At 40.9% G+C, this 72089-nt stretch overlaps 1 protein-coding gene across 2 annotated transcripts; it reads right to left on the reverse strand.

Annotated features, from left to right (window-relative positions):
- Positions 1–25283: 25283 nt before the first annotated feature.
- On the reverse strand, positions 25284–28118 carry LOC148024527 (small ubiquitin-related modifier 1-like). 2 transcript variants are annotated; one of them, XM_087694180.1, is made up of 5 exons: positions 27828–28118; positions 26880–27031; positions 26704–26786; positions 25819–25968; positions 25284–25737 (listed from the first exon to the last, which is right to left on the reverse strand). In XM_087694180.1, exons 2-5 carry the CDS (start codon positions 26965–26967, stop codon positions 25669–25671), a joined length of 390 nt encoding a protein of 129 aa, XP_087550306.1. In that variant the 5' UTR covers positions 26968–27031; positions 27828–28118; the 3' UTR covers positions 25284–25668. The 2 variants fall into 2 exon arrangements, with proteins under 2 accessions (XP_087550306.1, XP_087550307.1); XM_087694181.1 differs by lacking the exons at positions 26704–26786; positions 26880–27031 and having other exon boundaries at positions 27828–28101.
- Positions 28119–72089: the final 43971 nt, after the last annotated feature.

Consider the following 72089-nt stretch of genomic DNA (forward strand, 5'->3'; position numbering starts at 1 on the left):
TTTGCTATCCATCATGTGGCTTGAGAGCTGAGATAGATATGAGACTAGATCATGTGGCTTGAGAGCTAAGACAGATCTGAGACTAGGCGAGGGAGCGATTTGCCTCGCAGTATATCCATGGATTGATAGAGATCTTGCTGCTTGAAATGAAACCTCAATCAATCAAGATCAAAACTTACAAAGAACTAACATAAAAAGATCTTTTGGAGTTTCTTCTCTATACTGGTGCCATGCCATTTTGCTTATGGTGAGAAGAAAGCTTTCCGCTTCGACTGATGCTTAATCTGTAAAATGACAAAAATTGATGAATCTTGTATCTCCCTCGGTGATGGAATCTATGGTGCTCGATCAAGATAGAAGGAAGACACGAGAGGGTGTAAAAGAATTATGTTCTTGGAAAAGCAGGAGGGGGCAGGGAAAATGTGGATGGTGGATGGGCCTGCAATTGGTCTTGAGAAGATCATGAGTGGAACTGTGGCACATAAACACAAACACAGAGAGAGAGAGAGAGAGAGAGAGAGAGAGTGTGTGTGTGTGTGTGTGTGTGTGTGTGTGTGTGTGAGTTGGCCCTAGGTGAACTTTGTCTAGACTATATGCTTCTCTATACTAGTGCCAGACATAACCCTCTCCGAGGATAATTAGGGAGTCAAAACCAGATGTGGATGGGGTTTTAGCATGTGATCCAAATGTACACCGTGCAGTGCTTCTGTACCTTTATTGACATATGACAAAGCAGCCAAGTTGGCTTACTTTGGTGTTCAGGTTTCAAGAGCCTTTCTTGCATACATTTAGGCCTCCTAAGGCTCTAAGCTCCTTAAGGGCTGATATTTGCATATGTTGCGTAGTAATTTAGGTCCTGCATCCTCAGTCCATGAGGCTTACAAGGGAGGGGAAAATACCAGTTCATTTCAAGAATTCTTGCAATCTGAAAGGTCCTCAAACTCTTATCAAGGACTCACAAGATTTCAGTAAGATTGGCTTACAAGTATAGTGGTGAAATGGAATGTTACCATGCTGGACATTGTCAATACTCACACGCTTGGGCAGTTTGTTTTTCTTGCAAAGCATGGATAATTTTTCAAATTTCTCAATCCAAATCAAGGGGCTATTGAGGATAAACCACTACTGGAGTATCTTCATACTCATGACTTCAATCTTTGGACAAGATTGAACCGACATTAAAGAGATTTGGACCTATCTTGACCTATGGAGGTTATGGATAGCATAGGTTTCAATTTCCACTGAAGTCATTGAGTTTCTCTTCAATCTTGAACTCTTCAACCATCATTGGATTTCCTACTTCCAATTTCCAAGGTCTCTTATCAAATGGAAGAGGATTTTGCCTTCCATCAACCATACATGAACCATAGAGCATCAATGGAGTTTATGGAAGAAAAGCATGTTGCATCGAATTTAATTTCAACAAAGAGCATGGAGAGTCTTGACTATTTGGAGTTGAATTGAATTTATTTTAATCAATGGTTCTTCATCAACAATATTCTTCAACCTCAAGTACAAGAGCTTCCACAAACAAGGCCACTCCGAATTGTTGACAAAGGTTTGAGCAAGTTTTGAGGGTTTGGAGTTCCTTCTTTTCATGGGAATGATGTACAAAATAATACTTCAAAATTTTGGCAAATTTCAGTGAAGAATAGAACTTCATTTCATTTTCAAAGTCTCAATCCACTCTTGGATCATTCTATCTACATTTCTCAAAAGAATGCATAGAGTTCGAAGCTTCCATGTGAGAGGTCTTGGAGCTTTCTTGTCTCTTGGACATAATGGACAGCTTGTACTCAATAATTTCATTGAAGATTTGGTTCATCATCAGTAATGAAGCACTCTTCAATCAGTGAATCACTCCTACAAGCATTCTTACAAAGAGCTCATGAAGATTGAAGACCTATCGTTATCTACGACCATTGTTAGCATTGTATCATGTTTGGAGCATGATAGAATGGGTATTTTGATACGGGCAGCATAAAGAGAAATGTATGGCAACATGAGACAAATGTATGGGTAGCCTAATGCTCTTCAAGACATGTTTGTTTCATGTATGAATAGCATGTATGTGAAATTAGATAAGAGATTTGATGGGGATGCACAACGAAAGGTGGTTGACAAGGAGAGGCTCAAGCTTTCTTCATTCTCTTCTTCTTCAATATTCTCCCACCATATCTCAAAAACAGTCCACACGCCAAAATGGTATCCCAAAAGATAGATGCCCCCAAACTTAAGGACACTTTACATACAACAATATGATAAGGCTTAGACTATGCCTTAGACTTTTGGCTTATTTCTCAACACTCCCCCTCAAGCTCAGAATGAGCTTGCACACATAAGACTCCAAGTGCACTCCTGAAGTACTCAAACTTATCTTTACCTAATGCTTTGGTAAAGATATCAGCAACTTGGTCATTGGTCTTCACATGGACCAAGTCAATCTCTCCATCAATGACTTTTTCTCTAATGAAATGATAGTGCACTTCTATATGTTTTGTCCTTGCATGATAGACTGGATTCTTTGCCAACATAATGCTGCTAACATTGTCACAATACATAATAACTCCACCATCAATCTCTATCCCCATGTCATATAGGATCAATCTCAACCATGTCTGCTCACATGCTGCCAATGCAATGCCTCTATATTCTGCTTCAGTGCTTGATAAAGCAACTGTAGGTTGCTTCTTACTGCTCCAACTTACCATGGCTGATCCAAATGAGAATGCATAGCCACTAGTAGATCTTCTATCCATAGAGCTACATGCCCAGTCTGCATCTGAGTATCCAAACAGTGTAGGCTTGATTCCTTTTTCATAAAACAGCCCAAATCCAGCTGTCTTTTTCACATATCTAAGAACTCTTCTTACTACATCCTAATGAGATTTGCATGGTTTCTGCATAAACTGACTTACCAATCCAACAGCGTAACTCAAGTCTAGTCTTGTAATGGTCAAGTAGATAAGACTACCAACCATCTTTCTGAACATAGTAAGATCCTCAACATAAGATCCATCATCCATCAACTTAGCATTTTGATCCAATGGTGTATCGAGCGGTTTGCATCCTGTCATGCCATATTTTTCCAACATCTCCAATGCATATTGCCTTTGTATCAGCCATATACCATGAGGTGTATCAATAACCTCAATACCCAAGAAGTATCTCAACAAACCAAGATCCTTTATATCTAACTCTTTATGTAACCCATACTTGACTTCAGTAATCTCCTTCTCAAGTGTACCTGTAATAATGAGATCATCAACATAGATGACCACAACAACCATACCATCTTCTGTATGCCTCACATAAAGTGAATAATCAGCTTTGCTCTGCTGAAATCCCATACTGCATAAGAATTTGCTGATTCTATCACACCATGCTCTTGGTGCTTGCTTCAGTCCATATAAAGCCTTCTTCAACCTGCATACATAATGTGGGTATTGTGGATCCACATATCCCTGTGGTTGATCCATGTACACTTCCTCTTCTAAGTTGCCATTCAAAAATGCATTCTTCACATCCATTTGATAAAGCCTCCAACCATAGATAGAAACCAAAGCAATTACCGATCTTACTGTCGTCATTTTAGCTATTGGACTGAATGTTTCTTCATAGTCCAAACCATAAGTTTGTGCATATCCTTTTGCAACTAGCCTTGCTTTATACCTTTCAAGAGAACCATCCGACTTACATTTGACCTTATAAACCCATTTACATCCAATGGACTTCTTGCCATAAGGTAGTTTCACCAAATCCCAAGTCTTGTTTTTCCTTAGTGCATCCATCTCTTCATCCATTGCTTGTCTCCACTCTTTGCTCTCTACTGCTTCTTCAAAGCAAGTAGGTTCCACATGTTGTACATAAGAAACCATGTATGCATAATGTATCTTCATGAACCCATTATAAGTCAATCTATCAACTGGATACCTTACTCTTTCTGACCTTCTCAATTGAGGTGCACTACCGTGTGTCTCATCTGATCTAACATGTGGTGGCACATACTTTCCTGCACTTCTAGTGCCACGTGTTTTAACATGCGGAATGCCATACTCATCATCTATAGATTCATCTTCTGAACTTTCAGTCATTAGTCTCTTACCTTTTGCAACTTCTGCACTCCTTTGTGCATTTCTCAATCTACCACTCCATGGACTGTAGCTACCACTGCTTTCCACATTCTCTTGAGGTCCTGAAGCATCTTCCACATGCTGATTTTCAGCCTTGCTGTTTGCTGAAATTTTTCTTCCATAGCCATTATCATCATTGCTTTCATAAGAATCAACATCCACTACAATTTTGGGCTTGTACCATGATTCATATTCACTGAATTTGACATCCCTGCTTATGTATACTTCCTTACTCACTGGATCATAGCATTTGTATCCCTTCTTCTCATCGGGATATCCAAGGAAAATGCATTTTATAGCCTTAGGTTCCATCTTCTTCCTCAAATCATCCGGAACATGAACATAACAGACACATCCAAAGACTCTAAAGTATGCAACAGTAGATTTCATGCCATACATTCTCTCATATGGTGACATATTATGAATCAAGGCTGTAGGTGTTCTATTCATAATGTGAACTACAGTATGCACTGCTTCTACCCAATATGACAATGGCATGTTCATTTGGTTCATCATTTCCCTTGCAACCTCTGCAATAATCCGATTCTTTCTTTCAGCCATACCATTTTGTTGAGGTGTATACCTGCATGTCAATTGCCTTTTGATACCATGATCTCTCAAGAAGTCACAAAACTCATATGACATGTACTCTCCACCATTATCTGACCTCAAACATTTTATGTAGCATCCAAACTGCTTTTCAGCCATAGATTTAAATTCCAAGAACTTTTCAAACGCTTCACTTTTATGCTGCATAAAGTATACCCAAGTCATCCTACTGAAATCATCAATGAAAGTGATATAGAATCTACATTTTCCGCTCATGGAAACATTCTGACATGGGCCCCAAATATCTGAGTGTATTATTTCCAAAGGATAGCTGTTTATTCTCCCCCTCTTTGGAAATGACAATCTGGACTGCTTGCCAAATTGACAAGCCTCACATACATGATCAAAATTTACATATCCTAAATGCGGTAGACCACGGACTATCTGTTTTGATCGCATTTGCTTCAATCTTTGCAAATTAACATGACCAATCTGTCTATGCCAAAAATTCCACATCCTTATCTTGCCCATGTCCTCTCTCAACATACATAGAATTTTGAATCACTGGAGTACCTGCATCCAAAGCAAACAATCTCCCTTTCTTTCTACCATGAGCAATCACCCTGCCAGTTCTCCCATTATGGAACTCTTCAATGAAACATCCAAACTTATTGAATCTCACCTGCAATCCTTGATCTGTCATTTGACCAACCGATGCTAGGTTCTTAGTTATTGTGGGCACATAAAGTACATCACCAAGCTTGTTCTCAATCCCATCTTTAGTAACAAGTGGCACACTACCAATATGAGTAATTTTGTGTAAAGTATCATCACCAGTGGTAACATATTCATCATTTTGCACTTGCTCCTTGCTATCAAACCACTCAGCATGATGAGTCATGTGGTTTGTAGCTCCTGAATCCAAAAACCAATCATTTTCACGAGGAGGATGAGTCATGCTCCCAAGCACATGCTCCATAGCAAATAAATGACCTCTAGGCGATCCACCTCTAGGTCCATAACTTGTACCACCATAAGTGCCTGCATAGTGGCCATATTGGGTCCTTCCACGGCCCCTAGACATAGCATTCTGTTTTTAATAACAATCCCTCTCAAAGTGACCAAAATGCCCACAATAATGACAAGTGCCATCTCTCTGTGAAGGACTAGACCGTCCTCTACCTCTAGGGAAAGATCTCCCCCTGCCTCTATGCATGAAGTCACCACGACCAAAGTTGCCTCTTCCACGAGCAAAAACCATAATTACTACGACTAGGTGAAGAGCCTCTAGCTCTAGATGAGCTGCCACGACCTCTCTGGTGATAGAAAACACTATCTCCACCTGCATTTTTTCCACTGCCAGATGCATTCAATCCCAACTTGATTTTGTATGTAAGTAGCAATCCAATAAGCTCCTCAAAGTCAAGCATAGAGCCTCCCCTAACAGAAAAGAGGTATCCAAAGATTTAAAAGCTAGTCCAAGCCCATTTAGTGTCACTGACACTAAATCATCATCATCAACAGGTGCATTAATGGATGCAAGGTCTTCTGCAATTTGCTTGATTTCTGCCACATAGTCACACTGATACTGCGATTGCCTCTCCATGCACCATGTAATCTCTGCTTAAGTTGTATCTTACGGGCCTCTGTACATATTCCATACATTTTTTCTATGATTTCCCATGCCTCCTTACAAGTACTTGCCTTTTTTATATGAGGAATTAATGTTTCTGAAATACATATGGAGATCCAATGCAAAACCTTCCTATTCTTCCCAGTCCAATCCTTGTACGCTTTCTTTTGCTCTTCAATTGGATGTTCAGGAACTTCTGGACATTCATCATCACCTGTTATGAGATCCCATAGACCTCTACCCATCAAAAAATTCTCCATCCTATAGGACCAAACACTATAGTTGTCTTTGGTCAATTTGTCCCCCACGATTTGAGTGATCTGTGCCGTGTCAGACATTATGACTGCTGTAAATTCAAAAGAAAACAACAATACAATCTGTCCAAAAATGGTATTCAGCAATATGACTATCATACATGTGTCCAAAGACTGTCATATACATCCATCTGCTATAAGATCAAGTAAGAGCCTCAAAAATTAAAGAGTGAGAGTAGGCCAGCCAATGCTTTGGCTGTGTGACTGTACACAACATAAAAATTATGCCACTACGTCTTTCTCTTGCATTTCCTCTACTTCTGCCGCCACAGAAATCTTCTCAAATTCTGCAACTAACTCAATTGTAACATTCTCAAAAGGCTCCCATGTAGGTTTTTTTGTATCAACCCATCTCACCAAATACTCAACTTTACCATTCTCTTCTCTCTTCTCCAAGATTTTTCTGCAATGCCATACTCCAATCCTGCAAACGCTATGCCCAGACCACTGTTGTAAAGGCCTCTGTAAGTCTTTTCAACTGTTTACTCAACTGCTTGAGCTTTCCTATCACCTCATCAATAATATATATTGTGATGAATCTGCATGCAGAACCCATGCTCGAGTGTAGTCTGGAACAACACACGCAATTGGTTGCTCAATTTTTCAACACCTTAATGTCCATCATCATGCAAATTCCAAATCTTATACATGTGCTCCCAGTACCATGCTATACAGTGTGCGGCAGATATTTCTCATTGAAGATGATGACTACACGACTTCCAGTATGATACTGTGCAGTGTGCGGCAGATATTTCCCATTGAAGATGATGACTACACGACTTCCGGTATGATACTGTACAGTGTGCGGCAGATATTTCCCAGCAGCAGATATTTCCCATTGAAGATGATGACTACACGATCTTCTCCATCCTTCCCTTTGACTTTTTTTTCGTGCAAAAGAAACCAATTTCACGCATTATTCCATCGCCAAACTCTTCATTTATGATAGCTTTGATGGTCTCATCATAGTGCGATGTTGCTTCGTGCAACCTGTAAATGGTAGGGGCTTGCAATATTATCTCGTCGTAACACTACAGTGGCACAGCTTTCATGGTCTCCAGAAGCTCAGGAGAAAGATCAGGTAGTACTGCAGACTTGAAGGACTCCTCGAGAGAAGGATGCAAGGGTTCAGAATAAGGGGAGTGGACAGCCTGGCAGCAGGCGCTCCAAAGAAAGACACTAGCTTTGTGCCCGTCGCTAGTGATGGCTTCTCTCTCTACATTCCATCCAAATGGAATCCGAGCAAGGAGCAGGAATTTCCTGGGACTGTACTGAGATATGCATACAACTTCGAAGCTAACAGCAACAAGACTGTTATGGTGCTGCTTATGATGCCAGGAGGCATATTCCACGGTGGATTCCGTGAGGCTTTACGGTGGATTCCGTAAACTTAGATGACCGGGGCTCATACACAAAGAGGATTCTTTGTGCGAGAAGTTGATGGGGACGCCTGTCCTTTTCGGGCGTTTCATTAATTTAGTGTGTACATGGGTGATTCCATAGCGGGTAATTCCGCAAAATGCATATTAAATTAATAAACGTTTATGAGTTTAGAGTGCGCACTCGTAATAAATTAAGGTTAGGATTTATTTCTAACCAGTTGATTTATTTATGTAGCTGAAGACTGCTAGGTATTCACTTTTGTCGGTTTAATTGTATTATTTTACTAACGATTGTGAATGCTTCAGTTGATGTGTAGAGATAGCAGCAGTGGCGGAGGAAAGCATTGGAGTCTAGCGGGTATTCGACATTTGGACTATATTTTGATAGGCGCCACGCCTATATTTTGTTATGTCTATTGAGACATTGATTATCGATTATTATTTTGTATGCGCTTATGCGCCCGGATATGTTATTTCTATTTGGACATTGAGATTGGGCGTGCCAGACACTATGGGCACCGTCCATTAGCTTTATTTTCCTATTTTTGTAGAAAGCAAACTCAAAAGCTAAAAGCTTGTCATATTTTTGTAATTGGGCTATTATTGAGCATGAAGATTGGAAATATACATAAAATACATGCTTTGTGAAGCGCTCACACAAGGCATGGGGGAGATTGAACCCAATTTGTCTCTTGCCTCTTGTCGTGCATGCTTTTACATGGGTTTTTTTGCAAAAAGGTAGAGTACTTTGTTCTTGGGGACCTTCCGGGATTCACCACGTGAGCTATCTGCGACCGATCTGCGCACCAGTGGTATCAAAGCGGAGCAGAGATCAAGAGCTTCCAATCGCTACCAATCTCGGGCGAAGGCGGAGCTCCAGGAACAAACGGGCTCTACAGTCAATCTCGTCGCGAATCGTCGATACAGACAGACTTCTGGCGATCAAGAACCCCTGTTTCCACTGTCAGATCGCGAAGGACCAAGCTCTGCAGGCGGAGGACCATGCATTCATCTCCAACAACAAGTCGTTGAAAAAACAGTGAGAAAAGTCTTAATCCTCTTCAATAAAAGCTTAATTACAAAGCTTTAAAAGCTTAAAGGAAGCTTAAGCTTCCCCAAATCTCCTCGGCGTATGAGAAGATAGGCCCGAAAATATCGTGCGGCCAAAAAACGCCCCCCCCCCCCACGAAATCAACGACGGCCTGTTAGTCCTCCTTAAGCTTCATAAGCTTAAGCTTAATTACTTAAGCTTAAGGCTTTCTGCAAGTTACACAGGTCAGACAAGTCGGCAAACTCCGGGTCTCGCACTTCTGAAGTTAAGTTCTGCAAGTCGACAGTAATCAAGTTCTGCAAGTTCTGCAAGTTCTGCAAGTCGGCCTAAGTTCAGCAAGTCAACAACTCTGCAAGTCTGCTAAGTCTGCAACTCTGCAAGTCAGACTAAATCAGAACTGACTAGTGCTTAAAACTCCTAGAAGACTTGTTCGTATGCAAAAACTCTGAACTGGAAAGTTGTTCGCAGCAAGCTGTTCTACCTATCTACAAGTTCGTTGAAGTACTTTCAGCAAACGGAGACAGAAATATTGCAGAATTTCTGAAAATTGAAGAAAAAAATACCCAAAAATACATAGCCTTGTAACCCCAAATTTGAGCTACGCTCATCCTGCTAACTGATTTTGAGTGAGAAAGGTTTGTTGAGTTTTACAGGATGACTACCCCACATATGGATGATCCTATGGCTGAAGACGACCTACCTCAACCTACCATGGAACAAAAGCTGGATCTTATCATGCTGCAATTGGAAGAAGAGCGAAGGGCTAGGCAAGCATTGCAAGCGCAATTGACAAAGCTACAAAGAGCATCCACTGATAAAGAAGAACCACAAGCTGAAGATTTGATTCGCCGTACCATCGACGTCACTCTTGAAGCACAAACCATTCGCAAGGAATCTAAGATAAGTAAACGAAGTTTCAAGTTTCGCACTTTCAATGGCATAAGAGAAGGAAAGACTGTTTTATCATTCATTAGCCAGTTTGATGACTATTTCCATGAGGAAACTTATCCCAAAAAATATAAAATCAAGTGTGTTACTAATCATCTGATAGACAGAGCATCACTTTGGTGGACTGTAGTCCGCAAGAGTATAGAATGTCCTGCTACTTGGGAAGATTTCAAGAAGAAGTTCATGCAAAATTTCCTTCCACCGCAATTTCATGAGAAGGCTATCAAACAATGGGATTTACTTCAACAGCGAGATCGTGAGCCTATTCCACAGTATACAGAGTGTTTTTGGAATGCACTCTTACAGCTACACATGCTTGAAGATGTACCAGAGACGACACATAAGCGGAAGTATATGTCTGGACTTCTTGGACATTACTACGCTGAAGTGAACATGTTCAAGCCTGCTACCCTTGAAGACGCCATCTCCTTAGCTCACAACACTGAAGATAAGTTACGCGGAAGAGATCGACGACCACAACCATTCCAAGCTAACGGTAATTATGGATCTAAACAATTCAATTCTAATTTCAGAAGGTTTAATCCAGGACGATTCTCATCACCATCTTTCCGCAAGAATTGGCCTAAACCACCTGCATTACCATCCACTGTCAATCCAAATCCAAAGCCTATTCCACAAGCAAATCCAAATGTACCCAGACTCCCAGCCATTGCAAATAATGTGACCAAAGCCAAGCCAATAGTATGCTACAAGTGTCACCAGCCAAGGCATCTCGCAGCAAATTGTCATTCAAAGAAGCCACCAGCACATATCAACTACCTTGGAGCCATGGACGAAGACGAGCATGAGGATATGCCGGATTTCACTGAAGAAGAGGATGATATTACTACTACTTCCGACACTTTACCAGGTATGCCTACTCCACATTCATTGTTGACTATGAAATGTATGGTGCATGGAAAAGAAAGAACTATATTGCATGATGACGGTAGTACCCATGACTTTATTTCATCAAAATTGGTAAAGGAATTAAAATTGCATACTGTACCTACGCATTATCGCATAAAAGCTGCATTTTTAGGCACTAGATACAATGGCACACAAGAAGTACAAGATTTAGAAATTCAAATTGGTCCATACATTGAAAGAAGAAATTTCTTAGTTGTCCCATTACAGTCAAGCGACATTATTCTAGGAATGCCATGGAGACACCAGCATAATCCAAACATAGATTATTCTACGCACACAATGAATATTAATTTTCAAGGAAAATCTATTACATTATTTGGTATGCATGCATCTCATATTTTTCCACTGCTTTCACATACTCAAGCAAAACGTGCACTACGCAAGAATACTAAATCATATCTCATTTGGGTGAACAAATTGCACACAAAGGAAAATCATATGCACCCTAGGCATAAGGAATTTCTTGCATATTTTAAGGACTGTTTTGCAGAAGACCTACCACCAGGTTTACCACCATCACGTCCAGAAGACCATACGATTGATCTAATACCTGGCACACAACCACCTTGCAAAGCACCATATAGGCACAATCAAATAGAGCAAAAAGAAATCCAGAGTCAAGTTGAAGAATTACTAAATAGAGGCCTAATTCGACCTAGCAGTTCTCCATTCGGTGCACCTGTGCTCTTAGTCAAGAAAAAGAATAATACTTATCGTATGTGTATTGACTACCGAGCATTAAATAAGATCACTGTAAAGAATAGGTATCCTATACCTAGAGTTGATGACCTTATGGACAAACTGCAAGGATCTTCTATATTTAGTAAAATTGACCTTAAGTCTGGATATCATCAGGTGAGGTTAGATAGATCCGACATATTTAAGACTGCATTCAGGACACAGTTTGGCCATTATGAATTCTTAGTCATGCCATTCGGATTAACTAATGCACCTGCTACTTTCAGTAGAATGATGAACCGTATTTTTCTGAAATATCAATATTGTGTGATTATTTTCTTTGATGATATTTTGGTGTTCAGTCAAAGTGAAAAAGAGCATTATGAGCATTTATCCTTAGTTTTTCAATTACTGAAAGAAAATCAATTGTTTGCAAATCCTGAAAAAAGTGAATTCTTAAGACAGAAATAGAATATCTAGGTCATATTGTATCAAAAGAAGGAATAAAAGTTTATCCTAAGAAAATTGACGCAATATTGCATTGGCATGTTCCTAAAAATATACATGAACTACGATCATTCCTTGGTCTTGCTATTTTCTATAGGAAGTTTGTATGTAATTTTTCATTACTTGCTTTACCATTGACCAAACTTCTTAAGAAAGGAATTGTTTATCAATGGACTGAAAATCAGCAGAAATCCTTTGATTTACTGAAACGTGCATTAACTAATGCCCCTGTTCTACAATTGCCTGACTTTAATAGACCATTCTTTCTAGTTGTGACCGATGCTAGCGGATCAGGAATAGGAGCCGTATTAATGCAAGACAACCATCCAATAGCATATTCTAGTTCTAAGCTAAAACCCTCTGAGCTCAAATATTCCACTTATGACAAAGAACTATTAGCAGTTGTACAAGCATTAAAACAATGGAAGCATTATTTAATGGGTTCAGAATTCATGATAAAGACCGACCAGCAAAGCATTAGACATCTACTTAGTCAACCCCAAATTTCTGACCGCCGTCATATCAAATGGGCTTCCTTCATTCAAAGTTTCCATCCTATCATTCAATACCAACCTGGAAAAGAAAATTTAGTTGCTGATGCATTGAGTAGAAGACCTGCAATTCATAATATTTCTATCACATCTTTTGATTCTTTGATTGCTATGAAAGACACATATCACCAGGATATTACTTTTCATTCTGATTGGCAAAAATTAGTTCAAAATAATTTCATTCATGTTGATTCATTGTCATATAATGATGGATTTATGTTTTTTGAAAAGAGACTGTGTGTTACTATTCCATTCCGATCTTTTGTTTTGAATGAAATTCATTGTCCCCCATATCAAGGTCATAGAGGTATCATTTCTACATTACGCATGTTAACTGAAGATTTTTATTGGCCGCATATGGATGCAGATGTATCTAATTTCGTTTCTGAATGTTTGATTTGTCAAAGAATAAAGAGACATCATGGTAAACAGTATGGATTATTAATGCCTTTATCTATTCCATCTAAACCTTGGGAACATATTTCTATGGATTTCATTACTGGTTTACCAAATACTAAATCTAACCATGACATGATTTGGGCAATTGTAGATAGATTTAGTAAGCAAGCATATTTCATTGCATGTAAGAAAACTTTAACAGCATCACAAGCAGCACAGTTATTTTTGAAAACTGTTTTTACTAACCATGGATTGCCAAAAGTGATTATTTCAGATCGAGATTCTAGATTTTGTAATAATTTTTGGATTACACTGTTTGCAAATCTAGGCACAAAGATTGATTTCTCATCTGCATTTCATCCAGAAACAAATGGACAAACAGAAGCCACAAATAGCACCATTCTAGATCTTTTACGTGCATATACTATCTCTAAACCTCAAACATGGGATACTCATTTACATTTATTACAGTTTGCATATAACAATACACCGCACACATCTACAAAGAAAGCACCTTTTGAAGTTATTTATGGATATAGATTATCTACACCTGTTGCATCTTTGTCTAATAGAATTCAGAGTGCTGATGATATTGCTGTTATGCATAACACTATTTTTGATGAGGTTAAGGATATGATTGCTAAAGCCCAACAATCATATACCAAACAAGCCAACAAGAAAAGACAAGCTATGAATTTCAAAGTTGATGATTATGTTTGGCTTAAAATAGAAAAGCGTAGACTGCAAAGTGTAGATAGACATCCAGTTGTCAAATTAGCTCCTAGATTCTATGGACCATTTAGAATCATTCATAAAATTAATGACAATGCATTCAAGTTAGAATTGCCATCTCATTGGAAAATTCATAATACATTTCATATTAGTTTATTGAGACCATTTAGAGACCAATTACCTATCCACCCTGTTTATGAAAACCCACCCTTATTAGAAGAAGAGACTGAAATACTTGAACCAAAAGCCATCATAGACACTGACTACATGACCACTAGAACTGGCCGAAGGTATTCTAGATATCTAGTAAAATTTAAGAACCATCCTGTAGAGGAAGCACAATGGATGCACGCTAGAGACTTAAATGCTTTCCCCACTCTGTTAGCTCCACATTGAGCTAATAGCAATTGAGGTCAATTGCTATCCCACCCCGGGGGTATGATGCCAGGAGGCATATTCCACGGTGGATTTCGTGAGGCTTTACGGTGGATTCCATAAACTTAGATGACCGGGGCTCATACACAAAGAGGATTCTTTGTGTGAGAAGTTGATGGGGACGCCTGTCCTTTTCGGGCGTTTCATTAATTTAGTGTGTACATGGGTGATTCCATAGCAGGTGATTCCGCAAAATGCATATTAAATTAATAAACGTTTATGAGTTTAGAGTGCGCACTCGTAATAAATTAAGGTTAGGATTTATTTCTAACCAATTGATTTATTTATGTAGCTGAAGACTGCTAGGTATTCACTTTTGTCGGTTTAATTATATTATTTTACTAACGATTGTGAATGCTTCAGTTGATGTATAGAGATAGCAGCAGTGGCAGAGAAAAGCATTGGAGTCTAGCGGGTATTCGACATTTGGACTATATTTTGATAGGCGCCACGCCTATATTTTGTTATGTCTATTGAGACATTGATTATCGATTATTATTTTGTATGCGCTTATGCGTCCGGATATGTTATTTCTATTTGGACATTGAGATTGGGCGTGCCAGACACTATGGGCACCGTCCATTAGCTTTATTTTCCTATTTTTGTAGAAAGCAAACTCAAAAGCTAAAAACTTGTCATATTTTTGTAATTGGGCTATTATTGAGCATGAAGATTGGAAATATACATAAAATACATGCTTTGTGAAGCGCTCACACAAGGCATGGGGGAGATTGAACCCAATTTGTCTCTTGCCTCTTCTCGTGCATGCTTTTACATGGGTTTTTGTGCAAAAAGGTAGAGTACTTTGTTCTTGGGGACCTTCCGGGATTTACCACGTGAGCTATCTGCGACCGATCTGCGCACCATGCTTGTAGACAAAAATTCTATCAAGGACTATGGAAGTCCTGAGAAATTTCTCGAATCCGTATCCTATTTGCTGGGAAGGCAAGCTTATGCAGGCAAGACTCAATTCGAGAGCGGGTTCGATCCAAATGTTGTGGCTACTGCTGCCATTTTTGAATCATCGACGCAGTGAGAAAGAATATTGTTATCAACAAAAGGCGACCTTTCTCTGATCAAATTGCAGGCAAGCCCCCTCCTTTGGCTTCCGGAAAACCCTCAATGCGAGCTCAATAGCCCACAAATTCAGGCCCCAATAGCTCTTCCAATCGATGAACCTGCTTTGAGTGGTTTAGATAGGGATTTGTACCTCATTTAATGACGAATAGCAAGCTTTCAATCTGATGTAGACCTCGATTCAACACGCTCCTCGCGTCAATCCTTCATTCCCACTCTGATACCAAATGAAAGTAGATAAGAGATTCGATGGGGATGCACAACGAAAGGTGGTTGACAAGGAGAGGCTCAAGCTTTCTTCATTCTCTTCTTCTTCAATATTCTCCCACCATATCTCAAAAACAGTCCACACGCCAAAATGGTATCCTCAAAAGATAGATGCCCCCAAACTTAAGGACACTTTACATACAACAATATGATAAGGCTTAGACTATGCCTTAGACTTTTGGCTTATTTCTCAATAATATGGACCTTAACATGCAGGGTATTTCCAATATCAATATCAGTAAAAGTGATTTTTAAGATTGAATGCTCTTTTTGGCACTTTTCAACAAGATTGAACAAGCAAGTGGGTTCCTCTTTCCTTTGCATATACTATGGATCACACTTGACCAAGTCATTGAGGGTATACAATGTATGATAGTTAGACTACTGTAGAGCAAAAATTGGGTGCATTATGGGCTTATTTGCAGAGAATATGCTTGGATTATCAATGTACTTACTGATTTGAAGCATCTCCCAACTTCTCATGGGTGGAAGACATTGTTCATGAGGTAAAGTTGGGCCAAAATAGAGTAAAAACAGGGTCCAATCCACTGTGTATAGAGATCTAGAAATCTTTTTATAGATAGGGGTATTTATGCTCCTAAATTGGAACCATAACTCTCATTTGAAGCTAGACATCATAGGCTTCAAATAGAGCTATCATTTGTTCCATTTGGACTTGTATTCATCAAGTTATAGCCAAAACTGTGTCTATGGATATTTGGGACAACATGCATGCAGAGAACAGTCTGGCAAGTGTGGCAAACAAGTGCTATTAGGGAAATGAAGATGGGTATTGGAAAACGCATTACTCTCTTTGATGTATGGCTACCACCTACAATAGTTTCTAATGTCTCAAGTCCTTCCACTTGTGAGAACTAGGATTAGCAATGTCATGTCATGATACTATAATGAATGAGTATGTATTTCATGGCAACTCAGCATATGAACCATATGGCACTTCTCCCTCATATGAGCAACATTTTTGTAGATGTCTTGAACAAAATGGATGCTATACTTCATGTCATGATGAGCAAAATGTGTATCATTCAAATGATTTTGAATATCATGCATGTATTCCTTACCAAAGCAATGACTATCATGGCTACTTTGAGTGAGGATATAATACTGAAGATTCTTTTGCTTGTGAACAGCATGTACACACATTTGGACAGTAGCATGATGTATTTGATTAGCCTTCTCATCATGATTACCATGTTTCTCCCACAAGATTTCATCCAATGACTTTCGACAACGTGCCTATAAAGATGCCTATGGTAATGTCTATGAGAATGTCAGCCATCATGATCAGCATGACATGGATAAATGTAGTAGTTATGATCATTTTTATGGACAACGTTATGGGAATGAGAGTTATGACACTTACTATCGGTCCAACCATATGGGTTATGTACCACATGAGCCACTTAAAGCATTACAAGCTAAAGATTTCTATGAAGAAGAGCAAGGACATGCAGATGTGGACAGCATAGATGGTAGTAATAATGAAGAAGAGAAAATGGAGAACAATGTTGAAGAATATGAGGACAATGAGGAGGACCTTCATGAGAACCTCACTAAGGTCAGCATGCAACATAAGGAGGACTTTCATGAGACCTCTATCCTTCAAGAGGGACATGGTTATGCAAATTTTGGTTTCTATGGTGATTCTATTGATGATGCATATTAGCCCATAGGTGATTGGGATATGTATATGTTGGATAATGAAAATCCTTTACATCCATTTGACCATGATGACTATGAAGCAGATTGTGAGAATGTTCATTATCCTTTTGAGCCGAGAGGGATCATTGGGATGGTTTTTCTTTCCCATTTGACCTCGGCATAGTCATTAACAGTTTTGGTTATAAGAGGAAAGAGGGGGAGGTTGAAGACAGTTATCAAAGTTAGCGGGTTGATGGATTGGTTTATGCAAACATGTTTTTTATGGAGCTTATTACTTGGAATTGCAGCTTGGAGATTTCATATGCATATGAGTTATATGGTTCTTCTATGTTGTCTTCTGTCTTAGAAAAGTATATTGCATGGGATGAAGAGGATGTTATCTATGTGTTTGATCTAAGAGTTTAGTCAATATACATTACAGGGAAGTTTAATGAGAGCGGAATTATTTATGTGTTCGATCCAGGTACTCAGAAAATCTTATTTGTCGGTCATCACGATGAGAGTGGGATTATTGTTTGCTTTGATCCAAGTGGATCCCTGTACATAAATGTTTGCAGACTGGGAGGGGAGGGCAAGAGTTTTTGCGACAGCTTGAGCTATGCCCAAATAAGTAGTGAATGGCATGAATTTGCACTAGCATAGTTAAGAGTTTGGCAACTTTGGGATTGATTCCAAAAAAGTTTATGCATGCTAAGAGTAAAACCTTGAAGATTTAAAAGATGTTTGATGGTGAAATGTAGAAGACTCAAATGTAGAAGTAATAGCGGCAGAGGGAGATGGAAATGAGATAGCGGCATTCGCAAGAAACGAGAGGAGAAATCGTGTGTCGACTGTTTGTATGCAGGGAGGGAAGGTGATAGACAACAAGGCAGATTCGGTAGCCAATAGCTGCGCGATGGATGATCGGGGGACTCGTATAGCAGACTATTTTTCATCATAATGGCTGTGACACTGATGGTGAGGAGATTGTCTTTGCTGAGCAACAATTGGAGCATACTAAAATACATGGAAGCATAAAACATCCAACATTTCAATTTTGATGTATACTCTTGTTGTGTTTTTTGAGAAGTAAAAAGTTATACGAGCATATGTCAAAATCGATGAACCTGCGTGAATTTGAATCTTGTTTTGGACATTGTATTCTGAGTCCTAGTGCTACAAGGTTGGATATCAAAGGCTTTACTTGGGTGACAGTTTTAAGATTGTTAGAGTCTTATTATATTGTTTGTTGAAGCTTTGAGGCAACTTACAAGTTGGTAGAGGCCAGCAGACTTCGAGTAATCAGAGTCTAACATCAAACCATGAACCAACACCATCACTCCTTTTACTTTGTGTCTAGGGTTGTGAGACAGGGTTATCACTGCTCATGATATAGCATAAGGATATTGAAGGCCATGGAGAGTTCTAACAAGAAGATTCGAACATTGATGGGCATGCCTGAACATAGGTTATCCTCGTTCATCTATACTATCTACATCGTAAGTTCAATACATTAATTATTAAATGACAGAACTTTGATTTGAGCATATGAAAATGCACCTTTTCGAAGTTGGGTAAAAAATAAGAGACCTTTTGGGCCATGTTACAAGACAATGGAAAAAGACTATTCTCGAGCACTAGGAGAACTATTATAACATGCAAGTAAAACATGATTTGTTCTTCCAATACAAGCAAGAGATAAATAGAAAATATAGAGAGAAAATGTTTTGCACTATCTTCTATGATTTCAAGCCAAATGAAGATATAATGTCATAAAAGTCATCCAAGTTTGCGGTATGGAGACTTTTGAACAAGTAGATCATAATATCCTTCTTTAATAGCATGTTTGCAATACTATCTCACCAATCCATTCTAAAAATATAATGGTAATTTTGTTTGACATGTTCATGTATGGGCAAATGGAGAGGGAGGCTATACAAACTTTGACAGGAGAATGCAAGGACTAGGTGGACCTACACGCACATATATGAGGATTACCAGATAGAGCAAAAGTGGAATGAGGAGGTATATGAGAGATACCCTATCTTCCTAGACTAACCAAAAGATGAATATCCCTTCAATGAGAAAGGTTTGTACCAAAAGTACTCAAGGAAAAAACAAATATAAGAGACACAAGGCTCCAAAGCCATGGTAAGTAAAATGACTTGCATTCTTAGGAGTATATTGTATTTTATCAACCCTAAACTTGGGCCAACCATCCACAATTTGTTTTGACTACATGCCTTTTTGCCACTACACATTCACATGACCAATTCTCTTATGCCAAATTTCAATATTAGCCACAATACATGAACCTTATGCAAACATGGCAACACCCATTTCAAGCAAACTTACATTAAGAGTAAATAATCTGCCAATACATTTCCCTTTTGCAATCATTTTTAGGATCCTCTACATAACAATCATCCTCTTCTGATCATATTTAATATATTGTGTTTTAAAGTTAACTTCGGAGGAGTGAGGGCTATCATTCTTTGAGGATTATCTAGATTCTTGGAGTTAGATTCTCAAAAGAAATGGAACAATTTGTGAGACATGTATCTTGTCGAGATACTGTAAGTGAGTATGAGTTCTTTTTTTAAAATAGCTTTAAAGGTCACAAATTTCTTTTAGTGATGATTGGATCTTGATTGTTCCACAGAAGTATTGTTTTACCCTAACCCACAACAACTATACTAGCTGTATATTATCACTATAACACCTTGGACAGCTTATATATAATGAAAGAAATCCAGAGTGTGGAGAACATTATACAAGTAGAGGAGGAAGACTTGCAAGAAGTAAAGGACATAGAGGGCTTGCAATGAATGGAAGAGCAAAGCTCAAAAAATTTGGTGCACCAAGTGGAGGAGAAGCATGCAAGAACTCTTTGAGAATGAAGTAGGCTCCTCCTAAGTTATGGAGCCCTAAATGAGATTGTATTTATGAGAGCTTGTTGTTATAGTCGTTGGTACGTCACTTATATTAGTGCTTCGTTACATGTTTTTTTCTTTTGTGTAAGTCTATATATATGCTTTTTATTGCATTTCTCTTTCACCCACATATTGGATTAACTAACATTTCTTTTTATTTGTGCAAGTCATCACACTTAACTACAAGGGCATGATGAGTTGGTAGTATATAGAGGAGAAGCTCAATGAGATTGTATTCCACCTTTGGTACACTAATGCATCAGTCGTCTAGCAAGTGTAGCTCATACTCTAGGTTTGCTATAGAAGGTGCATCAAGCACACCTTGCTCTATTGGTGAATGTGGTGGCTTTGGTGGGTGCTATGGAGACATGGATGCTATACCCCATGGCCTCTTAGTACTCCTCACTCTTATCAAAGTGCTAGGGAGGGTGGCTCTAGTGGATGCTATGGGGATATAGATGTTGTGACCTCTTATTGATCGAGTGGACTAACATCACCCACATTTGCTACACCTATAGGGAGTGCCTCCCCCAAGATGCCTAGATTTGCTCAACTATTTGTAGGTGCTACTCTTGCACGTATGTCTCTTGCACATGGTTGTAATAAATGTACTCCACAACGTACTCCTAAGTGGGAGAGGACTCATGTTGGACCCTACCCACTAGGCTACTCATGCTTGGTGGATAATACCATGGTCTTGTCTTGATGAACAATGAGGCTCATATCACGTATGCATAAGTTGTGCTAATAGGTATTTTAGCAGCACATCTTAGAGAAAAGAAAAGCATGGCCTCAACACCCTTGTTGCGTTGATAAACTTTATGCATCTATTGGCTCAATATGAGATCTCTCTCTTGATAGTCTAGAAAACTTATATTTCTCATAGTGTCACATCTAAAATTTGATTCATGATTGTTTGTGTAGCAAAACCATTTTGAGGAGTTGTTGCATAGCAATGAGCTTTGATGGTGGCAAGCAACTATAGAAGATATTGTAGACCCTTGGAGTCCCCCATTAGATGGATATGTGGACTTTACCTACTTAGAGCACCCATCCTTTTTTTCCTTGTGCTGTATCTTGTTGCCTCCACCATGTAAAGCCTTATGGCCTACATCTTTTTTTAGTGATAGCATCACTTATGATTATTATTATTATTATATTGATTGTATGCAACAAAATTTTCGCATGTAACATTCAACCATATTTACGATCTTTGAGACTTAGCTCAAACATGTATACATTTTGCAAAGTCGATTGATAACTAATATAAACTCTTAAAATTTGACAAGATGTGGTTTTTAGTTCATTGTAGCTACAACGGTACTAGAAACCTACTACTATTTTTTCCTATATAATTATGGCTATTTGTGTTGCATTTTTTATATTCCCATATTCTTGTCCAAAATTTTCTTTATTTTCCTTTCTTCATGATTCTATCAAGAGTTATATTCCATGGAAGAGCATAATACAATCACATGGATTAGCCAAAATTATTTGCACATAAGAATGCCTCTAAATCATTTTACCGTTTTACTTATGATAGAAAAGTAAGCTATAAAAACATTGTGAAGCATCTTATTTTTCAAGATTGAGTATCATATAGAAAAGTCAATGCTTCAGTAAAGATGCATGCATGCTCTAATCATAGAACTTTCCAAGCGAACCACACATCGAATATTAGTGGTTGATTATATTTGTTTATTATACACTTTATCATATGATGATGAATGTCATTTTAACAATAAGAAATGTCATACCAATGTCACTTCTGCTTTGATTTCTCCAAATTTGAAAAACCAACAATTCTACTCCAACAAAACCATTGTTATTTAGGGATTATCTATTTTATATATTATCTAGATCTTTGCCTTAGGCCCAAACTAACTAGAAGGCTCCCATGCCTACATGGCACAAGAAGGATAAGTTTAGTATTCAAGAAGTAAAGAAGATTTTTCTTGAAGAGTGAAAGTTATAATCTCTCTCTCTCTCTCTCTCTCTCTCTCTCTCTCTCTCTCTCTCTCTCTCTCTCATTCATATAATTTAATAGTTGATATGTAAAGGCAATGTGTACACTCTAAAAACATCACAAGTACACACTATTAATTAAAAAAAGTTTCTTTTTCAATTGCACATATGAAATGAAATATAATGTATTTTTAAAAATATATTTTTTGAATTGAACAAATGAAACAATATGCAATGTATACACACTCACCATACACAATTATATAAACCATAGAAACACATTAATAGTACACACACACATATATGGATACACTTGCATACATATGTACATATATACACATACATGCTTGAATACATGTAAACATATATGAGAAAAAAAAGAGAATGGATACATACTTATAAAGCATACACTAACAAATATGTACACATGTATATACATAAATACATAAGTATCCATGTGTACATATACAAATACATGTGCATACACATATATTGAGCATAAGAAAAACAAGACAAAAAAATGTATGTTATATGTATGTGTATAATTCACACTCAAACACAAAGGGATGGGTGGGTGTGTGGGTGGGTAGCTGGGTGGGTGGGAAAATAATGAAAAGAAAAAATACAATGAACATGCATATTTATGGGACCACACAAATAAACACATACATAAAATACAAGCACAATCACACATCTAAACATATATACAAGAAAAAAAAATGTAAAATAAATAAAACGAGCAAAATAAAAAATAAAAATAATGAGCATAAGCCCACACATTTACATGACCGCACATAGATGTGTATTAAATACACATATACATAAAGACACGAATATAGATACATAAATATGTATGCATGATTGTAAAGTATAAACAAAAAATAAAATATAAATTGGTATTCCACTCCCTATACATCGATGAGTGCCAAATCCCTTTATTGCATTGTCATGCATTTAACATTGTATTAATCTAAATTTCCACAAAATTCAAGTTATGTTCCGCATATCAACATGTCATGAATCCTCCTGCCATAGGAAACATGCTTTCAAACCAAAGTGCAGAGCACTAGTAAAACACGGACACAGTGTGCCAAGAGAATCTAGCCAAGGAGCAACTAGTTTGAACCTATGTATATAGCAATTCAATGGGGTTTTGCAATTCTCCTCAAAAAAATAACATTTGACAATTCTAGTTCAAGAAGATAATTGTTACTTGTTTGAACCTGCAGGAATTTTCACCAAGAACTACTACCTTTTATTATCTTACTGAATTTGCTATAAAATTTTTACACAATTAGGAAACCTGTTTGCTATACCAAAAACCATGCAATATTTTTTTCTAAAGCATGAATTGCACAACTTGTGTTTGAAGACTTAACTCAAAATAGCAACAAATTTTCAAATACTTTCTGCTAACAAGCTAATTACAATTTTTAGTGGACTGATTTAATCATAATCAGTTCACAAATGCCAGCATCTCATCATATGGTTTCCATGACATCCACTTTCTCATCATATCATAAGGAAAAAGCTAAGATCTCTATACCAAACAGACAATGTCCATAACGAGGGAGGCCAAAAGCACATTTATGGTGGACCCTATGCACACATTTATTCATTAAAGTTAATCAATGATAGAGAAAGACATACACGAAAGAGACTATTAAACTTCTGCTGGCCATAAGAACAAATTTGTCTGTTGCGACAATTATTTCAGCTCTGTCGTGTAATAAAAGGAGATCAATCTATTGTGGTCAATATAGGCAGTAGCCTCTAGCTCACAGGTATACTCATTATTATGTATTGAATGATATACAAGGCTTCGGTCCATAACATCCTAATGTGGCTCACACATTTTGGATGAGTGTGTTTTGCTGAATTTCAAGATAACTAAATCAGTTTAGGCATTTCAATCTTGGCAAACAATCAGGCCAGTGAAACACCCTATAAAATACATGTTAAGTGCAAGAATAAAAGTAAGATTACTGCTAAAAGATGCTTTACATGGAGCAAAGAGGGGTGCCACTACATGCAAAACCTGCCTGCAAATACAAATACTGTAGGTGCATTTAATTACATTCAATTGCAATTTACTCAAGATGGAGATGCAAATGCTTTAACTCCATTTCAACACTTACATAGACTAAAGTGATGGGGATATCCTGCAATTGACAAACACTTTGTTTATCTAGAAAGAACAGCGAAGCTAGACCGGAAAAATCTAGGCAGACCTACTTCCCTGTTTACTGCTTAAAGCAAATGTAATCAATGCAATTGCTGACTGCCTTAGCAACCATACTCAACAATCCTATGCTCATCACCAATGTACCCCCAGGACCTGAACCCATTGTTTCAGAAGGTGAATCTGTCAGGGTTGATCAGCCTCCTACCTTTTCTCCTCTGCACAAAAATTCTATGCTACATCTCAAGTGGGAATTGTCAAGATCTTCAAATAGACACCAATGTTAAAATCAATTCTATCCTCTCAAATATTTATGACTGCCCATTAGGATCAGAGCTTCATAAAGTTCCTCACAACAAGAGGACCTTCAAATCAACCAATATAACATTAAAAGGGTAAATCAATCCTCTCTACCATGCTCCTTAGACCTTTCAAATAGATGCATGTTATAGGGTCAAATCAAACCATGGTTAGCGGCCCAACAGCCACCCCAAGGAAACTTCACTGTTAACGCCACACGACAGCAGGCCTTTTTGGGATGGAGACAGTAGTACGAAGTATAATAGTACTATGAATAAGGATGCTTTTTCCTCTTCCATTTCACTGTGGCGGCTGAATGGTTTACCTTTCATCCTTAACATCAGTACTTTTGTGGCAGCCCTTCTCCCTTTCGAGTTTTTGTAGGAGAGACTGCAAATAATCTGCATAGCCAGGCAAAATGCAAGGCACTTCCCAATCACCTCAGTTTGTCATTTCCTTTACCACCCTAGAATCTCTCTAAAATGAGAAACTTCTATTAGTTCATTCCACTGCAAAGATCACAACAGATTCAAGGTGGCTATCTGTTACAAAATATTGAGTATTATCAACAGCCTCAAGAGTTTTGCTTGACATTCTCAGCTGATCCATAATTAACATCCACGCCACTTGTTCACACCATTGACCTTTATACGGCTTTTAAAAAAGATTATCACATTACATCATTGTCATGGTCATGATTAAATATGCACACTACTTCAACCTGGATATAAAGTATCAGATCTACTGCCAGTACAAGTGATGGGTTTTCGACTCATTGCCAATCCCACCTTTGTCATAAGTAAAGCTACAAAAATCGAGAAATCCAGAGAATCTATTTCCGAACCAGTCAGTATGCAAACTGAATCTAAGGGTACTTGAACAGCCCATAACTATACCTGCAACCTACAGAACTGGCACGTACAATATTTGGAAAGTGGAAAGCACTTACTTTCCATACAGCGCCCGTGATGCATTACAGGGGCCTCATTCACTACAGAGAGAATAGTACAATACCCTGCAGTTTCATGAGTGTAAACTGTTTACAAGACACTACATCCACCTGTTTGATGAAGCATTGCATCAATTTCATCACCATCTTCCATTTCAAGCTGCAGCCAGAAGCCACTTATCAAAATACAGCCCATCTGAGAGAGAACTCACAAAGCACTGTGAAAGATTCAAATTCATACCTCTGCAGGAGTTTGCTCACCCCGCAAGCGCCGACCTTCAAAAAGGAATGCAATTGAATTCGCATCAATGGATTGCCTCTCACAGTATGCATTCATAAGCTTTTTCAGCTGTGTGGTACGCTTTATCTTGAAGAACACCTCATTGCCATCCTGCAAATCAACAGACTAATCAATTCTCTAACTTCCCCTGGTAAACTTTCTTTTTCGATATGATATCATCTGGCTTCTGAATAAAGCAATAGGCTAATGGTTGCAGCACCATAAAACTTCAAAAGGACAAACCTTAAAAGGCAAATCGAAACCAAAGGCATCAAAAGCTCTAACTCAAAGACAACTCAAAAGCAAACATCTAACAAATTTAGTATTGCACCATAACTCAGTGAGATTCCTTTACTAAAGCAGATACAGGAAAACCTTGCAAAAGGGGTTGATGTTCATCAGCTTTTAACATGACAACACAAATACAATAGTAGCAGGATCTGGTTGTATGATGGCTAGGCTTTCAAAGTGAAGGCAATAAGTCAACACTTAGCAAGGTCCCATTGAGACCAAGCATGACAACTAACTTGCAGGAGAACATAGCATTAAAAAAGGGGCTGATGTTAAGTGTCCTTTACTAAAGCAGATGCAGAGAACGTGCATCACAAAAAGAGGGGGTGTTCATCAGCTTTAAACATGACAACACAAAAAAAAAATGCAAGGCCAGATCCAAACATAATATGTTTTGCTAGATTTTTGAAGTTAAGTGCATGAAAGGGCCAAGTAACTCAAACACTTGATGACATCCCATAGAAACAAGCAGGCAACTAGCTTGCGTAGTCCAAAGAACTAACATCAAAGTGACCATCTTACAGAACAAGCAACAGGTGCAGTCATGACTCGTACACTTGAAAAATCCATTGAGTTATGGCTGGAACTGCCAACACCATATTCAAGCTCAAAAAGCTCAGAAGTGGCACCATGACCCACTGACGTCCAAAACAGCACCTTTGTTAGTGTAGCCTAGTCTAAGAGAGTAAAAACAAGCAAGTAGTTAAAACATTGTCCACATTGATCATAACCTGCCATGCCTTCCCATACAATGTCAATAAAATGCATATCCTCCCACCATCCCAAGGTAGTGCACTTATCCACTGTACTGTTTAACATGATGGGCAAGAGTAACTGACAGCCAACCAATCAGTGATTTTGTTCTTGATGTGATAAGCCCCACCTAGCAAAGAAGTAGAAAGCTTGATTCAGACATAGCAAGAAGGTGCCTGGCCAAAGACAAACTAACATTCAAGTCCACAAACCCTGACAAACGATCCAGTCAATTTACACAGTCACTTTTGAGGATGCTGATACACTAGTTCTGTGTTCCCTGCTGACACTCTTACACAGTGACCGCTGCAAGTGCATGTCATAATCTTAGGCGTGTGGACCATGCTGATAACTCCACTCAGCAAAGAAGCAGAAAGCTTGAGACAGACACAACAGCAGACAAACTAACATTCAAACCCAAAAACTCTTCTGCAGACCAACAATCCCATCAGTTGCACTGCCACATCATTCAAGGATCAAACAGCAGATACACTAGCTCCGTATCCCTGCTGACACTCTCACACAGTCATGGATGCCAATACATATCATACTCTCAGGTGTGTGAACCACGCACGTTGAAGGCAGGTCAAGTGAGCTCAACCCAGCTTCCATTTGAGGATGAAGCAGCAGACACACTGCTCCGTGTTCCTTGCTGACCCTCTGTACACAGTGATGGCTGCAAATGCATATCATGATACGGGGCGAGTGGATCATGCCCATTGAAGGAAGGCGGAGCGAGCCAAACCCTCCCCTGTGCCACATATCTCTTCAAACACAGACCCTGTTGAGACCCATGGGACACGAGCAAACCCTGTTCTGCCACACCTTCTTACAACACCGGCCCTTTCCAGACCCATGGAAGGACACATGCAAACCCTGTGTTTTTGCCACGGACCAAAAGATGGAGAAAGACACGAGGATACTACCTGACTCTTGACTTTCAAGTTGAGGTGCTGGTCCATGGGCTTCTTCTCCTCCTCCTGAGTCTGATGACCGAGGCCGGCTTGATTGTTTGCTTCGTCTGCTCCCGCCATGGCTACCACTTGCACTGACCTCTGCGGCTCTCTCTCTCTCTCTCTCTCTCTGCTGCTGTACGCTTGATGATGTCTAGAAAACACCCCTAATTTATTTTCCTAAATTGGCACGCTTTTCCACACCGCGTACATAACACGCTTGCTTACTGTTTGCCTTCACTGCTTGTTTACTTCAAATACACAAAGTGACAAGGTCATGTCTTGCAAGTTGATTGTATGATTATATAGATTGTCATATCCATATTATATATTAGATTGTAATATCTATTGCTATATATTAATCTTCTATCTATATCTATAGCTATAATATATATGAAAGGGATGGGGGTGGATGATGTTACAATATAGGCATGGGAATTTACCTTAAGCAAGGGTGTATGAGAGCATATGGGTGTGAATAGTCCAAAGGACAGGGGAAACCCTAACCTTAGCCAGGCAGAGGCTATATAAACAACCTATGGGTCACTATCAAATGTGAGATAGAGTGTACACAAGTTGTACCTTGAGCAACTTGTTCTTGTACTTTGAGCTCATATCTCCCTCTTGTGCATATTTTTTCCTTGCTACAACTATAATCTTTCACATGGTATTAGAGCCTCCTTTGATCCTTTTAGCTTCCTCAAACCTCAGTGTCACTAAGTGCATAAGAAAATCTTCATTTCTAAGCTTGACCTTCTTGTTTTGTTTCATCTTCTGTTGTCACTAACAGTGATTTTAATCGACACTAAGTTATCTCTTCCAGAGTCGGTTACTAATCTGAAACTCCATTTCAGAGGTTCTTTCACTTGGTAGGGCATCACCAAGCTCATCAAGTTCAACATCTACCATCTCTAAAAGCATAAATTAAGAGATGAGTGCATGTAAGCACTAAAGCATATTGTTCAATCATTTTGCTATTGGTATTTACTCAATTTGAGTTTTTTCATTAGAAAATTAAAACTATTAAGTGCTCTACTTCATTTTGTAAGGCTATGTGTAAAACTATAAACGCATAGACCATCCTATCCGAAACTTGTGTTGCTTGCTGCATATCATGTATGGTTTCTTTCAAATACCTTGGTCAATGAAATCAGAAAGATGAGTGTCATTGTACTCTCCTCGGAGTTATCAATAACAAGCATTGAAATCATAGACCGTCCTTGTCCAACACAAGGTTCATCTACTAAACCATACCACAAGGAGGAGCCAAAAGTCCAGTCTAGGTTCACATCATTGAAGCTTAAAAAGACCATTAAACCTCGGAAGAAGATTGTACATAAGAAAGGACCACCAAATTCATATTTTGAAATACTACATATATATGATTTTCAGCCTTTCTCTTCATTGCAACTTTGATATCAATTGTTTGTAAGGGTGTCCTTAATTTGCTTCTACATTCATTGGCAAGGTTGTAAGGGACTAGACACTGCCCTTGTCTTAGCAAGTGGTAAGACCTTCCCAATGGCCACAACATATACTGATGTCCGCCTTCAAATTCGTAAATTTGATGGCAAGGATTTCCACCCATGGCAGGTACTTATCAAGTACAAGATGATGGAGAGAGGATATTTGACTCTCATTCAAGGCACTAGAGTTGTAAACTCTACAAATCTGGTTGATGTAGAGGATGACCAACGTTGTCGCAGCATGTAGGGTTGAAGGTCACCACCACAGGGGTTTGGCAAGAGAAGAATGTATGGAGGTTCAAGAACTTAGACTTCGGAGATGGTAGAGATAAGAGAAGGGTTGAAGGTTTCAAGCCAAGTTCTTGAAGATAAGAGACAGCAGGGTGTAGGTAGATTCAAGAAGAGGAGTAGACGAAAGAGAAGGGGTTCGAAGAGATTGAAGATGCAGAAGAATGCTCTCAAAAAGAATTAGAAAATATAGAAGAATACTCATAGAGATTAAGCCTGTCAGTTTCTTTCAGCATTCTGAGAGAATATAACTCTAATAGACAAAAACGTGTACAAAATAATACCTTCCTCTATGCTGCTCAGATTGCCAATCTGATGCTTCCAATGGCTCCGAAAGGGGGGGTTAAACACCATGACACCTGGCCAGAATCCTGCCAGATCACTCCTTCTTTATCTCCCACTTTCAGAGTGTTGTTCATTGAAAACAGCGATCGTGCATCGTGCGATTTCGCTAATCTCTTTTTTTTACATAAAATCCTCTCAAATTGACTAAAAGCTATATGCTTTCTTTTACATGTCCTCCTAATCTAGAAGTTATCTATAGTTTTATGGATTTTTACAAGAGATAATATCTAGAATATTAAATATTGACTAAAAACTTGTCCAAAAAAATCTAATATTTTGAACCATAGACACTAATACTAATGTCTAAAGTGGCGTTGGCTCTCTAAATCTAAAAGGAAGGCACACTCTAGATTTTTTTTCACAGTGTGCGCGTAGCGCCACGACATTCACCCCCTCCTAACCTGCACACCCTCTGGCATGTGCCAAAGTCTTACGAATTTGCAGTGTTAGAAGAAGTATCTTCTGCCATGTCAATGTCTTCATCTTCTGCCTCTTCTTCTTCCTCTACATCTTCATGCTCTTGAATTATATTCAAGTCTTCTAGCTCATATGTTGAACTTTTTCTTCGTTTGAAGAGCTTGATTCTTTTTCTAGCTATGGGTATCTTCATGCTTGTTCCATCCAATTCGGCCAATGAATATGTGGCATTGTCATGAATGACCTTTACCACATATGGGCCAAACCAACGCTTTACCATCTTCCTAGAAGCACTGTATTGATTGTCTAGGCTGTTGTCATAGACAAGCACCCAATCATTTTCTTGAATTGCTCTTGGCCAAAGTCGATCTCGCATATCAAATCTTCTTTTGTTCTTTAGTCTTGCTGTCTTTAGCTTCTCAATAGCTGCTTGAACATCTTCAGGCCTTCTTTCTAGCTGCCATATGCACAAAGTCAGCAACTCTTCTCTACTGATGCCTTCCTCCCAAGGTAGAAGACTCCATGTGAGAATAGATTCTTCAATTGGCATAATTGGTTGTTGTCCATGCATAAGTTCAGCTGGCATATAGCCAGTCACTGAACTGTGAGTAGTCTGGTCAGCCCATAATGCAAAAGATAGTATTTTAGGCCATTCTTTGATCTTTTCTCTACAAGACTTTGCTAAAGCTTTGAGAATAGGTTGATGACCTCTCTCACTCTTTCCATTGCCTTCAGGGTTGTAGGATGAAGTTAAAGCCAACTTAATACCCAATTGAGCAAAGAAGTTGTGTGCCTCATCAGAATCCAACTCTTCTCTATCTAGAATTACTTTACCCACACAACCATATCTACAAAATACTTCTTCAAGCAAAAAATGACAAATGGCTTGAGTGGATTTGGTTGTTAAGGCTTTGCCTTCAACTTGATTGGTTAGATCCTCTCTTGCAAGCATTAAATACTGCATATTCCATATTCCTGTAGGCATGGTTACAAGATCAATAACCCATCTATAATGTATAAGCAAAGGATAAGTTGGTTGTGACCCATCTCGATGCTTGACCATAGAATACATTTGATACACATAACATGTTTCAACAAAATGTGCTATGTCCTGATACATGTTTTGTCACCAATATTTTTCTTTGACTTTACTAAAGGTTCCCCATATGCCTCTATGGCCAACCCATAGGCTTTCATGAAATTCCTTCATTACCTGTTGTTGCAATCTTTTGTTACCTAAAACTTGGACAAGCTCTCCTTTCTTCTTCTTTGCGTACTTCCATAGATATTCTTCTTTAAGAAAAAAGCCATAAGCTTTCCTCTTGATATGTTTGAACTCCTTATCAGTCCAAGTCTCCTTCTTCTTCATTGTGCTCAAATATTGGCCAATCTTTAGCCAATCTTCTTCATAATCTTCTTTAAGGAAATGAACTAGAACTTGAGCAATGCAATGAGCATGCTGGCTTTTAGTTGACCATCCTGTTGTTTTCAACTTTTGACCAGTATATGCAGTAACTGAAAATGTATTTTCAGCAGCTATGGAATGAAATTCAACAAGTATAGATTCTTCAACTTCATCTTCTTCCATCAGCTCTTCTTCGTTGTCATATCTTGCACGTGATAGCATGTCAGCAACTGGATTCGCCTTTCCTGAAATATGCTTTAATTCGGGGTTGAGTGACTTAATATATGCAATCCATCTTAGCATAGCAATGTCGGGTGTAGAGCAATTGGCAATCATGCCCAAGAGTGGAAGACAATCAGTTTCTACCACTACGGAAGCACCTATAAAGTATTCACAATCACACTTTAATGTTGTTACAACTCCCCACAATTCCCTTTTTACTTGTGCATACCTTCTTTGGCATTCATTGAGAACTTGTGCTCCAAAACGAATTGCATACCTATTACCTTTAAGATACTCTTGGCCAACAGCCCATCCTATCCCAATGGGACTTGTATCCACAATAAGGATGATGGGTTGACCATTTGAATAGTCAGCCCTTTTGAGAGTGGGGGATGAAATTAATAGCTTCTTTAATTTACGCATAGTGAGAGTATGCTCTTTATTCCAAGAGAATCTTTGGCATTTTCTTAATAATTGATAAAGATTTTCAGCTACATGAGAAAAATGTGGTATCCATATGAGATAGAATACATATGCGCCAAGAAAGCTTCTCACTTCTGAAACATTTGTGCATTTTTCTTGCATTCTGCTAATGGCATCTATCTTGATTGGAGAAGGTTTGTGTCCATAGGGGCCAAATAGATGACCGACCACTAGGACTTCTACTCCAAAAATCGACTTAGCTCCAGAAAGGGTAAGATGTACCTCTTCTAGCCTTATCAAAATCCTGTCACAATCTTGAATATGGTTAACTAAAAATGTCCTGCGACCATCTTTGTCAAGCTCCTCATTCTTTTCATTGACTTCATATCCCTTGATAGGTACATTATCAAGAAATGGAAGAGTAAGTTGTGGAATAAAGTCCCTTAAGACTTTGTGCATGGCATTCGTCATATGGGCTACGGAGTTTGTTGCACCTTGTGGTAGAGTGCACATGTGGACCAATCCAAGAGGCATCTTCATTGTGGTAATGTCTCAGCTTTCTAATGAAAACTGAAATTGGTCATATCCTGAATATAGGTCTCCCATAGAATAGATTGCTCTACTTGCAAAAGCTTTAGCAAACTCATCAACAATTGGACCCGAACCAACATTTCGGATTGTGATACGATTGACAGGCTCTAGATCTTGAATGAATCGTAAAGATCCATTTTTCTTAGGCACAGTAAACCATCGGTTTGAGTAAGGTGCTGAAGAAGGTTCTAAAATCTTCATTCTGATCTTCTCATTTAGAAGTTCCAATAATTTGGGCAGATGCGCCCTTGGAACGGGAATGGGCTTGAGGTTCCAAAGCACATGTGGGACCGTAAAAATGACCATAGGAACCACAATATTTGGATCCACACAACCTATTTCACTTGGTTGAAAAGCAAAAGCTTTTTCATGTTTCATTAGCATTTGCATAAAAAAGTATTTTTCAGCCCCGGTGAAAGGAAAGAATTTTCACCTATTTTGAGCTCTTTTATACTTTCAGATGTGAACTTGTGACCAATGTTGGAAGGATCACGAAGACTTGGCTGATTTGCTGCCCTATTAGCGAGCCCTTCACTTTCAGGAAACAGTGGGACATGTTTGACTTTCTTATCCACTGTCTTGTATTTTGTCTCCACTTGTGCTTCAGCCTTGTTGAGTAAACCATTGTCTTCCTGTTCAATAAATTCTTGAATTGTTTGATAAAAATCCAATGTACATACTTCTATGGACTGATTTTCAGCTTGATTTTCTGCATGAGCAGCTGCATATATTTCAACTAATGTGTCAATAGTAATCAGCAAAAAAAAAATGCCCAAAATATCTTCATTTTCAGCCATCATGTCATAAGTTTTCAGCTCCCTTTTTACATGACATAAATTTTTTCTTTCAGCCTTAGTCATGGCCGGAAGAAACTTATAACAGCCCATACTATTGGCTATACATACATATAAATCTGCTAGAGACACAATTTCTGTTGCATGAGGAGGTCCAATATTTTTACATGACGCACTACCATAGTCTCCCTTTATAGTAGTGCAACCAAAAAACCCTTGAATTCTCGGGCATTAGGAGGCACATGATAATCACGCAGTCGATCTCTGTTTCAATGATGGTTAACACACACAATAAGAAATTAGACAGCTCGTTCATTATCCTTACTTCAGATTCGAGCATAGGAAGAACCATCATCAAGAGCTTTTGTTTCCAAGCGGGCTTCAAAAATATAAGGTTGCCCAAGAATGATAGGGTAACTACAAGAGTCTTGAACAAAAAAGTGAAAATTGTCTTTTATGTCTCCAATAGTTACTTGCATATTAGGACATGCAGCATATAATTCTCCAGAAGAGTTGTTTGCAACTCTCATTTGCCAACTTGGATCGACATCTATGGGCCATCCGCCACTTTCATAGAGACTCCTTGCCATAACGTTTATCTCCGAGCCATGGTCTAAGAGTGCAATACATGGTGTTTCCCTTTCTCCAATTTTGATGACTGTCTCCGTTGTTGCCCTTGCCCAATGTGTACGGGAGTAGTGACTGCTTGAAATGAACCGAGCCTCTTCTTCCTCATGCATGTGTTGTAGACGGCCTTCTTTCTAAGAGGTGGGCTGCCCAACTGGTTTGGACCAGCCGACCATTACATTTTCAGCTCTCATTTCTTTAGTTTTTGCATTCATGTTTTCTTTATCTTCAGCTTCAATTGCTGCAATTAATTATTTAATTGCTTCAAGTTGAATTCCTTGTGAAGTCAGCTTCTCTTCATCCTGCACAAAAACTTGAAGAACTTTGTTAACCCCAACACGAAGAAAGCAAAAGGAAATAAAAAAGACGCAGGGCAAAGGCGGAAAAAAGGTAGCTCGACTGAAGGAAGAAGAGGAGAAAATGCCAAAAGCGCAAGGGCAATCTTAAAAAGCCCAAGGCAAATGAAAAAGGGGAAATGTGCATGTTAAAATACAAAGGCGCACCCTAAAATCTTGTAAAAGAGTGCCAGGCAGTGGAAAATCTGGAAAGCGAAAATAAAAGACAAAGATAAAGGCCAAGGCAAGAGAAATGGAAGACAAAGGCGCACAAGGAAAAGCGCAAGATAAAACTTTTGTAAAAGAGCGCAAGCGCATCACGGTTTAATTCAAGGAGCATCGGGCTCTCACCCGTGCAACTTGTAAATGTAGACGGGCGATGGAAAGGAAGCTAGGAAGAAAGAAGAACAATGGGAAAAGGGCCTAGGCTACGGCCGGCCATGTAAAAAAGGGGATGACCGCCCAAAAGGGATTTAGAGTTTTGTATATAAAGTTGAAAAGTGAATGAGAAGCTCATTCTTGTGTGTGGCAAAAAGTAGCTCTCCTCTTCTTCTTCTTCTTCTTGTTCTTGCTTGCTTGAGCTTGTGCTTGAGAGAGGGAGTGTGAGAGAGTGAGTGTGTGAGGGTGAGGGATCCGGAGAGGAGAAGCGCTCCATCTTCTCCTCTCTTCTTCTCTTCTCTTCTTTTCTCTTGTCTTGCTCGCGGCAATGGAGCTTGGAGCATGGAGCTTGAGGATGGAGCTTGCTTGAAGCTTGCACTTGGATCTATTAGAAATCAAGCTCACCGTCAGTGTGTCTTTATCTATGACCGACATCTATGACAGCTAGAGTGTGCAGCTGTCTACATGTGACTACATTAAATAAGTCGGGTTAGTAGTTAGTTAGTGATTTGACTAGAGTTAGTCTGTCTAGTCTACACTTACACTAGGTCACTTTATCTTTGTATTGTGTATGCTTTTTAGTGTTAGTGTGTGGAACATGAAGAAATGACTTTGAGAGCCTGAAGGCTCATGACAATGGAGTTTCCCTGTCTCTCTCTCTCTCAACTTTAAACATGGTATCAGAGCTTGACTTGGTGGACCTCTTGGAGCAGGAAGGAGTGAAGATGATCTGCAGTTGAAGACTTGTGTCATTTGTCAAACAAGCTGAATGCCATTGTAAACTAGAAGGTATGCATTGAGTGATTGCCTACTCTATGGTTCAAGCTACAGGTTGTGGCTTGTTTAGAGCCTTGTGAAGGGGGTATTAAGCACTAGTGTGTGCTCCATTAGCATCAACCTCATCAAATAGAGCTGCTGGAGCAGAGGACAGATCTGCGCAAACGGCGCCTGGTTCTGCAGACATCTCAGTGGGCTGGAAACATCACATGCAAGTGATATGAGGTAGCTAAATGCTTGACAAGGACTAGTGGAAAGTACTTGAAGAGTACAAAGTGTGAATGCTTATGTGAGAGCTCACTTATGAGCTGAAAACAGAGATTACAGGTCTATCATAAATAGTGGCCTGCTGTATACAGCCACTACAAAGTATATACACTTGTCTGGCATGAGCTTGAAGCACTCATACATACCCAGAAGCATCACTGGAGCCAAGATGTATGTCAAGAAGCCATATGTACCGGATGCAATGCATTTGAGCTGAAGTTGCTCACTGAAATCACTCAGATCTGAAGTATGTTAGTGGCTGAAAACTGTCATACACAGTCAATGACAAGCATTGCATATTATTGAAGCAATACATGTCATCTTGGGGGTTCTATCATCTATATGAACTGACCTATACATGCTGAATGTATGGAGGATTGAAGCAAGCAATGAGTATCATTGAAAACTAAATTCTGAAGCTGAAGTAAATGCAGTCACACTATCTTGGTTAATTACAAACAGTTCATGAAGTTTATGCCATTGGTCAACGAAGACAGGTTGTCTATGCCTACTCATATGCTCATGTATTGAACTTACCACTACAAAGTAAATGTATGACATGATTGGAAGACATTTTGGAGCTGCTTGGAGATTGTTATGCTGAATTTTGGTTGACTGCAACCTGCAACTGAATTTGTTGACACTTATATGTGTTGGTTATGCACTGTTCTGTGCCTCTATGCTCATGTCTTGACTGCCAAATGTACTAGCAGCTATCTGGGAGGTTTTGAAACATGTATGACATGATTACCACTTAGTTTTGGACTTGAAATTGCTGTTGGTTACTCAGTTTACAGTTTTTAGACTGCATGTATGTACCCTGGCAGTGAAGTTACAGAAGCTTAAGCTGAAGCAAACACATAGCTTATGTATTGACAGTTAATCTACAGTTGAGGCCACTTGTTTGTGGGTTGTTTTGGGGTGTCAGTGGGCTGAAATACCCTGTTTTTTTCTGCAATTTAGTGCAGAAAACTGTCATAAACTATTATGGACTGAACTTGGTCAATCATACTCATTGGTCTGTAGGGAGTCAGGCATTTGATAGACAGTATATTGCATCATGGCTAATACACATGGAACTGACAATATCACTCAGATAGTTGGAGAGAAGTTGGACAACAAGAACTTTGCATTATGGAAATTCAGAATGAAAAACTTTCTGGTTGGCAGAGGTTATTGGTATCTATGTACAGGAGATGAGGCTGCTCCTGAGTTGCCTACACAGAATCCAACTAATGAACAGAAAAGAGCTTACAGGCTATGGAATGAAAGAGCATGCAAGGTGCTGCATTGGTTTTCTTTATGTATATCTGATGCTATGGTAATTCAAATCACTGGATGTGAGACTCCGAAGGATGCTTGGGACATACTGATGAAAAATTATGGAACCATGACACATGCAAGGAAGATCCAGTTGAAACAACAGTTCAACAACATGTCTAGGAATGACAAGAGCATCTAGGTGTATACCACGGAGATTAAGACCATAGAGCTGATCAACTTGCTACCATTGGCTCAAGTGTGTCAGAAGATGATATGATTGATGTTGCCTTGAATGGCTTAGGCAAAGAGTACAAAGCTTTTGACACTTCCATTTCTATCAGAGAAGAGCCCCCTAGCTGGGAAGAGCTAGTTGCCTTGTTGCTGCATTAGGAAGTCAAACTTGGTTTGAATACAGGTTCCAGTGCATCTCAAAGTAGAGACATATTGTTATACTCTAGCCAGCGTGGCAGAGGATCTAGAGGTCGTGGTTCATTTCGAGGTCGTGGTGACACTCGTAATGCTTATGGACAGCAGCAGCAGCAGAGTAATTGGCATGGTGCAAATACACAAGGCTAGCGTGGATCTGGCGGGTTTAGAGGTAGGGGGAGATCACCCCGAGGTAGAGGTGGTGGATCTGGTTCATGGCAGCCATCTGATCAGTCCAATAGGGACAATGATTGCCATTATTGTGGCCGGTATGGGCATATTACAAAGGATTGTTACAAGAAGCAGGGAGATATGAAGGCAAAGGGCAGACAACATGGGCACTATGCATCTTCCAGTGGTGCTCATGATGAGCCAGTTGATAGACTCTTTGCCATGCAGCATGTATCCAGAAATGCATCGAGACATGATAGAGATGACAGATGGTGCATTGACTCTGGAGCGTCAAACCACATGACACCGCATGGAGAGTGGTTTGATGAGATGGTTGCAGGTACACATGGTCATGTATGTACTGGGGATGACACCCAACATGACATAAAGCATAAAGGGATTGTTCCTCTTACGATGCATGATGGCAAGAAGAAAGGCCTGCATGATGTATTACATGTACCGACCATAACAAAGAATCTATTTTCTATGGGTCAAATGACAGAATAGAATTTGCAAATGAGGTTTAAAAAAGATGGGTGTTTCATTGAGGAGTATGGAAATGGTTGCAAGTTAATTGCCAAGGGCAAAAGGGATGGCATGATGTTTACATTGGATGCGACCATTCCGGGACTCAAGGCAGCCATGTTTGCTCATGATGAGAGTGCCATTCGGGATGTAGAGATTTGGCACAAGTGGATTGGACATGCCAATGTACAAAAGCTGAAATCTATGCAGCGGAAGGAGGTAGTACTTGGATTACCTAAATTCAAGTATAATGATTTTGGTCATGTATACCCTGCATGTCAGTTTGGGAAGCAGGCATGGTTTCCTTTCATGAGACATGTTAAAAACAGCACTAGGCCTTTACAGTTGGTGCACTCTGATGTCTGGGGTCCTTCACATAATACTTCTTTTGGCGGTGCACGGTATTATGTCTCATTCATTGATGATTTCAGCAAGTACACTTGGCTTTATATTTTGAAGCATAAGGATGATGTGTTTGATGCATTCAAAGACTTCAATAAGCATGCTGAAAATGAATTGGGCTATTACATATCATGCTTGAGATCAGATGGAGGAGGTGAATATGTCTCAAATTACTTTGACAGGTATCTTGCTAAATATGGGATCATAAGACAGCTCACATGTAGTTATACACCGCAGCAAAACGGTGTTGCAGAGAGGAAAAACAGGGTTTTGATGGAGTCAGCTAGAGCTATGCTAAATGAAAAATGTCTGCCAAATGGTTATTGGGCAGAAGCAGTGATGACTGCTGTCTATGTGCTGAATCAAACCCCTACAGCTGGGATTCATGATGTCACTCCGTATGAACGGCTGTATGGTCATAAACCTGATATTTCGCACTTGAAGGTATTTGGCAGCATTGCATACGTGCATATACCGGATGAGAAGAGGAAGAAATTGGATCCTAAGGTAGTGAAAAGTGTGTTTATAGGATATGCATAGGAACGGAAAGCTTATAAGTGTTATGTACCTTCTTCTCATGACACACTCATAAGCAAAGATGTGGTATTTGATGAGTTAGCATCCTGGTATGGGAATCCTGTTGCAGTGCCTATTGATGGCTCACCCAATATGAGTCGTGCTGAAAATGCTCCTGCAGAGAGTACTTCCATGAGTGATTAGGCATGTGATGTATCATCTATAGTAAAAAAAGGTTTTTGAAGATATAATAGGTCCACTCACTTCAGGTTATGATTCATCTAGCAATGACAGCTTAGACAATGAATTGGGGATTCAGTCTGTTATGACGCCAGGTACTAGGCAGAGCCATTATGTGCCGCCTCATGAGAGGCAAGCTCATAGTGAGCCACAGCTCAGGAGATCAGAGAGGGCCAGATGACCTGTTGATAGATACACTTACACTGGATATTCAACCTGTCATTATGCTTATATGACGAAAGTAACAAGTTTTAGAGAACCAAGTAAGTTTGATGAGGCAGTTGCAGATGAGAATTGGCGTGCTGCTATGGATGAGGAATATTCAGCTTTGGCTGAAAATGGTACATGGGATTTGGTACAGTTGCCTGAGGGAAAAACACCTATTGGATGCAAGTGGGTGTATAAGGTAAAATGTAAATCAGATGGATCATTGGAAAGATATAAGGCCAGGCTAGTTGCAAAAGGGTATGCGCAGCAGTATGGTCTTGATTATGAGGAGACTTTCAGCCCTGTAGCAAAGATGGCTACAGTTAGAACTATGATTGCTTTGGCAGCAGCTAGAGGCTGGAAACTATGGGATGGACGTAAAGAATGCATTTCTCAATGGAGAATTACAGGAAGAGGTTTACATGGAACAGCCTGAAGGCTACGTACATCCAGAATTTCCAGCACATGTATGTCGGCTGAAAAAGGCATTATATGGGCTGAAACAGGCACCCAGAGCATGGAATGCTTGCATCAACAGTTATTTACAGCAACATGGTTTCTGATTGGGTGATGCTGATCATAGTCTGTTTGTGAAGAAGACAGATAGTGGCTATGTTTTCCTAGTTGTCTATGTTGATGACTTAATCATTACAGGAGATGATGAAATAAAGACATGTTTACAGGTTGAGTTTAAGGTCAAGGACCTTGGAGAGCTGAAATATTTTTTGGGGATTGAGGTTGTCTCTACACCTCAAGGCATATGGCTGCTACAGAAGCAATATACTCATGACATGTTACAGAAATATGGTATGGCTGATTGCAAGCCTATGGATATGCCTTTAGAGCAGAATGTCAAGCTGCAGATTGATGTTGGGACAGAGATTGAGAATGTTACTATGTACAGACAGATGGTAAGCAGCTTGATCTATTTCACGATCACTAGACCTGACTTGAGTTATGCTGTGGGGCTGATCAGTTAGTTCATGCAGAAGCCTCGCAAACCACACTTGGATACAGTCAGGAGAATTCTGAGATATGTAAAGAGTACTACAGATCATGGCTATTTTATACATATGGGAAACCCCTTGACTTGATGGGGTACATTGATGCTGATTGGGCTGGTTGCACGTATGACAGGAGGTCAACCAGTGGCTATGCATTTGGACTGGGTAGTAGCATGATCAGTTGGCAAAGTAAGAAATAGCCTACAGTTGCATTGTCTAGTACGGAAGCAGAGTGTCGTGGTGCGGCCTTAGCGGCCTGTGAAGCTAAGTGGTTACAAAAGTTGCTGAATGACTTGGGAGTACACTTGGACAACAAAGTCAAGCTGTACTGTGACAATTTGAGCAGTGTCATGTTAGCAAGCAATCCTGTTTATCATGCAAGATCGAAACACATTGAGGTTCACTACCATTTCATCAGGGAAATGGTTTTAGCAGATCAGGTTGACTTGGAGCATGTGAAGACTGAAGACCAGATAGCAGACATCTTTACCAAATCACTTGGTAAAGATAAGTTCATTCACTTTAGACAACTACTTGGAGTGATGCAGATGATTTGAGTTTTGTTTTGAGCTTGAGGGGGAGTGTTAGAAATCAAGCTCACCATCAGTGTGTCTTTATCTATGATCGACATCTATGACAGCTAGAGTGTGCAGCTGTCTACATGTGACTACATTAAATAAGTTGGGTTAGTAGTCAGTAGTGACCTGACTAGAGTTAGTCTGTCTAGTCTACACTTACACTAGGTCACTTTATCTTTGTATTGTGTATGCTTTTCAGTGTTAGTGTGTGGAACATGAAGAAATGACTTTGAGAGCCTGAAGGCTCATGACAATGGAGTTTCCCTCTCTCTCTCTCTCTCTCTCTCTCTCTCTCTCTCTCTCTCTCTCTCTCTCTCTCTCTCTCTCTCTCTCTCTCTCTCTCTTAACTTTAAACAGGATCGTGGAGTTACCGGAGTGCGCGGGAGAGGAGGTAACTCGATCGGCATGAAGGTAAGCTCAATACACCTGTAGATATGGATGATGTGTCCTCGGCTATGTGAGAGGTAGCCATTAGTGCTCGGCTTGGAACGCTTGAAACAATAAGCGGTCCGTGGGTCTTGGCAGTAGAGCGAAAGCACCCACATTTTGGTTCCATTGCCGCGACACACGGATTCAAGCCTTGAGCACTTGCACGCTTCAAATCAAGCATCGAAGTAAGGGTTTTCCCTGAACCAGTGCTTGAGATAGGTAGGAAGTGAGGGGGTTGAAGATGGTATTCGATCTCCTTGGCAAGTAGGTTTTTGCTTTTTTGAGATTTATGTTGTGAGATGGAGTAGTGTAGGTATTTACTTTGTGATTTGAATGCATCAGAGTAGGAGAAAACAAAGAAAAACAAAGAAAATAAGCTTTAGGGTTTACTGTTGCAAAACAGGGAAAAAACAAGGTAAAAATCGTGCAAAAATGGTAAAAAGCTCTCTTGTGATGCCTAAGGTCGCCAAGTGAGTGATAGGGGGCATCAATACTATACCCGGGAAGGGATATAAGGGCCAAAAAGTGGCAAGAAAGGCCACATTGTGCACTGCAGGGTTTCAGGAGAGCAAGAGAGAAGAGGAAAGCTTCGTGAGTGGATTTGCTTCGATCTTGCCATCCAGGAGATATTTACCCAACCTAGGTAATTCTACACATTCCCCTACATGAGTAGGATGGATCTGGAGCTGCTTGACTAGGGGAAAGGCCTCCAACACCCGGCACAGCGAATTTTGTGAAGCCCGACAAAAAAACGCACCACGCTCGGCGTGTCCGAGTGACGCCGATTTTGGGTCGAGTCCCAGAATCGGTCCTCGGACCGCTCGACCATTCGGCCCTCAGCCGACTACACTCAGACCACTCAACTCGACCCTCCTGACCACTCGACTCGGCCCTCGGTCACTTGGTCCTCAAACCATTCGGCCACTACCACTCGGATGCCCACGCTTGGCCCGTCTTAATCGAGCACTTGGACAAACTTGAAACTCGGCCCACTCGGCCCTCCTGACTCGGCCCCGGCCCACTCGGCCCTCGGACACCTAGGTTCGGACTGGCCGAATTTGGCATTCGGACAATTACATATGGCCCCTTCTACTCGATCCTTGGACGAGGGGCTGAATCGGGCACTCAGCCCCTACAATTCGGACCAGCTGGACCGAGTGTAGATTTTCATCAAATTCTCAAAAAATTGACTTGACCGAGTTAGAACTCAGCAACGCAAATTGTCGAAAGCCCTTAAGACGCTCAGAACTTGATTCTGGCACACGGAATAGGTAAAATCGTAGGGCGCAGCCGCTTTAGCAGCTAGAAGTAGGTAGTTGCGAGACCAGGGACTTAGACGCAAACCACTGAGTGGAAAAGCCTGCTTGGACCCAAAGACAAACGAGGCAACAAATTAGAAGAACTCTGAACCCAGAAATTGACCCCACAAGCTATATAGAGCGAAAGGCACATCACAGATCTATCATTGGGCTGAAACTTAGAGCAAGTAGTTCAAGATTTGGCTGAACGGTCCTCCAAACTGCACATGGTGTTTACCGTAACGGCCCTGCAGGCCAGGGAGGGGACTGCCCCCCGGACCCCCGCAAAGGGGGCTCTGCCCCCTCTGCACCTCCCCCAAGTAGGTCGGAGAGGAAACGCACGCCGTGACAGGTCCTTCAAATTCAACCCTAGCATAGTAATGGCTCTACATGAACATGGATTCTCACTGATGAAAGGGCAACCAAAAGCCCATGCCCAGACTGAGAGAAACAGAGACCCTAGGACCTCAATGGGCCAATCTAGCCAACAAGGGCAAGAAGGCCACACTGCAAAAATGCATACGTGTTGCATTCGGACTGCATCTAGTCAAAGCAGAAAGCAACAACATCAAGCTACAATGGCGAGAATGACTAGATATGACAATCCTGACTATAGATGCTCCTTGAATGGCACTACACTGACGATCCAAGGCACCAGTGGAGAATCCACATCTGGTCGTGCAGTTGGGGACTCAAGGGCATTTGTCAGAAGGCTTAAATTTACAAGCCAAGACCCAAAAGATGAAGACATAGTACCATCTGCTTATCTTAAGGTCAAACTCAGTGCGAAAAGAGAGCATACTATCGATGCTCTGATTGATGAAGGAGCAAATTTTAATGTCTTGACCTATGAGGCATGGACCCTACTAGGCCAACCAGAGCTGACACCGACTAGTGCAACTCTTAGCCCTTATGGGGGACCTCCACAAGCACTCATAGAGAAGTGCAATATCCTTGCAACAATTGAAATTGGGAGCTTGCCTATCCTATTTCATGTTCCTCCAAATGGTGCTAAATATGGTAAGGAAACCCTCCTGGAAAGACCCTTCAAAAGGGCGACCAAATGTGAGGCTGACTACGTAGCTCAGAGGATACACCTGACACTACCGGATGTAAGGATAGTCACAACCTTTAGCAAGGGTGACCTCATCAAACCTCGGGGGAAAGGCAAGGAAGGCACTGACGTAACAGCCAAGCCTAGTAATGAAAGCAAGGAGTTGTGGGAGGAGTTGATGCAAACGTAGGTTGAACGGAGAAAACCAGTCAGTGAGGCCATACTTGAAGCAAAAAGGTCAGGAGACAAGGCCAAGGATAGAATTGGGACTTACAGATATCGTAGAAGACCAGGAAAGAAGCCCAAGCCTTATAGACGAAGGCATCGATGGAGAGCTAGCACAACGCCTCGATGGATTTCCAAGGCATTGCTTCGTGCTCAAGGGTATTATGCAAGCAACTGATGTATTTGGGTACCAAAACCCCCTGCTAAACCACCTCTGCTAGAAGCCCAAATTATGTCAAAAGCAAAGAGGCTGTTAACCCCAACACGAAGAGAGCGAAAGAAAGTGGAAAAGACGTAGGGCAAAGGCGGAAAAAAGGTAACCCGACGGAAGGAAAAGAAGGAGAAAAGGCCAAAAGCGCAAGGATAACCGTTAAAGGCCAAGGCAACCACGAAAAGGGAAAGGCGCATAAAAAGCGCACCCTAAAATCTTGTAAAAGAGTGCCGGGCTCTCACCCGTGCGATTTGTAAATATAGAAGGATAGTGAAAAGGAAGCAAGGAAGATAAAAGGACAATATAAAACAGGGCCTGGGCTATGACCGGCCATGTAAAAAAGGGAAAAAGGGAATGACCGCCCAAAAGGGAAGTAGGGTTTTGTATATAAAGTTGAAAAGTGAATGAAGAGCTCATTCTTTGGTGTGGCAAATCTAGTCTTCTTCTTCCTCTCTTCTTCTCTCCTTCTTGCTTGTGTATGCTCTTGAGAGAGGGAGTGTGAGAGTGTGAGGGAGTGAGTGTGTGAGAGAGTGAGGAATCAAGAGGGTGAAGCTCTCCACCTTCTCCTCTCCCCTTCTCCTCTTCTCTTTTCTTCTCTTCTCTTGTGCGCGCGGCTATGGAGGATGAGGCTTGGAGATGGAGGAGGCTTGAGGATGCTTGAGCTAGCATCAAGAATTGTGGAGCTACCGAAGTGTGAGAGAGAGGAGGGTACTCGATCAAGCATCAAGGTAAGTTCACTGCATTCGTAGGATCGACGGCGCGTCAGCTAGGTGAGAGATAGCCATGAGAGCTCGCTTGGAACGCTTGAAACAATAAGCGATCCGTGGGTCTTGGCGGTTGAGCGAAAGCTCCCACAGAGGCGTAGGAGGAAACCTAAACTAAAATCCAAGTCTCGAACCAAAAATATTGGAGCGATTGAGCCCCTCACGATTGAAATCAAGAAACCGAACAGGACCTGTCAAAACTTAGATCCTCAGCCTACCGTCCTTAGCAAGCAGATATCAGAGGTAATTGTCGAGCATGCACGAGGTCCACTAGTGGGCCGAGGAGCCTTTGATTCTCCAAGAGGATGACAGGCATCATAGGCACAACATCGCTCATGGCAAGGCTGATCGCTCAACAAAGCAAATGGCACAATTGTCCAATAGCCTTGAGCAAACCATTCAGCCAGTGCCAAGTCCACTTAAGAGTCCTAGATCTCCTACATCCTCTTTTTCCAAACGGCCACAGGAAGCACAACAGCGGTCGTCAATGGCGGCTGCTCACTCCCAATCTCTATCTCCATCAAAGCTTCCAAGTATCCAAGTGGGGGGACATGACACTAGCCGTAGCTCTCGGCCCAAGGATATGCCTATGCAACCCAATGTGACCAGATCTACACAAATGAATGCTCAAATAGCAACAAAAGTCGCAACCACTTCCGATCGCCCTAAGGACTGGACACCACAATCCACCAATAGTAGCAAGTCCACTGAACTAGCTGCTAGTACTTCAAATCAGGGATCAGAGCAATCACAGCCCTTGGCCGTGACAATGCCCCTTGCGGAATGTGTCCTTAGTAGTTTGCATGTGGAGGAGGCGTCGTAACCAACTCCATTAACAACTCTAGCACTTCCAAAGCGCCTAAAGCCTAGGCTGGAGGAGTTAAACACATGGGAATTGGCGGAAGAGCTATACTCTTCCAAAGGGGAGACAGTTGTACCCTCACAACCTGGCGAGGCTAGTCAGCAAGCCACGACTATGACCCACGTGGACACCCTAGAGACAGGAAACGCTAAGGCCTAACCAAGCACAACAATGGTTGACCTAGTCTAGGGTCCTGAGATGTTGAGAGATGCACCTTCATTGACCAGGAAAAAGAGGAGAAAACAACGGAAACATCAATAGTTGCAGGTGGTTGAGGACCCCAAGAACGTTGAGACAAAGAGCACTGGAGAGTTGATGAATAAAGCATCGAGTCCACCCACCAATGAACCCATTGACGCCTCCCCTATTAGCGGTAAAACCTTAGACACATCCGGGTGCTCTGAAAAATCAAAGCAGTCGTTACCATCAATGGCTGCTTGCAACACTCAATCCACCGACAATAGAACTTGCATTGACCAGTCAAGAGTGGATATAACGCTGTCACAACAGGGTGACAAACCTATACCAGTCACATCCAAGGAAAACCATGGCGCAATAACGAAGCCTCAGGAGAAACACAGAAACCCCAAGAGCGTCAGACATCCTAGCGTTGACCGATCCTGCTAATCTAGGCCTGAGCCCCCAACTATGCTAAGGCACAGACAAACTCCTAGAACCTTGCATGAGATAGCAACCGAGCAAGCCCTCGCTGAACATAGAAGTGTCATCGAATGCTTAACTGAGTTGGATGCCAAGCTCAAGGTGTTCGCATGTGTCTATGTCCTGGCAGACATGCGCGCATTCCCAAAAGAGTAGCTCGGAGAATACTTGCCATTTCCCTTATCTTGGGAAGAGCAAGAACATCTTGACGAGCACTATAGTAGGCTCCTGCATGAACGCATGCTACTCATCTCGGGCGAGGAAGCCGACAAACTGCACTTAACTGTCACATTTAATGATGCGCTATGCCAACCAAATCTCTTTGAGATAGAGCAACTAAGGCGACTGTCAAAAGGCCCAAGTCAATTTGAACAGCGTTGGTGTGAAAACCGCGTTGCAATGGCCGAACTAGGAGCTCAAATCATGACAGTCTCTGAGGAGCGATTGGCCAAGTGACGGTCTCAAAAAGAGCCCACCTATGTGGCACCAACCTCCCTTCGAGTGTGTTGACCGCCATTCGGGGTACAGACCTAGCTGAACCTAGTCAAGAAAACTCTATGTTTGATAAGGTTCTCACTGAGGAGGAGTTATATGTTGCCAGTAGACTCGGGCAAGGTTCCATGCTACTCGATGTGGCAAAATATCTATCAGTATTGAGTAAGCTGCCACGGATACTAGATGCATGTGCCATGCTTCAGTACAATCCCGAGTTCTATATTTGGTTTCTATCCTCATGAAGTGACATGGATTCGTAAATATGTATATATATAAACAATGATTTTTGTGTCACCCTGTATAGACACTATCAACACACGCAAGCAATAATAGTCAAGCGTAGATAGAAGAGTTGGGGCCAATAGGCTAAACTCGTCCGGTCCCCCTCCCACATGACCGTTTCCACCTTCAGCCGAAGGGCATGCACCCTGCATTGCCACTATGGAAAGCCTGACCAACATCTTTGATTATGTAAGTAGGGTGTAGTCCCTTCCTATACACATTTCCCTTTCTAGTCTATCCTTCCGAGGATGAGCCCTGCCCCAAATCCATGACCACCAGCCGATGTAACTCGGTGTGAGCCGAGATCTGCTAATGGCGGGAGGCTAGGTCAACATCATCATGAGGGCCATTCCGCTACAACGAGCACAACACGTTCCACCACTCCTCTTCTAGTCATATGTGTTTGATAACCCACACATGAAATCCCTCCCATGCGAACGATCGTATTCCGTATCAAGGCCTAACCCTTAGGTTGCATCTTGTAGGCCCCCCACAAGGAAAACATGGAGAACCACAGGCAATTGGCTTGCAGAGACGCTCTTCGCGGACAACAAGAACATGCAGCATACGCCCCTCCCCCGGTGCGCTACGTGCCCACTCTCAAAAGATATGCAAAGAGACAAGGACCTAAGTGACACCGCCCCGAACGAAGGCCGAAAAATCCTCGGACCAGAAAAGTTGAAGCTCAACGAAGTGCGCAAGACGTGGCAACACCAGTTGCACAAACCCCCAACATATGCTCAAGCACCAAATGCTCAAGGGCAGAAAAGGCGGCCCGGGACAGGGAAGAGTTCAATGAATTATTTAAAGGCATTTTGGAAATGGTGGCGGCCCGGGACTACACCATTCATGTCCCGGTTGACATGTGCCCTGCCCGACCTCACGGGAGTCCTGCATCAGCACCACCCCAGTCGCCTAACCAATCGGACTCGCCCCGCCTAGTACAAATCGACTAAGCCCCTATGATGTACAAGTAGCTTGACAAGTTATCAGGACATAACTTTTTGTCTTTTGATGGGTAAAAGGGCAACTCTCCACTTGTACAACTTCTGTCTATCACTAATGTATGCCACATCTTTGACAAGAAATGGCATGGGCATTGCAATTAACATCATAGCATTTTGAAAAGTCATGTCTTAACATAACTGCATCTGTTGAATTACTTAACGAAATCAAGCATGTGCTCCCACGAAGTGACAAGTGGATGCAGGGTAACACAGGTATTTGTGCAAACGTGTTCAATGCCCGGGTCATTGCAAAATCAGCAATCGTGCACGAACTGCAACAAAGCCACGCTGCTGAACATGAATAATCACCCTTGCGAGTGCCCACATCGCACGAACCAATGCATAGTCATGGGCTACACTCTCTTCTTGGGCCACTACAGTGAGCTCACTACGGGTGTCGCTGCAATCGCACCCATATCGCAACAACGGCTCCCCTAACAATGAAGCTAGGGCAAAATCATCACGGTCATATCCATTTCCTGAGCCTCCGAGGCTTGACATGTCTCGACCCATTGAAAGGCTCATAGCCTCCGCATATTGCAATGGTTGTACTGTGGCAAAAAAAAAACAAAAAAAAAACAAAAGAAGAAAAAATAAAAAAGCACCCACGATCACAGCACCGCACCTAGGGGTCCTCAAATTAGGTGCGTCCAGTGACCTTCTGTGAGGCTTAAGCACAGAAGCTCGTCTTTTGGAAAGATGAAAATATTCATGCGGCTGAAACTGGTCTTCCACTGGAGCCAAATTTTGGCAATGGTGGAATGAAGAAAAGATTAGAAGATTTAGCTATAAAGAATGCCTATGCAGCAGTTGATGCAGCTACCTATGGGCTGCAAATTGAGCCAATTAAATCAAGCTTGAATGCATGTAAAGCTAATGTGCAATCTAAAGTATGGATGCAGGGACTAGATCAAATGGAATGTGGTAAAGCAGCCAAAGAAGATTTGGCTAACGCCAGTCAGTATATTCGAGGAATAATTGGTTGGAAAGAACCGGTAGATTCATTTTCTGCCTTTGCACATTTGGTTGATGTCAATCATAAAGAAGTCTTGATTGAAGAAAAGAGAAGATGAACCAGGGCCTTCCTCTTCTGGCCCTCCAAAACGGATAACTAGAAGAACATCTGAACAACCAAAGCTTGCTGAACCAAATCAAGAGATGGAAGATGCACCACAAACAAAGAAGACCGAAGAAAAGAAGAAAGGCAAGCAGCCAGGCTACAAATTGCAGTCTGACATAGAATCTGCAACTAATCGCAAACAAAGAAGACCGCAGAAAAGAAGAAAGGCAAGCAGCCAGGCTACAAATTGCAGTTTGACATAGAATCTACAACTAATCTCAAACGAGTCCTAGAAGAACGAATTCTAGGAAGCAAAATTGAATTCACCTTAGGCGAAATTCTTGAAATTGCCAAACGTGAATTCCATGATGTAATTATTAATGTAATCAAAAGGAAAAGACAATATGTTGGTGATGAAGAAGCCGTGCATGCTTTTTTGCAAGTTTGTGGGTGCTTTCACTCTACCGCCAAGACCCACGGACCGCTTATTGTTTCAAGTGTTCCAAGCCAAGCACTAATGGCTACCTCTCACATAGCCAACACGCCATCCATATCTACGGGTGTAGTGAGCTTACCTTCATTCCGATCGAGTTACCTCCTCTCCCGCGCACTCCAGTAACTCCACGATCCAAGTGCAAGCTTCAAGCAAGCTCCATCCTCAAGCTCCACGCTCCAAGCTCCATTGCCGCGAGCAAGACAAGAGAAGAGAAGAGAAGAGAAGAAGAGAGGAGAAGATGGAGGGCTTCCCCTCTTCGGGTCCCTCACCCTCACACTCTCACACTCCCTCTCTCAAGCACAAGCTCAAGCAAGCAAGAAGAAGAAGAAGAAGAAGAAGAGGAGAGCTACTTTTTGCCACACACAAGAATGAGCTTCTCATTCACTTTTCAACTTTATATACAAAACCCTAAATCCCTTTTGTGCGGTCATCCCCTTTTCCCCTTTTTTACATGGCCGGCCATAGCATAGGCCCTTTTCCCATTGTTCTTCTTTCTTCCTAGCTTCCTTTCCACCGCCCACCTACATTTACAATTTGCACGGGTGAGAGTCCGGCACTCCTTGAATTAAACTGTGATGCGCTTGCTCTCTTTTACAAAAGTTTTGTCTTGCGCTTTTCCTTGTGCGCCTTTGTCTTCCATTTCTCTTGCCTTGGCCTTTGTCTTTGTCTTTTATTTTAGCTTTCCGGATTTTCCACTGCCTGGCACTCTTTTACAAGATTTTAGGGTACGCCTTTGTATTTTAACATGCACATTTCCCCTTTTTCATTTGCCTTGGGCTTTTTAAGGTTGCCCTTGCGCTTTTGGCCTTTTCTCCTCTTCTTCCTTCAGTCGAGCTACCTTTTTTCCGCCTTTGCCCTGTGTCTTTTTTATTTCCTTTTTCTTTCTTCGTGTTGGGGTTAACATTACCCCCCTCCTAGACGAGTGCCAGTCCCATGGCACTCACCGTCGTAGGTAGTAGGCGGTTAGCATGCACCGAAGATGTGGGTGGCAAGGATGTCGGTTGTGGTTTGCGTTGGAGGAGTTCTCATGTTGGTGCAGATGAAGGCCATTGGCAGTACTTTGTTGTTCTGATTGGCTGGTGATATGGTTCGTTGTAGGTGGCGATGGGGCTACTCTTTGTTGGGAATGGTCACTCATAGCTGGCATGGGTGTTGGTGTTCTTGGGATGCTCATGGTGGATTCTGCTCACGATGATTCTCTGGTGGTCTTGCATGATGAAGTAAAGGACAAGAGTTCAGAGTTGAGTGTTGATGTAGAGCTGGCAGCGCTTTCGTTGGAGTCTTTAATACCTACAATTGGAAAACCTCTCAAGTTCTCTCCCTAAGGGGTAGTGCTAGGTTTTTAGCATGCACAAGACATATTTTGATTAGTTTGGGAGACAGGTCGAACTCGAAGCAAGCCTGGAGTATTGTCCTGCACTTGAGGACCCAAACTATGTATAGACTTTGGTGCAGATATTATGTGAGTGCTCGTGCATACTTAGATATTACGTAGGTAGAAGACTGCGGCTTGGTTTCTCATAATGTCGTGTGGATGAAGCAAAGTGGTTTATGACAGAAAGAAGTACGTGTGAAGGTGGGTGCAACATCCTGTGCATTGTGATTGCACGACATAGCAGGATAGAACCCAGGGATAGTGTACTATCCTTAGGTGGTAGATATGAGGCCGATGCGATGAGGACGGTGTACTGTGCATGGCCATTCATGTGGTGCGTGCCCCAATTGATTGCCATGGTTTTCAGGTAGAGTGTAAGAGGGAATTGTGTGAATGGTTCAGGGTGACAGGTCTAACCACAGGCGAGACAAGCTCCCTAGGGCTGTCCTACCCTTGATGTGTCCTGAACTATTGTGGGTGATGCTAGGGGGCTAGGGGACTAGGGACGGAGCCATCCAATAAACACTCCCTCTTGTCATGTTGTTGGCTGCCACACCAAATACAGTGCCTCTTAAAGCCTTCTCTCATGGGTCTTTGAGTTGATGCTCATTCTCACTCTTCAACTTTGATATCCAGCTTCTCTACTTTGAAACTAATTTCTGTAAGATTCAGATGAAGGTCATGCATGCTTTTAATAAGTTCATCCATTACACCATTTTTAGAAGGAATAGAAGAAGAAAGAGCTGGTTGATTAGTCAAAGGAATAGGGGATTTTGAAGGTGGAACAAGCTCCATCAATGGAGTTTTTGAAGTTGATCTTAGTCACATCCGCTCTCTTCGAGCAATCATGTTAACTGCATCAGTAACATCTGTCCATGTAGTCTTGACTCCTGATTCAGAGGTAGCATCTTCTAGGCGATCAACAAGCTTCTCTTGCAGAATGGGATCTGCAGCCTTAAGGAATAATTCAATCTTCTAACCTTCCATACTTTGTTGGTCTTCAGCATCAAGTTGTCCAAATTTACTTTCAAACTCATGGTATAGAGTTGTTGGAGCTAAACCTTTGTTGGGTTCTTCAACCCATTCAGTGAAACTTTTCTTCGTCATTAGTCCAGAGTCTTCTAAGAAGAATTCTTTGCATAGGGCTTTTTTGAATGCAGCCCAATCCGCATCTTGTTGAAAAAGACTATGGATTCTTTCTTGAAGACCATGCTTGGCTAGTCTAGCAAAAAATACGGCTCCATGCATGTTGTGGTACACCAAAGAAGAGCATGTTTTCAACATATAAGCGAATAAAAACAGAGACATTTTGACCGTTAAATTGTTTTAATTCACGCCCAACTTCCTCTAGGGCCTTGATGGTTGTGGATTCAATCTTCTCTTCGTCTTGCCTTTGTTGTTGTTGTTGTAACATTTGGATTTATTGTTGCTGAGTCAGCTGCAGTATGTGCACTAATTGTTGTAGAGTATCTCTTGAAGAATCCCCCATCTTGGAGTTCTCTTACACCGACCTTCACGTCGGGTTCACCAATGTCGCAGCGCGTAGGGTTGAAGGTCACCACAGGGGTTCGGCAAGAGAAGAATGTATGGGGGTTCAAGAGCTTAAACTTCGGAGATGGTAGAGATAAGAGAAGGGTTGAAGGTTTCAAGCCAAGTTCTTTAAGATAAGAGACAGTAGGGTGTAGGTAGATTCAAGGAGAGGAGTAGACTGAAGAGAAGGGGTTCAAAGAGATTGAAGATGTAGAATAATACTCTAAAAAAGTATTAGAAAATATAGAAGAATACTAACAGAGATGAAGCCTGTCGGTTTCTCTCAGCATTATGAGAAAATATAACTCTAATATACAAAAATGTGTACAAAATAATACATTCCTCTATGCTGCTCAGATCACCAATCTGATGCTTACAATGGCTCCGAAAGGGGGGTTAAATACTAGCACACGTGGCCTGAATCCTGCCAGATCACTCCTTCATCTCCCACTTTCGGAGTGCTATTCACTGCCTGAAAACAACGATCGCACGTCGCGCGATTTCGCTAATCTCTTTTTTTTTAAATACATAAAATCCTCTCAAATTGGCTGCTGAAAGCTACATGCTTTCTTTACATGTCCTCCTAATCTAGAAGTTATCTATAGTTTTATGGATTTTTACAAGAGATAATATCTAGAATATCAAAAATTAACTAAAAACTTGTCCAAAAAAATCTAATATTTTGAACCATAGATACTAATACTAATGTCTAAAGTGGCATTGGCTCTCCAAATCTAAAAGGAAGGCACATTCTAGATTTTTTTACACAGTGTGTGCGTAGCAGCACGACAACGTGACCAAGCAATCATAATATTACACTTAGATGAGTTCTTGATTAATCATGTTAATCAACTAAATACTGCTAAAGAAAAATGGGATGAGCTTGAAAAGCTCTATGGAGCCACTGGTAAAAATACTAAAATCTTCCTTAAATTTGAACTCTTTAGCTTGGAATATAGATTAGGAGAAGACTTGGGAAAATTCATTTCTCACATGAAGGGACTCATGGCATAGCTTGCATTAGTACAAGCTCCAATCCATGAAGAGGATGCTATTGCTATTCTCCTAAAAGCTGTAAAAAAGGTGTTTTCTACCCTTGTAGCCACTCTTACCAACATTCCAAATCCTACCTTGGCAAGTACCATCCAACCTTGCCTGGATAAGGAGAAGAGAAACCATACTGAAGGAACTTCAGCAGTCACTTCCCATGAGCAAGTGTTAGTCCATACCGCTTCTACTAAGTGCTCCTTCTATCACAAAAAATGACATATTGTAAGCAATTGCAGGAAGAAATGCCTTGACAAAATGAAGTGTAACAAATACAAAAAGATCGGGCATATCACCAGTAAGTGTCCCAGTGTCCCACCAGTATCTAAGGAATTGGAGGCCAACTTTGCCTCCCAATCCACAGATGATTGACTCTTTTGAGTCTTGTAACATCCTCTACCTATGAATATCCTTGTAGCTTGATTTATAAAGGCATCCTAGTTGATTGAGGGGGGGAACTTTAACATGTCTTATGATGCAAATGCCACCCTGGCATTGAGGGGGGGTGTTACAATATAGGCATGGGAATGCACCTTAAGCAAAGGTGTATGAGGGCAGATGGGTGTGAATAGCTTGAAGGACAGGGGAAACCCTAACCCTAGTCGGGCAGAGACTATATAAACAGCCTATGGGTCACTATCAAATGTGAGATAGCGTGTACCCAAGTTGTACCTTGAGCAACTTAGTAAACAAGATTTTGTTCTTGTACTTTAAGCTCCTATCTCCCTCTTGTGCATATTTTTTCCTTGCTACAACTTTGATCTTTCATAGATGCCATGTGGTAAGCTCCCAACCCCTCTCACACTTCTTCAGTCTCGTTCATGGGAGGTGCCACGTGTTGCCCTCCAAAGCTCCCCTCATAAAATGCCCTACATGCACTACATAATGCCCGCCTAGCTACCCAACCAAATTCCCACCTAGTTGCCTCTGACCAGAAGCCGCCCATGCCATGATTGGCCACATGAAAAAGAAAATCTCCCCTTGAGCCAAACCCTATTGAATTGCATCCAGCATCTTTCAACACATCAAGAACATGAACCTAAAGCTCCTCGTGATCATCTTAGCATCTTGGCTCTCTTTTGGTCATGATAGTCTCCATGTGCTTGCTTACAACCATAGAGATCCACTAGTACAAGATCACTCCTCATAAAGTACAAGATCACTCTTCATAAATGGTGGTATAATGAGAAGTTTTGATTCATTGGCCACATCCTATAGAGCTCCTAAAAGTTGTCACTAGCATTAACATCTCCTTCACCTTGATGGCCAGGTCAGAGAAGGAGGATTGAGCAAAAGAGATGATGTGATAGTCACCGTGTTTGATGGAAGCATCTTTTGAGTGAATACTATGCATGAAATGTACTTGACCCTAAATCATAGGGAGGGTAGTTTAGTAGTAATCTAGGGATTTGATCCTAGCTACCACCATCCATGCAACTTGCAAGCATGTAGATTTAGGCAACTAGGTGTTCCTTAGGTCTACCTTTTTGTAAGCAAAGCCTCTAGCCTCATCCCACAAGGATCAACCTTTGGATTCCTAAATTACACAACTACAATCTCTAGTAGCGATTTAACATCGAGCTAAGATAGTCACTATTGTGTGAGCTGTTAGAGACTCGAGCCAGCCAAGCATTGCACTTGGCTCAATGAGAATGAGAAACAAGGGGGAGCTAAATATCAACCCCTCTATCCACAAGGCATAGTTTCACACTAGCTCCCTCAAACAAGGCTTAGCCTATTCTAAGACTCAACCCTAGGATGGTCACGATTTTTTGGCCCTTTGCTAAACTTTGGGAAAAGCCATCGAGCTAATCATGTCTACCCAACCATAAGATGATTTCATTGAGAAGATTGTCTACTCACTTTCCATTAACAATGTGGCCTATTTTAGTTATCTAAGCAAACATACTACTCACGCTATGAAACTATAAAAATAACTTCTTTAATTAATCTATTACATGAGGTTTGTTGACATGTTCTTAAATACAAACACCAAAATAATTCTTTTGGAAAAATAGTAACTTATATTATTATCATAATTACAATTGCTAAGAAGAGCAAACCAACCCAAAGCCAGGTTGCCACCCCACTATATTCTTTTCTGGGCCTTCCAATGCTGAACCAAGTTGGGCTTGTATATGTTTCCTTAGACCATAGCGTTGTCGGTTCTTGCCCACCATAAGGGAGAGCCTTCGTATACCGACGACCATACATACATAAGTGATGGTAAACTACCTTAGTTAGTTTTTATATAAGTGAGGAGTATCCTAGGTGTGGCCATGGGGATAGCATCACGCCTCAAGCCTATCTAGTTGAAGACACGAATATGAGTAGAATCTTTTTCCCAAATTTAATGTAACCAAAAATCAGTCAAACTAGATAATCAAACAATCCATCCTTCCAAGATAAGAATCAATATAAACTTTTCAATGGAATTTTCATTAATTTTCATTTAACCAATAAAATCCAACTCATAATTTGAGCTTAACTCTAAACATAATACAAAAAATATAAGTGATATGTGCGTAATTTACAAGAAATTTACTTTTTCGACATGATTTCTAAGCTATAACTACAAATATATTAAATTTTCTTGACTATTTAATGGCATTGCTGGTGCGCAAATTGGATGCTGGATGCGTACATAGTGAGCACCAGAAGGTCCCCAAGAACAAGAGAACTCTACTAAAGCTCATAAAACAAGAAGGAAGATTTGCACGACATGAAGAAAAGAGACAAATTGGGGGCAAATTAGGTACAATCTCCCCCTATGCCTTGTGAGAGCGCTTCACAAGGCATGTATTTATAAATTTTATTCATCTCAAAGCTAAAAAACAACCCAATTTACAATTAGCACGCTTTAGCTTTTGTGTATGCTTTTGCCCAAATAAAGAATAAAGTGGTTGGGCGCCCCAAAAGTCGGGCTATGCCCAAATACAATGTCCAATAATGAAATATTTAAATTGAGTGTCTATGCACATATAAAATAATAAATATTTGTCAAGTGCTTCAATAAATAAGCATGCTTAAATAAATATTAGCCACTACAAGATATAGACCTTATAGCGACGTTTAAAGCGACGAAAATACAAACAACAAAATTTGCCCCCGTCGTCGCAAAAAGCGTCGTTATTGACGACGCCATGGAATCGTCGCTATTTGCGTCGCTATATGCGTCGCTATGCGACGCATATAGCGACGCAAATAGCGACGCATATAGCGACGGTTACAGAGAATTTGCGACGCTGATAGCGACGACAATAGCGACGCCTGCAGTAAATTTGCGACGCAAATAGCGACGGTAACAGAGGAAAAAAAAATTTTGTGGCAGGGCAGCAAGCTGCCCTGCCACATATAGCACTGTGTGCTGTATGAGAGCCATACAAAATAGTTTCTGCACTGCTGCATACAAAGCGTTTGCAAACAAAAAGAATCTATACTGAAATCATAAAACTGATAGATGAAATAAATACATGATATCGCATAAAATGCGATTGGTACAATCATAAAACAATATCACTAATACATAGAAAATGTCTACATAGATCGGGCGACTAAAAACTAAAGGTATGTGAGCGCTAAGGATCCGAGGGCGAGCTACAAATCGTCGTCCCCCGAAAGCTCGTCCCTCTGCAAAGGAGCATCAAACGGATTCTGCAGAAAAAGAAACAACATATCAATCCACCATACAATAATGCATTCAAATATCTCATGGTAACTACGGACATGAAAGATGAGAGACTTACTGGGCCGCCGCGTCTGTACAATCGGTCGATCAATGATCTGAGACCGTGCCTCTCTGCATATTGAGTCTCAAGGCCTTGCGGATCACGATTTGTAATGGAGTGCTGCAAAGAAAACAAAATGCCAACTGTTAGAAATATGATTGTCAGTACAAATAATATCTCAAAAAAACAAATAAGCAAAACAAAAGAGAAACTTACAAAGTCCTCCAAATATGTCCTGTGGCCGCCACTCCCAAGATGATGTACCGATCCGGCCTCGATTCGTGCCCTCGCCGCCTCCCGCTGCTGACTCCAACGTCCTGGCGAATTTGTAGCCTCCTCCCTCAGTCGGCGCCAGTCCTCTACATCTAACCACTCGGGCTTTGGAGCCCCACTCTTGATTGCCTTGCGTGCGTCGGATCGTCTATGTGACATGTATGCACGCATGCAATCCATCATCCAGCCCGTAGAGAATCTATCCACTGCGGCTGGCACCGGGAACTCCTCATGCAAGGATGCTACTATGTACTCCTTGCTCCCCTCCGGTATGTTCCTCCAATGATCCAGGACGTTGTGCCGAAAAACTTGTTGGCACAACTCCCTCATGCGAGCTATCACCCTCCTCCCCTCATCATTCATGATGATAGCTCCTGACCTGCCATCCACTAGGTATCCATAATCCCTAGGAGTGTGCCTCGTATGGGCCCTCTCCCATCTCCGTCCACGCTCCTGGGCATATCCAGGAGACCCCTGAACATCCGGTGTACCGACGGGGGTACCCTCTCCCGGAGTGCCACTGAAAGGGGTGCCACCAGAGGGGGTGCCACCAAAAGGAGTGCCACCAGAGGGGGTGCCACCAAAAGGAGTGCCACCAGAGGGGGTGCCACCAAAAGGAGTGCCACCAAAAGGCGTGACATCTGCCGACGGCTGCGCAAAAGCCGGAGTAACTGGAGTGGACGTCCCCACAGGTGTGACAAATCCTGGAGGTGACCGAGCTCTAGCTGAACGACGAGACGGAGACACCGCGTCCGTGTCTCCACAGCAGCACCCCCCTGATCCTCCTGCAGTCGCAGTCCCTCCCTCTGGCCCAAGTCGCGAGCGTCGAGATCGTCTGCTCGAAGCTGAAGCATCTGATCGCACTGAAGCTGATCTAGCAGAGCGCCCTGACGAAGAACGAGACAGCTCCTGATATGCTATCTCTCTGAATCTCGCGAGCTGATCTGGAGACATACGTGCCATCATCTCTTGAAACTCCTCATCGCTCATCCCTCGACTCATCCTGAAAATAAAGATACCTGCAGAGATAAAAAATAATGTTAGAATAATCAATTGAAACTATACAAAGCGCATTAATATAAATCATTTTTGAAAAATCCATCTTAAAATGCATATCTTATCTACCTTTATGGAAGATCTAAACAACGAATTGAGTAATACAATTCTCCAAGAATGAAGTATTCTATGGTCCCATGTTAATCTCCTGACATAACTCTGCATACACTGGAAGGTCGATAGACATGTCACCACAAAAGAACGAGTCTGCCTCGTTCTCAAAAAATTCTACGACTTCTGTATTTCCATCATTGTTAGCCGATGCGGGCTCCAAGCTTGCGGTGGCCTCCACCCCTTGTAATTTCGATCCCTCTATTTGCATATATTCTTCATCTATGCCTGGAACATCGCTTTGATCGTATACTCTCGCACCTCTAGGAGTTGAAGGTATAACATACCACCATCGAGGTTGTCGGGGATTTGGATAGAAGATTACCTGTTCACAAACACTTACAAACCGTCTTCAAATCATTGTGACATAAAGCATGTCGTATTACAATTAGCAAGCAAATGACTAGAAGATTACCTGTTCACAATGTGCCGGCAACACAAAGGTGTCGCGCAAATCCATCCATTTTTTTTCGGAATCTATTTCGAGAAATCCAGATGGACCTCGTCGAACCGTTGCGCCAGCTCCTCCAAGTACCACTTTGAACCACTGCACATCGAATATTATCATGGAGAAGCTACGGTAATCCACCGTAATAATACTTTGCAAATTCCCAAAATACTCCATCTCATCCACAACCGTGTTCGGATCCGTTGCTCGTCGCCGGCTCTCTTGCTCAAACCTTGCCATGACACCACAGTCCATTGTGGAGCGCATTTTGTCAATACGCTCCACCCGAAAATGCCGTCCGCGCGACCACGCTGCACTATATATTTTGTACTGCACATTGAAACACTCAAATTAGATGTAGTAAACAAATTCAGATACGACACATTCTAAACCCCTCATTACCTTTGGACTACATCCCCTCGAGAACTCCCACTCCTCCATTGAGACCTCTGCCCCTTCGCTGGATGCTGCGATCAAGGCTCCATGCAACCATCGTGTTGACATAAACCGCGACATCTCCTCCATGCCTTCGGGATATCGAATCGGTCGGTGACGCTTACTGCGTCGGAATTCAGCTCGCGCTTCCTCTCGATCTTGCCTTGCAATCTGGTACTTGGCGAGCCACGTCTCCATGGAGGCATGGTGCAACATACAAAAGCGATTCACTTTCTCTTCCATTGAGGCATCCATTCTTTTTTCTACCCCATTTCCAACCACCACATCTCCAGTCAGCCTGTCATCGTCCTTGAGCGTCCATAGCATTTCATTGTCTGGTTCCACCGTTGGTAGCCATTGTGAGATATGCACTAATGCCTCTGACACCAACCAACCCTCCGCCATGCTACCTTCCGGACGAGCTCGTTGTCGCACAAAGCCTTTCAGGGTTTTCATGAAGCGCTCCAGGAAGAACATCCATCGCGTATGGACAGGTCCGGCAATCTCCACTTCGTCCACAAGATGCACAAGAAGGTGAACTTGTATCGTGAGCATGCTAGTGGACAGGTATTTCTCAAAGAGACAGACCGTCTCAACTGCTCCCCGCCTTGCGGATTCAATAGAAGACGTCTTAATCTCTTTCTGTGAGATCCATTGCACCAAAGTCGACAGCTTGTAAATGGCCCCGCGAATTTCTGGAGTTAGGCATCCCGCGATCGCGATCGGTAGGACAAACTGCCACAAATGAGAAAGCATTAAGAATAATGGTCACTTTTCAAATTTCAAAATGTCCACGCTTATTAAAATCCATTCTGTTCACAAACCTGACATATCTTATGCCAATCATGGGATTTTAGCCCAGACATTTGGTCATCTTTAGAAAATGCGGACCTGAGAGAACGCATCATACCCGTCGGAGTGCGGATAGACTTGATTACTTGCTTCACAATGCGCTCTTCTTTGGTAGACAAAACCCAGGGAGCGCGAGGAAGCTGCACTCCCCCTTCAGCACTCGACTGCGGCCAAAGCGCCTCCATCTTACCTACCTCCTTTAAATCCATTCGTGACCCTATAGTGTCTCTCTTTCCTGTGATGTGGTCCCATAGCAAGCTGCCCACATTTTTGAAAATATGCATGGGATCCAACAAGTGGTTGACCTGTAAGTGGGTCCAATATGGCAACTCGTAGAAAACTGAGAACCGTCGCATTCCATTTGGATGTGATTCCGGGTTTACCATTTTCAGCTCGTACCAGCTTGCAGCGTTCATACGTGCTGGAGGTCGTCCAAGAAAACCTTCCCTGAGTTCATGATCCTCCGGCAAGAAAGTGGCGTGTCCTTGATATACCATCTTCTTCATGGTTCGTGACCTTCGGGAGTCTAACTGTGGCCCACACAATGGACATGCATGATAACCTGAGGTAACGAGACCTGCAAGGCGATCCACGACCTAGTGAATACTTGATTGAATGAAATAAAATATAGATATTACCGGCGTGAACAAAGGTCTGCTCACCTGAGCACTCTCCCAATCCCGGAAAGTCATGCATCGTCCACATGAGAATGGCTCGAATGTTGGCTGACCGCCGACCATCGCGCCTGCTCATATCTTGCACCGTGACCCCCTCCTCCCACAAAATCTTAAGCTCATCGACTAATGGACGAAGATACACGTCCATATTTTTTACTTTGTAGCGGCCCGGGACGAGCAAGCTAAGGATGAGATGTCCTTTCTTCGTAGAAAGCCATGGAGGAATGTTGTAGTTGACAAGCACTATAGGCCACACACTGTAAGAAGTCGAGCGCAGACCGAATGGGTTCACACCATCCATGGCGAGACCAAGCCGAAGATTCCTTGGCTCTCGCGCAAAGCCTGGGAAGGTAGAGTCAATGTGGCTCCATGCGCGCGAATCTGCTGATATTCGTTGCACTCCATCCGTAGACCTATTCTGCACATGCCACGTTGTCAAGCTTGCCATGGCAGACGTGCGAAACATGTGGTTTATGCGGGGGATGAGCGGAAAGTGTCTGAGGACTTTTTGAGGGATGGTTTGCCCTTGCAAGTCCTGTCGATACCTGTGAGCACCACACTTTGGACATGTCTCCATAGTCTCGTATTCATCTCGAAACAATATGCAGTCGTTGATACATGCATGGATGTTATTGTAGTCCATGCCAAGCTTCCGTAAAACATGTCGTGCATCATCACGAGACTCAGGCATGGTGTTTGCAGGTGGCAATATATGATATTTCAATAACCTGAAAACATCATAAAACACCTTGAAAAATCCATCCATATTTACAATAATACTGTTTAAAAAAAAAACAATGAAGTCTGTATGCAAGGTACCTGAATAACTCAGTCACACTCGTATCGCTCCAACCGTATTTCGCTTGCACACTTAAGAGTGCAAGCAATGTCTTCAACTGAGATACTCGGCACCCATCATATAATGGTATGGATGCTTCCTCTCTAAGCGGGTCAGATGTCTCAACATCCATGGGAATCAATGCATCGATCATTGCCTCCATCTCAGGCTCCAAGATTGTAGGCAAGTCGGGAAGGTTGTCTGTCTCCTCTGGCATTGACGATATAGATGGGCCTTGCGAGTGGTCTATTGGCTCCTGCCATCCATCCATCTCACGTCCACGAACTCTTCTAATTGGCCGCAAAGGGTGCACTCCCCCTTGGGTCGAGACATCACCCCCCTGGACACAAAATTTGCCAACAAGACCCAATCTTATTGTGTATGGTTTTCAATTAGCTTGAGAGTACAATGCATGAAAAATGCTAACTTGAAAATACCGTTTGCTGAAAATCTGCAATCGCCTGATCAATAATCTCAGGTTGAAACTCGCCAAATCGTTGTACGTGTTCTATAGACAATCGGCGTTTTCGTCTAATTGCCAACTTGCATTGAGAGCAAGGACATGGGACACGCTGATTAAGATACGACTCGCGGTCTTGAACAATAGGACCTTCTTCGTTTGCCATCTTATCTACATTACAGCAAACGAGGCTTAAATGGATAGCTTTTTGGAGATGTACGTCAACTTGCAAGTTGACCATAAACCTTGCATTGTATATAGTAGTCGAGAGATTTTCCGATGTTATATCTCGGCCTTGTATCATGCTCAACGATTTGTTTGTCCCGGTAGATAATTTTTTGTTATATCTCGGCTTTGAGTATAAGTAATCCATTTTAAAATTAATGCGCGCCATCTATGAAATTTTACAACTATAGTAATAAAATTTATTTCAATCAATTCTACTCATAGTCATAAGACCTAAGAGAAATTATCCTATACTCAATTTAAGGGATCTCCACTTCTATAACAATAATTTTGGGTTAATTTTGATGAAGTACGTGGCCGTATGCAAAGCACATTGCATACCATTATCGATACGTATATTATCTTAAATTTCATTCCCTTCCCTCTCCCTCTCCCTCTCCCTCACCCTCTCCCTCTCTTTCTCTCACCCTCTCCCTCACCCTCTCGTTCTCTTTCTCTCCCTCTCTCATTTCCTCCCTCCTCCTCCCTCTCCCTCTTTCTCCCTCTTTCTCCCTCTCCCTCTCCCTCACTCCCTCGCTCCCTCTCCCTCCCCCTCCCTCTTTCTCTCCCTCTCTCATTTCCTTCCCCTCCCCCTCCCTCTCCCTCTCCCTCTCCCTCTCCCTCTCCCTCTCCCTCTCCCTCTCTATCTCTCTTTCTCTCTCATTTCCTAAACAAGCAAAAAATAAAGTGATTTAAACATCCTCCAAGCAAAAGGGAGAGGGAGAGATACAATGCACTCTCCCTCTCTTTCTCTTTCTATCCCTCTCTCATTTCCTTCCCCTTCCTATCCCTCTCACTCTCTTTCTCTCTCATTTCCTCTCCTAAACAAGAAAAAAATAAAGTGATTCAAACATTAAACAAGCAAAAGGGAGAGGGAGGGAGAGAGAGAATGCACTCTCCCTCCTTCTCCCTCTCTTTTTCTTTCTCTCCCTCTCCTATTTCCTCCCCCTCCCTCTCCCTCTCCCTCTATTTCTCTTTCTCTTTCTTTCCCTTTCCCTCTCCCTCTCCCTCTCTTTCTCTCTTACTCTCTCGTTTCCTCTCCTAAACAAGCAAAGAAGAAAGTAATTTAAACATTAAACAAGCAAAAGGGAGAGAGAGAGAGAGAGAATGCACTCTCACTCTCTTTCTCTCCCTCTCCCTCTCTTTCTCTCCCTCTCTCTCCCTCTCCCTCTCCTTCTCTTTCTTTTCCTATCCTAAATAAACAAAAGAGAACGATTTAAACCTTCAACAAGTAAAAGAAAGAGAGAGGGAGACTCACCAATGAGATATGGCGAGCGTGGGCGGCTTCTCTTTGCAACGAGGGCTCCTCCTCTCCTTCGCGAACAACGACGGTGGCGGTGGCGGTGGCGGCGGCGGCGGCAACAAGTCTCTTCCTCCTCTTCTTTCACAAAGCCTTGGCTCTCTCCCTCGCTCTCGCTCTCAAAAGGCGAAGAAAACAAAATGAAAACGGCGCTCTGGTTTCGGCCGCGCTTTTTTTCCCTGCGGCGTCGCTATATGCGTCGCTATTTGCGTCGCAAATGCGACGCAAATAGCGACGCAAATAGCGACGCATATAGCGACGCATATAGCGACGCCGATAAACGCCGTCGCTAATCGGCGTCGCTATTGCCCCAGTCCCTTGTAGTGAGCGCCACGTCTTTAATGATAAGAGTGCGCCCATCAAAAATGATAATTTCTTCTAGGTAATTTGAATACACTTTGGATACACATCATCACCCCGTGCTTCCTAACACCATCGCTGCCTGCTCTACACATCAATTGAAGTATTCACAATTGTTAGAAAATAATAAAATTAAATAGACAAAAGTGAATACCTAGTAGTCTTTAGCTACAAAATAATAAAATAGGTTGGAACTCTGTCATAACCTTAATTTACTACGAGTGCACTCTAAACTCATAAACATCTATTAATTTAAATATATATTTTATGGAATCACATGCTATGGAATCACCCACATGCACATTAAATTAACATGACGCCTGAAAAGGACAGGCGTCCTCGTCAACTTCTTGCACAAGGAATCCACCTTGTGTACGAGCCCCGGCAAATAAATATAGTTTTACAGAATCCACTGTGGAAAATCAATATAGTTTTACGGAATCCACCACAAAACCTCACGGAATCCACCGTGGTCTCACATAATCTACCATGGAATATGCCTCATGGCATCATACCCCCAGGGTGGCATAGTAATTATCCTCAATTGCTATTAGCTCAATGTGGAGCGAGTAGTGAGGGGTAAGCACTGAGGTCGCGAGCGTGCATCCATTGGGCCTCTTCAATAGGATGATTTTTAAATTTAACCAAATATCTAGGATATCTATGACCAGTTCTAGTGGTCATAAAGTCAGTATCTATAATAGTTTTAGGTTCAAGGATTTCACTTTCTTCTTCTAACAAAGGAGGGTTTTTATAGACAAGATGGACAGGTAATTGGCCTCTAAAAGGTCGTAACAAACCGATATGAAAAGTATTATGAATTCTCCAATGTGGGGATAGTTCTAATTTGAATGCATTGTCATTGATTTTGTGAATGATTTTGAAAGGTCCATAAAATCTAGGGGCTAACTTAACAACATGGTGTTTCTCAACACTTTGCAATATTCTTTTTTCAATACGTAACCAAACATAATCATCAACTTTGAAACTCATAGCTTTTATTTTCTTGTTAGCTTATCTAGTGTATGATTATTTGGCTTTTGCAATCATATCTTTGACTTCAACTAAAATAGTAGCATGTGTATTAGCAATATCATTAGCAGCTTTAACTGTATTTGATAATGATGTGACATGTGTAGGGCAATCTATGTCCATAAATGATTTCAAAAGGTGCTTTATGTGTAGCTGTATGTGGTGTATCGTTGTATGCAAATTGAAGTAGATGCAAGTGTGTATTCCATGTTTGTGATTTTGAAATTATGTATGCATGCAAAAGATCTAGAATTGTACTGTTAATAGCTTCTGTTTGCCCATTTGTTTCAGGATGAAATGCAGATGAGAAATCAATCTTAGTACCTAAATTAGCAAACAAAGTAGTCCAATAATTATTACAGAATCTAGAATCACAATCATAAATAATAACTTTTGGCAAACCATGGTTAGTGAAAATAGCCTTAAAAAACAATTGTGTAGCTTGAGATGGAGTTAATGTTTTCTTGCATGGAATGAAATATGCTTGTTTACTAAATCGATCTACTATGGTCCAAATCATATCATGATTAGCTTGGGTGTTAGGTAAACTAGTTATAAAATCCATTGAAATATATGCCCATGGTTGTTCAGGAATTGATAAAGGCATTAACAAACCATACTGCTTACCATGGTGTCGCTTGACTCTTTGACAAATTAAACATTTAGAAACAAAGTTAGAAACATCAAATCCCATTTGCGGCCAATAAAAATCTTAAATCAATGTACGTAAAGTAGAAATAATACCTCTATGGTCTTGATATGGGGGACAATGAATTTCGTGCAACACAAATGATCTAAATGGAACAGTTACACACAACCTTTTCTCATAAAACATAAATCCATCAAAATAAGATAATGAATCAATTAGGATGCGGTTATTAATAACTAATTTATTCCAATCAGCTTGAAAACTGGGGTCTTGGTCATAGGCATCCTTCATAGGGATAAGGAAATCAAAAGATATAACGTAGATATTATGGATACTTGGTCTTCTACTTAAGGCATTGGCAGCAATATTCTCTTTTTCGGGTTGATATTGGATAAGTGGTTGAAAACTTTGAATAAAAGCAACCCATTTAATATGATGGTCAGAGATTTGTGGCTGACTAAGGAGATGTTTGATACTTTGTTGGTCAGTTTTGATCATGAATTCAAATCCCATTAGATAGTGTTTCCATTGACGTAAAGCTTGTACTACATCTAACAATTCCTTATTGCAACTAGAATAGGCTATGGGATGTGAATCTTGCATAAGGATAACTCCTATTCTTGATGCGCTAGCATAAGTGACTACTAGAAAGAATGGTTGATTAAAATCAGGTAATTGTAAAATAGGTGCATGTGTTAAAGCATGTTTCAGTAAATCAAAAGACTTTTACTGATTATCAAACCAATGATATACAACACATTTCTTTAACAATTTTGTCAAAGGTAATGCAATAAATGAGAAAAATTTCTCACAAATTTTCTATAAAAGCTAGCAAGACCTAAGAAAAAACGTAACTCATGCACATTTTTAGGGATTGGCCAATTCAAAATTGCTTCTATCTTTTTAGGATCAACTTGAATATCATCAGAAGAAACAAATATGTCCTAAGTATTTAATGTGGGTTTGGAAAAATTCACTCTTTTTAGGGTTAGCATATAATTGATTCTCTTTCAATAATTTGAAAACCAAAGATAAATATTCACAGTGTTCGTTCTCATTCTTACTGAAAACCAATATATCATCAAAGAAAACAATTACATAATACTGATACTTAAAAAATATTCGATTCATCATATGACTGAATGTAGCTAGTGCATTAGTCAAACCGAAAGGTATAACAAGGAATTCACAATGACCAAATTGAGTTCTAAATACAGTTTTGAATATGTCAGGTGTATCCAATCGTACTTGATGATATCTGGATTTGAGATCTATATTGCTAAAAATAGTGTCTCCTTGTAGTTTATCCATGAAGTCGTCTATCCTAGGGATCGGATATCTATTCTTGACAGTGATCTTGTTTAGGGCACAATAGTCAATGCACATCCTATAGGTATTATTTTTCTTCTTGACTAATAGAACAGGTGCACCAAAAGGAGAACTACTGGGCCTAATGAGTCCTTGGGTTAACAGTTTTTCAACTTGGGCTTATATTTCTTTATGTCAATTTAATTATGTCTATAAGATGCTTTACATGGTGGTTGAGAACTTGGGATTAAGTTTATTTTATGGTCTTTCAGGTGGTAATCCAAGGGGTAAATCAGTAGCAAAATAATCTTTAAATTGTGAAAGAAATTGTGCGTGCCTAGGATGCATCTGATTTTCCTTAGCTTCAATTTTATTCACCCATACTAAATATGATTTGCTACCTTTTCTTAATGCATGTTTAGCCTGTGTGTGACTAAGCAATGTAAAATTATCTAAGGTGTGTGTTCCATGCAATGTAATTTGTTTTCCGTTAGAATGAATTTTCATGGTATGCATGGAATAATCTATGTGAGGATTGTATTTATGACACCAAGGCATTCCTAAAATAATATCACTAGATTGCAAAGGCACAACTAAGAAATTTCTATGCTCAACATAACCACTAATTTTAATTTCTAAATCATGAACTTCCTGTGTACCATTATATCTAGTGCCTAAGAATGTAACTTTTATGCTATAATGAGTTGGAACAATATGTAAATTCAATTATTTGACCAATTTTGTAGAAATAAAATCATGTGTGCTCCCATCATCATGTAAAACAATCTTTTCTTTACGATGCACAAGACATGTCATTGTTAATAATGAATGAGGATTTGGCATACCTAGTAAAATATCTAAAGCATCACCGATATCATCATCTTCAGTAAAATCAGGCATAGCTTCATGGTCTTCGTCTTCAGTCACTCCCAAGTAATTGATTTGAACAATTGGCTTCTTGGATTGACAATTCATCGCTAAGTGTCTAGGTCATTGACACTTATAGCGAACTATAGGCTTGGCTTTAGAAACATTATTGGTAATGGCTGGGAGTTTAGGTATATTGGGATTTGGTTGGAGAGATGGCTTAGGATTTGAATTTGTATTTGATGGTAAAGCAGGGGGTCATGTCCAGGATTTATAGAAAGAAGAAGGAATAAAGCGATTTTGATTGAATCTTCGAAAGTTAGAATCGAAATGTTTTGTACCGAAGTTATCGTTAGTTGGAAATTGTTGTTGTTGTCACTTTTCTCGTCCATGAATTTTGTCTTCAGCATCATGGGCTATAGAAATTGCATCCTCTAGAGTTGTTGGCTTGAACATGTTCACTTTTGCATAGAAGTGACCAAACAAACCAGACATATACTTGCGCTTGTGGATTGCCTCTTTGAAACATCTTCAAGCATTCGAAGTTGCAATAAGGTACTCCAAAAACGCTCAGTGTATTGCAGAATAGTTCACAATCTCTTTGTTGCAGAAGATCCCACTGTTTGATTGCTTTTTCATGGAATTGAGGTGGAAGAAAATTCTACAAAAAATCCCTTTGAAAGGTCTCCCAAGCAGTGGGACAATCAATACTTTTGTGGACAACAGTCCACCATAATGATGCTCTATCCACTAGAAGGTTAGTGACACATTTGAGTTTATCTTTTTCAGCATACTGCTCTTCAAAGAAATAATCATCAAACTAACTGATAAAAGTGATAATAAATTTTCCATCACATAGCCCATTAAAGGTACAGAATTTGAATTTTTTAAACTTATCTTGGCTTCTTCTTAATAAACTATGCTTCGAGTATTGCATCGATTGTACATCATATAACATCTTCGGGTTGCGCTTCATCTTGATTGACAGTGGATCATTGAAGAGTAGCCAGTTGTGCTTGCAAAGTTTGATGTGCTCTTTGTTCCTCTTGAAGTTGCATCATAATTAGGTCCAATTTTTGCTCCATCATTGGTTCCGACAAATCACCTTCGGCCATAAAATCTTCCATGGTTTGATCGGACATCCTACAAAATCTCAAACAACCTCACACACTTGAAATCTTGTTAGAGGGATGAGCGTAGCTCAAAGTTGGGTTTACAAGGCTTTAAAAAAAAGGCATTTTGCAATCTTGCTTCTTTTGTGGGTACGGCAATTGATGAATGTCTTCTTCCAACGAATATTTCGTCTGTGTAGACTGCATATAACAATCCACTTGCTGGGAATTGGCTCAATCAGAGTGTAGATACGAACAGAGGCTTGCTGGAGTTGTAGAGTGGGTTCGGGGTTGCTTCTATGTGAGCTTCCACTATGCAGGAGATTTAAGAATTAAATCTTTAAGCTTTAATAATCTTTATAGCTTTAAGCTTTATAAAGCTTAATGAAATTTTGAAATCGACCAGAATAAGAGGACGTCAATGGCAGATTCAGCGCTTGTCAATTCATGTTGCCGCCGCGTACGATGGAATTTGAGGCTTAAGCTTTATAATCACAATTAACTAATCCTTCTTCTCTATTCACTAAAAAAAACATATTGATAAAGGAGCTTGGGAAGTGTTCCTCCGTCATCAAAGAGTGGTCCTTCACGATCCAACAACACAATAAGGGGTTCTTCACCGCCAGGAACAAGTTAGTATTGACAGTTCGTCGCGAGACTGTTTGTAGAGCCCATTCGTTCCAGGAGCTTTGCCTTCGCGCGAGATGGTAAGTGATCTCAACTTCACTCTGATATCACTGGTGCATAAATCATATGCTGGATGTATACGTAGTGAGCACCGGAAGGTCCCCAAGAACAAAAGAACTCTACGAAAGCTCATAAAACAAGAATGAAGATTTGCACGACATGAAGAAAAGAGACAAATTGGGTACCATCTCCTCTCCATGCCTTGTATGAGTGCTTCACAAGGCATGTATTTATAAATTCTATTAATCTCAAAGCTCAAAAATAGCCAAATTTACAATTAGCATGCTTTATCTTTTGTGTATCTTTTGCCCAAATAAAGAATAAAGCGATTGGGCACCCCAAAAGTCGGGATGTATCCAAATACAATGTCCAATAATGAAATATTTAAATCGAGCGTCTATGCATATAAAAAATAATAAGTATTTATCAAGTGCTTCAATAAATAACACTACAAGGATACAGGCACATAACAACGGCGCTTTCCGATGCAAATTAGTAGCGTTGTTATTTGTGTCACAAATAACGATGCAAATAGCGATGGTACTTAGGTGAAAAAATGCAGGCCAAAACCCGAGCGGGTTATTTTGCGCGAACGAACGAAAGAGAGAGTGAAAGGAAGAGCGAACTCCATCTTGCATTTGAGAGAGAGAGGGAGAGAAAGAGAGAAAGAGGGAGAAGGAAAGCTTCTCACCACCATCACCGCCGTTTTGCAAAGAAGAGGAGAAAGTGTACGGAGGGTGAAGAGGAGCTGTCGTTGCAAAGAGGAGCCACTGAATCCATCCTCGGGCCTTTGCGGTGAGTGCATTATTCCCTCTTGCTTTGTTTTTGTTTTTTCTCATTTTCTTTTACTTGTTTTTGTTAAAAATCATGTGTAGAAAAATAGAGAAAATGAGAGAGGGAGAGGAAGAGAGAAAAAGAAAGAAGGAACGAGAGAGAGAGAGGGAGAAAACATTAAACATAATCGAGAAAGAGAGAAAGAGAGGGAGAGGGAGGAAGGGAGGAGAGAGAGAGAGAGGGAGGGAGAGGTTTATGTTATTGTTGTTGTTGTTTTATTTCTTCTTTTCTTTTTTTCTTGTTTATTATTGTTGTGGTAGTGGTAGTGGTAGTGGTTTAATTTCTTATTTTCTTGTTTTTTGTTGTAGTGGTAGTGGTAGTGGTAGTGGTAGCGGTAGTAGTAGTTGTTGTTTAATTTATTCTTTTCTTGTTTGTTTTTGTTGTGGTAGTCGTGGATGTAGTAGTAGTAGTTTTCTTGTTTGTTGTTATAGTAGTAGTAGTAGTTTTTTTTTCTTTTCTTGTTTATTGTTATTTAGTTTTCTTATTTGTTGTTGTTGTTGTTATTATTGTAGTAGTAGTTT

The sequence above is a fragment of the Lygodium microphyllum genome, chromosome 15 (assembly GCF_053477565.2).
Source record: "Lygodium microphyllum isolate KBCC chromosome 15, Lygodium_microphyllum_v1.1.10, whole genome shotgun sequence".
In the NCBI taxonomy this organism is placed as follows: domain Eukaryota; kingdom Viridiplantae; phylum Streptophyta; class Polypodiopsida; order Schizaeales; family Lygodiaceae; genus Lygodium; species Lygodium microphyllum.

Excerpts from the sequence above, each read along its gene's own strand:
- LOC148024527 (XM_087694180.1), bottom strand. The coding sequence starts at position 26,967 with ATGTTAAACAGTACAGTGGATAAGTGCACTACCTTGGGATGGTGGGAG. Across the intron at positions 26,787-26,879 it reads TGTATGGGAAGGCATGGCAG|TGGGTCATGGTGCCACTTCT; the intron begins GTTATGATCAAT and ends TTTGGACGTCAG. Across the intron at positions 25,738-25,818 it reads GTGAGCAAACTCCTGCAGAG|CTTGAAATGGAAGATGGTGA; the intron begins GTATGAATTTGA and ends TTCTGGCTGCAG.